Below are 72,089 nucleotides of genomic sequence, written 5' to 3' on the forward strand. Positions count from 1 at the left end.
TCATGCAAACATTTCCTATGTAGAGGTAAAGAATCAGATTCTTTTGATGGCACATAAGCCTGGCCCTGGCCATCACTCCATCCTCATCCTCTACCATCTTCCCACCACTGAACTCCAGCCTAGCCACTTGGGGGCTTCCTTCAATAGTTCTGAGGGGCTAAAGGCTAGAGAAGAGTCCTCACAATGGGACTCTTGGCTCTGAGACATCCAGGAGAGGCACCTAAAAAACACTTCTCCTTTGGGTAATCTGAACAGCATCATTTTCTAGTATAGACATTTCTTGACTGCAAGGGCTGTTTCCACCAAATCAGTTACAGGAGCGGAGGCTGATCTCAGGACACGTGGGCACATTTCATGCTACAGATGTGGGGCCTGGCACTGAACTGACAACTCAAATAGCATCTCTCACCCATGAGCCAGGCCAGCTGGTCTGTTCCACTGGCTGTGAGAGTGCTTTAAAAAAATACACTTGCCTTTTATTTTTCTGATGTGTCACAATTCACCCTTTTGTTGTTTTGGAATATTCTGGAACATGAGAGGCTAATCATCCTTCATGACATGCATCTGTCTGAGATGAGTGAAGGCTTAGGCCCAGAATCCCCCTATGTTATTCTGAAGGTAATGGTGCAGCCACCCTGCCCCTCTGTTACCAGTAGTTCACAAAGCAAGAAGGAGAGAAAAACACACTACTGAGGTTAGTGATATGAACAAATCCTAAAAGGTAAATATATTTTTATAAAAGTGGCATGCAAAGCATTCATCCCTGGCCTGAAGATTGATAGTCTTGTTGACTACAGCAAGAAAGTAAGAAAACACGTGCAGCTAGCTATTTTAGTCTTATTCATAGACCTGAATCAAAGCCAGCCTTCTTCAAGGCTGAAAAGGAAAAGAAAAAGGACTGGGTTTCTACTGCTCACATTGGTCTGTCCTTTGGAATCAAAGCATAGAAAGCATCTACTTTGAGGACTGATGCTGGAAACAAAGACAAAAGAAGATGTTCCTTTGGAATTCTTTCAGGCCAAATTGCACCTGCATCTCAGAGTCACTGCTTGCAACAACTCCTATGGGAGAAAAGTAAATTCCAATCCAAGTTTTATGTTTTGTCAACCTAGTAGCCATTCTGAATCTCATCTGAAGTGCAAAGCAGAGATAACTCTTTGGGAAGGGCAAAGGAGGTGCCAGGACATTTATTAGACCTTTTATAAACTTACTATCCAGGGGACTCTGAGCTACGTGTTATTGAGTCTGCAAGAAGTGAAGAATACCTGCCCGAAGCCATACCACTTACTGTGGTAGAAGGGTTTAGGGCTGTGTGTCCTGTGCTCACAGCTTCTCCGCATCATTAATCTGGATTCACCTGGATAAGGATGTCCATGGCACAGAGTGGAGATTTTAAAAAAGAAAAACTCCTCAGAAACAAGGAATGTTTCATGCTTTGGAAGTGCTGCCACCTTGATATAACTGATGCTTTGAACTAGACCTCTCCTTTGCATAGCAATTCCAGGCCATTGGGGAACACCTATAGCTCATTACAGCTCACCACATCCCCCATCCAGTCCCAAGAAAAATAATTTTTGAGAGTGTAGTGAGCCTCAAGAATCCCTGGTAATGCTTATTTACTCTCTAGGTAAATAGAACCCACTAGGTCTCCTCCAAAGGAAGACTTACAGAGCAAGCCTCTATGACATTCTATGCCCATGACATCCTGGAAAAGCCATGAGCACTGTGTCCGTTACAAAAGACACATCAGTGCTTAACAGAGGCTGAGGCTGATGTAAAAAAACATTAACTGCACAGGGGTGTAAGATAACATTTTAGGCATGATAGAAATGTTTTCTTTGGGAATGTGGCCTAGTGGTAAAGTGCTCGCCTCGTATACATGAAGCCCTGGGTTCGATTCCTCAGCACCACATATATAGAAAAGGCCAGAAGTGGCACTGTGGCTCAAGTGGCAGTGCTAGCCTTGAGCAAAGAGAAGCCAGGGACAGTGCTCAGGCCCTGAGTTCAAGCCCCAGGACTGGCCAAAAACAAACAAACAAAAAAAAAACATACTTTTGGGGCTGGGGATATGGCCTAGTGGCAAGAGCACTTGCCTTGTATACTTGAAGCCCTGGGTTCAATTCCCCAGCACCACATATGCAGAAAACGGCCAGAAGTGGCACTGTGACTCAAGTGGCAGAGTGCTAGCCTTGAGCAAAAAGAAGCCAGGGACAGTGCTCAGGCCCTGAGTCCAAGGCCCAGGACTGGCAAAAAAAAAGAAAAAGAAAAAAAAAGAAATGTTTTCTTTCCTAACTCTGGTAGCATTTACATGACTGTGTATTTGTCAAAACTTATTGGATTGTAAACTTCAAATTAGAAAATTTTACATATGTAAATGATACCTTGGTAAAGCTTATTTAAATATCTATGCATATATGCTTATATATTAGATATATAAGTATATATTTTTTCATACAAAACATATTTTATAAATATATTATACTAATATAATATATTATAGATATATACTAATATAATATATTATAGATATATCCCATATTTATATGTAAAATAAACATATCATGTATAAACTGTTAAATAAATACATTATATTTATATATCTTGTACAAAATTATCTAATTATATAAAGTATATTATGTATGCATAAATATATTATATATGACACACTTATATTAATATATAACATATATAAACACTTATATATGTATATCTTTATATATTTAGTATATATAATATATAATTTAAATAAGGTACTGTCAGATAAATCTCAAATTGAATTTTCTACTGTACAACTTCATTTCAGTAAACCTGTGAGCCTAAATCCCTCAGGTATTCACCTTTCCCAGCTCGGAGGTTTCCCGGAGGCACAGGCTGCCAGTGCAGACTGTTACATCATGTCCAGTGAGAAGGAGGCTGTGGAAAGAATTTTCAGGCATATGTTTCTGTATCAGCTCAAGTGAGAAGCTGATTACTCATGTTACCTTGGCTTCCTGCCTCCTTTGCCAAATCTTCAGAGGTCATACTGTGTACTTGATAGAAACACTCATCTGGAAAATTGCCTTAAACCAGATTAAATATAACATCATTGTTTTTAAACCATATCTCACATGACATGCATGTCTTTATCTTCCTATATTGTTGCATTTTGAAGGCCATACCTGTCTCTATAGTCATCCCTGGAAAGAGAAAAGAAAAATCCTGCTAAAAATTCTAAATATTGTGGCTTCCAGCTGCTTTCTAAAGCTTGGCATGGATTTAAAAACTAACTACTAGCCTACTCTGTTTTTCCAGCTCTAGGTAACTTGTCTCTCGACACATTCTCTGTGGTACAAGGGCTTCCCTTCCTGACCCAGCCAGTTATTCCTTTGTTTTCTGTCCAAGACCTTCTGTTTGAGGAGGCGCTAGAGGCTTCTGACCCATATTATTAGCTCAATTGGAAAAGAATGATAACCACACAAATGTAGTCCAACATTGGAAAATCAGATCAGCCATGCAAATTAATAGGAGCATAAGGTCATATCCCAAAAGATAACAGGAAAGTCTCATATAATAAAAAAAATTAAATGGAATTTTCAAGGTAAAGGAAAATCAAAGAGCACTTCAGTCTCTCTTAAAAATTATTGACTTTGTCGGGGTTGGGGATATAGCCTAGTGGCAAGAGTGCCTGCCTCGGATACACGAGGCCCTAGGTTCGATTCCCCAGCACCACATATACAGAAAACGGCCAGAAGCGGCGCTGTGGCTCAAGTGGCAGAGTGCTAGCCTTGAGCGGGAAGAAGCCAGGGATGGTGCTCGGGCCCTGAGTCCAAGGCCCAGGACTGGCCAAAAAAAAAAAAAAAATTATTGACTTTGTCAATTGTTAGGTATGAGCACCTAGATACTGGTGTTTGGAACCATTCTCCCTTTCTGACAACAAGATGTGAACTGCCTTGTTAAAAGTTTAGGGGAAGCTAGGTGCTGGTGGCTCATGCCTATAGTCCTAGCTACTCAGGAGGCTGAGATCTGAGGATCTGAGGATCAGCACCTATACCTACAAGGTTTTCAACTCTGCACTGATATGCTAGTTACTTTAAATGCCTGTTCTGAATCTCTCCCTTTAAAACCTTTGATCTTTGTTTTCATACAAGTTCAAGGCTTAAAAAGTGCATAAGACAATTGATATGACTGAATATGAATCTCACATATCCTCCAAGTTCTTTATTATATAACCTGAAGTGCCATGATTCTACCACTGTCATATAAGTCTTAGATCAATGTAAAGAAATGTTCATAGAAGAGAAGAAAGAAAAATAATTTCTATACTAGTACTAGGCCTAGAATTCAAGGCCTAGGCACTGTCCCTTGCCTTTTTCATTCAACAATTTCATTCAACTTGAGCCATAGCTCCACTTCTGGCTTTGTGCTGGTTAATTGAAAGTAAGAGTCTCATGAGCTTTCCTGCTCAGGCTTGCTTCAAACCATAATTCTCAGATCTCAATCTCCTGAAGAGCTAGGATTACACGTCTGAGCTACTGTAACCTAACAAAAGTAAATTTAATTTTTTGGCTTCCATAGAAAATGGGTTGATTTCTTTACCATAAGAAGCAAGCAAGAGAGAAACAGAATTAGTGGGAAAGTTTGTTTCTCATCTCTTGGGCTGTCTTTGGAATAAAATTATAAGGTAGAAGATTATACTGACTCTTACATGGGTGGACAGTAAGAGAAGGAAAAAAAGTTATTCATATGAAAAGCCTTCGAAGATTTTATTGCAGTGTACAATTTAATGTATAAAAAGTCCTTTCTCTAGAAAATGCAAAACACTTTACAGATGTAATATCACATGAAAATTTTATTTTTCTGGTAGATACAAAGCATCATTCCAGGAGTGAATGAGAAAAACAGAATGAGAGATTTAGTCTCTAAAGCAACTTCAAATTGTAATCTGCCACATAAAGCCCCAGATTCCTCCCAGGCATTGAAGAATTTGAGAAGTTAAGGACTGGTCATTGAGCAAACATATATAAAGAATTCCCAGAAACCATACTTAGGGTCCTCTTTAAGTTACTTAATTTCTAGACTACCACACTGTATGCATCATTAAACTCATATTGCCCCTAAATATTTCATAACCCCACCCTGGAAGATGGAAAATACATCACTACAGGCAGATGGTTTCCAAGAGAACTTAACAAATTAAGACAAATATCCTAGCTCTCTAGTTCAGGGCAACTATCCTTACCGAATACCACTAAAGAAACTCACTTCTCCAGCAGATATCTATGTAAGTGGAGAAGTTCAACAAAAATTATTTCTACCATCTAGAGATTTCCCTGTTATTCCTGTAGGAAACCCAGCTTATACTCCAGAAGGTAGCCATCATTATATACATAAAGTTTTTGGTCAAAAGGGTGATAGTTAATGCTCTGAATGGTTTCCTGCATCTTTGGCATTATAATGGCTAGATTGCCTTCTCTGCCTGTGTTTGTGTCATAGTAGTAAAAAATCTCTTCGGTTCTGGTGTTCAAAGTACGGGAGGCATAGAGGACCCCACATACCATGAAGGCATTAGAAACAGATGATTTGTATTGCTTCGTAACCCAAGTGTTTAGCACTTCGAGTGAGGTGTCATTGAGTTTGCTAATCACTATATTACCAGTGCTGGCTTCAGTTGCATAAATGACCCAAAGCCCTTGTTCATCCGCAGCAAGGTCAATATCTTGCCAACCCACATTAGCATATGAAAAACGGTTATTATAGGCAGCACTAGGGAGATTTCTAGTTACAGCAACAGTGTTGTCAGTCAGGTTAACTTTAGCAATGTTCCCAGTATTGTACCAATTCACATACATGTTCCTGTTATAAACTGTTACACCACCACCTTGGCCATAGACAATCCGATACTGTTTAGAATGTGTGTACAACAGTAAATCATCCAGTGTGTTGTAGAGTCTGTAATATTCCAGTATTCTTGCATCTGCATTCAGAGGTGCCACCCAATACAGAGTTTTCTCAGGATTCCCAGGAGAGTAGTCTCGACCCCAGGCACCATACTTATAGGCAAATCCTTTCCAGTTGAGCTGAACCACTGAGGGTTTGCTGATGTTCACCACACCACCATGGGCGCAGCTCCCTGTACAGACATGAAACAATGTTAAAAGTCATTCTTAGAGAAAATGAGTGATCAACCATTTAGCATCTTAAGAACCAAAGGCATCCATCGATATTTTTCCTGTCAAAGTTCAATGCAAACAGCAGCTCTGCTGTCAAAAAGTCACAACTTTTCATGGTACCTGTCCCAGGGCGGCAAACCCACTCCACTGTTAGACCTGCAAAGAGCGACCTTCTATGTCCACAGATGGATTTGCAGTCCTTCCCCAGGGATAATGACACTTCCCATGTCCATATTTTAAAGTTTAGAGATCCCAGAGAGAGAAAAGTGAAGCCTTTATAAATTTATTTTCACCTATCAGAAAGCTTTTGTACTTTCCAGAAACTTATTTGTTTTTCTCATGAAGAAATCAAAAAGTAAGATCATCCCAGATCTTCCCCTATTTCCATGAAGCCAGAAGGTGCTATTTATCAGAGAGGTCATTCCCAAGGGAGAACTGTGATAAAAGAAAGATGATCCTGATTAAGTCTCCATGTCCTTCCACATTGTGCCTTTCCTGAGATCCCCAAATACAAATTCACAGTATGTACCAGTCCTGCTCCAAGATAATCTTAGGACAACAATTTTAGGACACAGCATTTTATAGATCCATCTTAAAGATGGTTCTATAGTAGTGGGAATTCAGCCTTGAGAAGCCTTTAAAGTTATTTTAGGGCAGTATTGCCTGCTCTGTGCCCAGTGCATAACCCATCCTATAAATCATGTGGTGACCATCTTGCTGCAGAATTACACAGAGTCCTGCTGTTCACAACCCATATGCTACCGTGCAATAGAATGACAGGGAACTATTTCATCCCTGCTACTCTGAAAGAGTCATTGTCACAATGTGTACAACCAAGTGGGACCAGATGTGCTGGTCTATTGAATCGACATTCCCCGTAACACTTGGGTAAATGACTCAGGCTGGGCAACTGGCCCTTCTCATTTCACTCCCTCTGAAATGCCTGCCAACCCAAAACATTTATAAGCTATAAAAAATGAAATAAAGTTCTCCTAGTATTTTTATAAGAACTATCCAAAGAGTTGAACATATATTTTCTGGGATCTTAACAAATTCGCTTAAAAAAAAACTGGTAAGAAATTGATGGTTTATTGGGTAATAAAGAAAATCCAACTTTTTTTTTGTTTCAGCCTTCTCATTGAAATTTTATTTAATGACTATGTTATTCTTTTTTTTTTTTTTTTTTTTTTTTTTTTTTTTTTGGTCAGTCCTGGGTTTGGACTCAGGGCCTGAGCACTGTCCCTGGCTTCTTCCTGCTCAAGGCCAGCACTCTACCACTTGAGCCACAGCGCCACTTCTGGCCATTTTCTGTATATGTGGTGCTGGGGAATCGAACCCAGGGCCTCCTGTATATGAGGCAGGCACTCTTGCCACTAGGCCATATCCTCAGCCCTATGTTATTCTTTTAAAAAAATTTTATTGTCAATGTGATGTACAGAGGGCTTATAGTTACCTACATAAGGTAGTGAATACATTTCTTGTCAAACTTGTTACCTCCTCCCCAATTCCCCCACCCCTGAGTTGTACAGTTGGCTTACAGCATGTTGTCCTCCAAGTATTGCTGTTGCACTGGTTCACCTTTCACCCTTTGTTTCACCATTTTGATATTCTTTCTCCCCTCCTAGATTCAGACAAACATATACAATACCAAAGGTACCAAAAATCAAATAAAAATTCAACTTTTCAAGTACATTTAAGGTCATTTTCCTTCATCTTGCTGCTCAGATCAAAGAGGTAAAGGAAGGAAGGAATGGACCTTGAATAGTTGGATCTAGTTTTATATGCCTGGGGGGACTTAAGGAGACGTGGAGGCCAGTTGAGTGGAACCAAAAGCAGTGATTTTGAGAATCACCTGAGATTAGTACTGTGGAAATGATGGGACAAACTCTTTGCGAGACTGCCTCAACCTAAGATGGAAAGATGCATTCCTTTCCTTGCTGAATCCTTCCTCATCCCTTCTCACTCAAGTTCTGTTCAGAGGTAGAACTGGTCCTTAGAAATCCTGCTTTTATTTTTCAATCTGCTGGGACTTTTGATATGTGCTCCTTAAATGCTCTCAGAATTCCACAGTTGGTAGGAAAGCCAGCCAACCATATAAGAGGTAGAGAAATGAAACAACTCTGTACCCAGCCTCAAATAATTTTGCATACCATTAAACAGAACACAGTCTTGGGTCTATTTTAATAATGCATGCCCCATTTCATAAATAAAAAAAAGCACTGTGTGTTCAGCTAGGAGACTGCTCTCTACTAAAGAAATAATAAATAATATTATAAATTATTATTTTTTCTCCTAAAAAATGATCTCTCAGATGAATGCTTGTTTGCTTTCATTTATGAAACAATGCATGAATTATTAAAATAAAGTTAGCGGTGTGTTCAGTTTAATGATAACAAAAACTGTTCTAGTCCCATATGCTACAAACTAGGTTTTCTAGTTAAAATATCTTCTGGAGAAATTTATTCAACTACATTTCACTATGAGAAAGTGAAAGGAAGCTGTGTGTTTACTTTCAGGTTAAAAGGTTTCAGAGATGTTTGCTTCATTGAACTTTGCCTTCCTGGAAAGAAAATGCCCCAAACTATAATTAAATATTTCAGGAAAAGTTAGGATAAATATGTACATATATATATGTGTGTGTATATATATATATATATATATATGTTGTTCAAGCATTAAAGATAAAATCCAAACTGCCCTAGCCACATATGTGGAGACATAATCTTTAGATAAAAATCTTTAGATAATCTTTAGATAAATGAATTTCTCAAAATGTACCTATTATTATTATTGCTTTCATTACAATAGTTCTATTATCATCATAATACTATTATTATTGGTGATCATCTTAGTACTATTACTACTGATGATAATAATGACAGTAGCTTATCATTTCATAAGATGACCAGAAAGTTAAAATTGTACCTAGTGAAAATATAAAATGGAATGTCTCATTAATAGATTTCCTTTGCTTCCTACACATTCTTAAGTGCTCTCCTGTCCATGTTATTATTCTTCCCCCCTTATCCTTTTATCCTCTTTCTCATATGTGTATAAGTTAAGGCCCTATTCTGATTCTGATCTCAAAACTTTGAAGCACCAGTTAATTATTTTGCATTTCCTGGTGGAAGAGAACATAATATGGAACTATCAGGAACAAAAGTACCCTTTCAGCTTCTCCATAAGCAGGAAAGCAAAGGTAATAGACATCAGTCTGATAGAAATGTTGTTAGAACAGTCCTATTACTCCAGAAATCATGGGTGTGCTCCTCCATTAGAGCAGCTATGCAAGGCAGCCTGGTGCAGTGAAAATACAGACAAGTTCCAGTTCAAATAGTGTCTCTACTACTTAGTAGCTATGTATCTCTGAACAAGTTGCTTCACCTTCTGAGCCTCTGTTTCCTTATGCTAAAAGAAAAATCATGGCTATTCTGCAGGACTATTGGAAAGAATAGAGAGAAGGCTTGTAAGTACAACTCAAGATGATAACTCCCATCATTACAATCATATAAGGTTACAGGTGAAATTTTACTTGACTGTCTCCCTTTCTGAGTAGTGGCTTCTGAAGGTTTCTTTACCTACCCTAGTAATTCCAGTACCCAGAATAGGGTCATCTCCACAGAGATTCAGAATTATCTTTGTAGAATAAAGGAACCAAAAATTAATCAAATCACCTAAACTCAATTTACTTGTTCACAAACACTAGCCTGGCTACACAGCTAAGGTTGAAAAAATATCTTATGTACGCCACAGAGCATAATGAGAGGAAGCCTTCACACAAGCCCTGCTTTGGTTGCCAAATCTCTTTATCACAAAATTCATAAGTTACTGCCCTGGGTGGTCTGAAAATATCCAGGGAAGCTATAGACATGACATTTCAGAAGGTTCTCACTGGGCTTTTTTGGGTTTTGTTTGTTTGTTTTTGCTGTCATGGTTGATAGTGTTTTCTTTTAAAAACAAACATTAGAACTAGAGGTATGGTTCAAGTGGTAGAGCAAACTAGTCTTGAACAGAAAAGTCAAGTGAGAGCATAGAGCCCTGAGTTCAAGCCCTGATACCAGCACAAAAATGAATAAATAAATAATAAAGCCAGACATACAGACTTAAAGAGAAACTTAATTTTGTTTCCTTCAGTTCTCTCACCTGGGGCAACTGAACTTCATTTGAATCAAGAGAAGGCTATGATTAACTTATAAGAATTAGGTAATTAGAATTATCATAATTATAAAAGCAAGCCTAAATTGACTGGATTATTTCATTAGACTCTTCTCAAAACTCTTCTCTAAGTTTGGGGTTTTAACAGGTTACCCTGTATCTTCCATATCCCATGGAATCACTAACCATGTACTGAACACTCACCATGAACCATCAGGGCCTACCATCCCCAAGCAAAATGATGACTGATCCCTAAGCATACTTATCACATCTTGCAAATATGGAGTCATTTACATCAGGGGAGGAGGTGGAAAGCATAGAGAGTGAAGTCGGTTGTTATAAGGAAAAAAATGAGTAGAGGCCAGTTATTTTAAATTAGGAGAGTTCAATGAAATGAAGCAGAAAACGATGCTATTTGCCACCCCCCCAAAAGGCATAAAGTGCATTTTATTGAACTCAAAACACATGTGCTGGTTCTAAGTTCAAGCTGACCACAGGGTTAGTAAACGCAGCCACAAGGGAGGAGCCCAGAGAGTGCAGAATCACTTTATAGCTGAGACTTGCATATAGTCTTTTTTTGTTCTGTGCAACTCTGCAGTGAAAAAAGCAGACAGGCCAGATTTTAAAGTCCCATAATAGTGAGTAACTTTAATTAAAGTCTCCACAGGCTCACAACTTTGTGGTGTCTGGGGATTTTCCAATTCTGCATTATCAACCAATCCAAACAGAAAGAGAGCAAGTGAAAGAAATTGATTTAAAAACATGACAAAAAGTCAGTTTAATATAAACATCATAAATATAATATGAACAAAGCTGGAGGAGGGCCAGGCGACTTGGCAGAGGTCCAGTATAGCCAAGGTTGTGGGAAAGTAAGTGAAAATCTGGGTTCAGTTTGCTTAAACAACACAGCTGGGCTGAGAGCGTTCACACAAATGTTAAGTGTGATGGCCTAGGGGAAATTATGAGGAAAAAATAAATTTCTAACAAAAAAGAATCCAACAGACTCACTGGTTTTCCTCCTTAGATACTAAACAATGTATTTTCCCCCCCAATATCATCCTTGGATGACTGACGATTCACATCTGGGCATTTCAGCTCTGTCTCTAACTACTGAGAGCTTCAGAAAAAGCAGCATTCTTGCCACTCATGTCCTCTCCTCTAAAACACTGAGGAGCTAAGGTACATGGCCCTAAATGTGCTTTCTTCATCAACAGTAGTCCTTATTCTAAAGAATGCACCATCAACTGTGTCAGAAAAACCTATTCCATGAGATATTTGCTCAGGGAGAGGGAGATTTGCTTAGTTATTGTCAGAAGTTGTCACATTACCTTGATTGCTGCCACCATGAGCCCTCATGGACCAACAGCACCAACTTTCATTTCCAACATATGAGTTATACTGCCAGCCCCAGACTAAGTCAGCTCCAGTAGGTTACAAAAGACACATGTGATCTTTGCCCTAAACATCCTCTGTATGTCAGACTAGGGCAGATCTTCAACCGTAGAAGAAAGTGTACCCTGAAAAGACCAGCAGGCCTTACAACTATGCCCATATCTATTAAGCCTTAAAAAGAAAACCACTGTGTTGATAAGTATCCAGAAACTCATAGTCCCAAAGCAAAAGATCATACAGATGAGAAATAATAATAATACAACCAAGGCTGCCTGATATGATTAAAAGAGACCATCTGGATTCAGGCAGAGATGCTCACAACCTAAAGGACAAGTCTGAATGCTACGATTTGGGCGACTGGAAGAATGAACTTTGCTACATAAAGATCTAGCCCTGCCTCTGTTCACAGCAAGGCTTTCATGTCAAATAATATCATTGCTAGTGTTGTGAGTGCTGATTACAGAGCCCTGAGCTTCCCAGGCATTGTCTCATTAATCTCCATAGCAACCCCACAAGGTAGCTACTGCTATTCTCCCATTTTACAAATGAAGCGATTAAGGATTCCCTTCCTCATGCGGCCACAAAGCTGGGAAGCTCTGAGCTTTGCCCTGAGCTCACAGCCATGCTCTTGAGGCCTCCATTCTACTGTCTCCATTCAGATTGAACAAAGGACCCTCTCTGTGCTATATTCTAATCATTGGACAGAGTGAGATACCTCCCATTCCTCCAAGAAAGGTTCCATTTCTTTGCTCCTCTTTAATCCTCAGTGACACAGAACCTAGGCACCCAAGATACAGCAAATGTTCAACTTACACAAAAGGGAAAAATACAAGAAAAAGTAAAAAGTTCAGAAGGAGAGAGAAAGATAGCTGGAGAATCAAGGCCCTATGCCCAGCTTGACAGAGAAAATCAGCCAGTCCAGCCTGTACAGGAAAACAGAAGCCATACATAGATTCCAGAGGCTTTACCTCCCTGCATAGCTCCCCTACCACCACAGAGAGCATTTTTCTCTTAATAAATACAAAGGGAATATATGTAACTTACGGATTTTATTTCAATCAGCTCTTTGTGCCCTTCCTCCGTGAGCCACAAGACTCACCAGCAGAATTACTTGAGGTGGAGGATTTAGAACATGGAGAAGTAAACTCAGAACTCTAACGATTGCAGTCCTGATGCATAGCTCATGACAAGGCTTGACTCAAGTGATAGAATTATGGCATGCTTACCCGGAGCTGGGGGGGGCAGAGGGACAGCACTCAGTTCCCTTTTAGATTCCTCACATTCTTTCAGCTTGTTTCTCAGAGTCCAGATTTCTTTACGAATTTGAAGGACATGGTTTTTGTCGAGCGTCTCCAGCTTCTCTACCAGGAGAGTCATATTCCTTATCTAAGGAAATAAAAATTCAGAGTGACTTTATATTATTGTGCAATTTCTTTCATAAACATTCCAGGGGCTGAATTTGTCATTTAGTGAAATGTTGCTGCAGAATACACCAGAGATTCTTCTGAATGGTTTCATTTGGAAGAATACATTTTATGGTTTAGCGTGAATGCCTGTCACATCTCAGGCAGATGTGTGTGACAAGAAGAAAATGGCAAAGATTTTAACAGCTCTAATAATAGAGCTGAGACTCATTCTAGGCATCTACAAATGTCCATTAAAGTTCATTTCTAATAACCTTCCCCTATAAACTCGTGTTTACTTATATTGTATTATAATTAAGTTTCTAACAAACAATGAGGGCAAGAGGAATCTTAAATTCTAAAATATGTAACTAGAATTCTCAATTATAGGCTGTGTTATCACTCACTATGCTAGTAAATGTTCATTGATATAAATTATCCAACCATAACATTCATGTGATGGGCTTTACCCATAGATCTAAAACATGTAAGAAATTTCTTAAAGAAGGTTGCCAGTAGGTGAAAATAATTCTAAGAAGCGTCAAGGATTAGGTGGTTATTTAAGAGAGGAAACAGACCTAATATGTTCACAATTAGGTAATTTGTAGATTTCTAGGTCCATAAGGATAAATTCAGATCAAAGAAGTTCTAGCATGGTCATGGACAATTGTCCAGACTTAGGTCATCTCCATTATAAAGAATGTGAAAGGCCATCTTTTTCTGAGCAGGATTGTGACCATTAATACACTTGACTCCTCAGTCACTGAGATTTCAATATGCTTAACTTATATGATAATAGGCAAGCTTCTATCAAGAACAGAATGTACAGTGCATCATGTTGTCATGAGAGAGTAACAGAATTAGAACTGAGGAGTTTGAAGGCCCAGCATTTGTTCATGGTCACTAAAGAGAATATATTGTTGACATTCTGAGAAGTAAGTTCATTCCTTACCTCCACTTCCAGTTGGTCGACAATAACTGAGCTTCCACCAAAGTTCTGCTTCAGTTTTACGATCAATTTTTCCATCTCCTTAACTTCTATCTTGATCAGCTCCAAGTCCAGTCCTGTGTAAGAAATGCTATCCTTTTCCATGATCCCTACTCGGACAGTGAGGTTTACGAGTCTCTTTTCATACACTTTGATTGATTGGATATATTCCTTCACCTGAAGGGGAAGCAAAAAACTTAACTCAATCCTCAAGATATGTATGTATGTATGTATGTGTAAATATGTGCATGTATATGTATACATATGTATATATGTGTATGTATATATGTGTATATGTATATAAAAAGGTTCCTCCACTGACCAAACCTTAAAAATGATTTGATTCTTATCAATCACTGGTTTTTGTAAAGAAATGGATCAAAAATTATATTCAACCACATTTTTAGTCTATCTAAATATAAGACAAAAAGAGCATGTTACTATAGTTCGGGGTAGATTTTGTACTTACCTATACCAAAATCCATTTGTCTCTGAATCTTCATTTATGCTAATCTTCACTTTAAAGTTTGGAGACATTACCTCCCCAGAATAAACTGGTTTGAATCAGTCTCTTGCCAGCTCTATTCTCTTTGCATTTGCGATATATTTGAATTTCTCAACAACAGCAATACTAATAATTTAGGTAGATTTCTTTCTTTTGGGGTGCCCTGATATGTGTGATAAGATACTCAACTGTTCATATACCAGTACCTACACTTCCACCCTGCTTATGATAACCAAAAATGTCTTCAGGCATTACTAAATGTTCTCTGGGAACTAAAGCATCATAACCACTGCTTTTTCTTTGGTTAGAACCATTGTTCTAAATAAAGAATTTTCCAGAAAAGGGAGAAAGGCACTCAGTAGTTCTTTGCTAATGATATGCAATGATTTTTAAGCCCCTCTGCCTTCTACAAAATGGCATAAAGACCCAATCTAGTATACAATACGTGAGTGTGTGTGCAATTATAAAGTGTGCATTGCATTAAGGGAGCTCACATTTATTCTAAGAACTGATCATTGCAATCAGACTTTTAAATTACACATTTGTTGCATATATTTGAATGTCTGATCATTAAGTTAGAATACTTCCAAAAATTCCTTTAATGGTTTGATGTATAATTGGAATCTCCAAATGGGTATTTCAATAAACAGTTGGTGGTACTTTCTGTATCTGATCTCTCTAAAAGAAATGTCACAGCTTTTTCAAGTCCTGCTCATTAAAAGTTGCTGATCTAACTTGGTTTTAAAATTTTTAAATATATGTGATACATCTCTCCAAACCGTACGAATGTCGAGTCACTGATCCACAATGCCTAAACGAATTCAAAGCCAGATGTTGACCCCTAATCCTTCTAATACCAAAGGCAGCCTTAGCTTCTGTCATTTTAGCCCGTCCACTTAACCCCACTGTGCAAATTAGAATAGACTCATAAGCCAAAGACCTAAAGGGCCAGGGCTACAGGCAAAGAGGATTTTAATGAAAGTTGAAAATGCAGCCCTTGGCACTGCTAGTGTATCTCCTTGGGCAACCAATGCTCACTGCCATCAAATTTGCCATCACTCTGAGGTTGATAAAGCTGTGACATTGGGGGGGGGGGGGTCGGTAAAACCCAAACAAGTTCCGCTCTCCACAAATATACGGTAACCACATTTCAATTTCTACATAAATTGGGCATAAAATCCTACCTCTTGTAAAATAATAATAACAAAGTACCAATCCATTGGAAGTTTGAGAAATGAATATGCTCGTTGGCATTTGGCCTTGCCAACTCTTGGAATAAATAAAACACTCTCAGCTTTTCTGGAACATTCTAGGGCACATCACAGCTGCTATGCTGCAAAAATGAGTGATTCAACAGTCATCTCTGCTAAATAAAATGGGTCTCTCCCCGGTTCTCACAGAGAACTAAGACATGACCCAAAGCATGTGAACTCTGAGAATGTTCACTGCACCTGCCTGAATCCAGCAACAGAATGAAGAGTTTCTCAAAAATCCGTCCCAGGGGAAAAAAAAAAAAAAAAGGCCAAAGAGTTCTTTCAGCTGGCAGTGAGAGGAGAGCTCAATGTTTAGGAATTATCCAGAGAGACTTGCCAGGAATTATCCAGGCAAGAGAGACTTTGAAAAGTGGACCAGAAAGATTTTACAGTGAGAAATATGCTAATTTAAGCTGATAATTAGTTTCAACCTTCCACATGAATGGATGCAACAGCATTAACAGATCTGAGAACAGACCAGCTCTTCCTTCCTGGGAGATACAGATCCAGCTAGGCAGGCTACCTTACCTAGTCATGATACTCTATATTATAGACCCTTGTTGAACTTTAGCACATTTGTCACATTTCTAGAAAATATCCAGAACTACACCAATGGTTCTAAACAAGGGACATTCAGCAATATCTGATTGCATTTTTGGCTGTCACAGTTGAGGGCGGGGATGGGTAGGTGGTATTGCTATGTAAAGGATGAGTATGTAGAACATTCTACTAAGAATATGGGTCTAGCCATGAGAGAGCACATAGCTGTATCAACTGCTTTTTACCTAGAAGTTCAGCATTGCTACAGGTCAGAGTGTTAGAAAACTCTCATGTACTTTTCTTCAAACCACCAACCTAACATTCAGAACTTCCATTTCTTGTTGTTTGCTGTGCACTTAACTACATTTGTTTGGGGGTAGTTACTATTATTTCTTACCTTGTAAAAAATAAGGATGTTACATTAGTAAGCAAAAGAATTAGTCCAGGGGCTGGGGATATGGCCTAGTGGCAAGAGTGCTTGCCTCGTATACATGAAGCCCTGCGTTCAATTCCCCAGCACCACATATAAAGAAAACAGCCAGAAGTGGCGTTGTGGCTCAAGTGGCAGAGTGCTAGCCTTGAGCAAAAAGAAGCAGGGACAGTGCTCAGGCCCTGAGTTTAAGGCCCCAGGACTGGCAAAAAAAGAATTAGTCCAATTCATATTTCAGCCAATGCCTCAAAACATGTGATCATAATTATTACCAGATTGCTTGACATAACTAAGCATAATTTACAGCGTCCTATTACTTTTCTACAAATCTTTAAAAAGTAAATGCAATTAGGTTAATGAAGATTATATAACAATGAAAACATGCTACTAGATAGCATGATACTAGACCTACCTGAGCTCCAATCTGACTTCAGTGTTTAGTGAGCATATACCTAATTTCCCTAAGCCTCTAGTTTTCTCCCCCATCTGGGGGCAATGGCACCTAGCTTGCAAGATTGTTGTAAAGACTAAAGATAAGATCCATTGCGTGCCTAGCTGATGGATGCACTATCAATTATAGAAATTAACTAGGAAATTGTGACTTCAGTGTTTTCCAAACTGACCTTTTAATTTATTTTATTTCACTGCACAAATCATTGCTTAATCAATGTTGTTTGTTTAGGATTTGTCTAAATATCTCCCAGACTGCCTCAATCTTCTCATGCATGAGGATCTATTTGCAAATATGTCATTTTTAATAACTCGCCCCAAAGACCATAAGCCTCCAGAGAAAGAAAAACTCCTTTTTGGTCATCCTCTCCCTAAGTGAAGTCACAAAAAGACATGTCATAAACGATATAAAAGTAGAAAATTTTTCAACATCATATGCAGAGGCAGCTCTCTGTCTTCTCTGTGTACAGACAGATAATGAATCAATGTAAGGCAGTCAAAAACCTTTTTGACCAGTCTGCCCAATACAGTCATTCCCCCAAGTCCCTTGATAAATGATGATTTCCAAGGCAACCTAGGGACAGCTACAATAATTCACCTGGAAATTCAAAAGCCCTGAACTAAAGAGATAACTTTGGATTTGAAGGTATTACCGACCTACTGCATCTCTTCTTGGGTCTGCACGAGAGGAAGTTAACAGCCCGACCAGGAGGAAAAGAAGCTGGGCCTCAAATTCCTGATCTAGCTTAACTAGCCACAAGAGGAACAATGAGGAGCAAGTTCCTTTACCTTTAGGAACTTCAGTTTTTCTATCCCCCAAAATGGAAAGGACACCTGGCCTCATTCTGTTAAAAGCTTGTCTGAGAAGAAAATAGAACTAGAAATGATTTGTTACAACACAAATGAAAGCTGTTTCTGTTATCATTGTTTATTATCACCTCTCCTACCAAATTGATTAGGCAAATTCCAGCTGGCAGGTAAATTCCTTTATTGGCTTCCATCACAATTCGGGGGAGGGGGAACTAGCCATTGCCACTTTCAGTTGCCCACCTACTCGGCATTTTTTTCCTTTCCAACTATTATCAAAGCAGATGTCATGCCCCAACTCACCTCTAACATACACACGCACACCCTACAGCACTGGAATTAAATGTCGTGTATTCAAAAATTTGGCAAGTCACTTCTTCCCCTGGAGCAGCATGAGATTTCAAACTGCCCTTCACACTCCTGGCAGCAAAGATGACATGCAAATCATTGATTTCCACTATTTCAAAGCAAATGACTCCAACTGAAAAGATCTTTACCTAGGACTTTCCTCTACTTGTTATGTTTTTATGCATAACTTCTTATCTGCACTTGATTATGCTAGAATAAGGCTATGAATATTAATGGTTGGAATTTATAATTTAGTGCTGTGCCTTTTCTGCTGATTAATTCAAGGACATTTTATTACTTAAGAAGCTAGGTTTCTGGAGTAGTCAAACACATTTTCCTGGACACTCATTTAAACTTAGAATATTTATCTACCAATTCGAGTTGAAAGTAGGGTCTCAGCCTCACCATAATTTTTGCCTTAAAAGATAACGATGTTGGATGTGGAGGTGCCTAAGCTTAAATTGCCCAGGAAAACGTATTTTTGAATCTTGCAGTAAAGCCAGATCTCCTTGCAAATTAATGGGATTGTATTAAATAATGCATAATGTGATTATACCTTAGCCTGGACTTCACCTGTGTATAAAATAGGAGTCTTTCTAATTGATTTGTAACTTGGCTAAAAAGCAGGAAGGGGTCAAAATGGGACTACGGAATCACATTACTGCAGCCAGTTCAGAGAAAGGTAAACATTTTAGAATAATTTCCTATGGCTGGAAAGAAGTAGTAAGTAGAAGGCTGTAGTTAAGATTTTCCCAAGGCTGAGAGAGCTATTACTCTTGATTTAAATTCCCAAGGAAGCCTTTAATTTTGGTCTAATGCTAGACACGACTAATAAAATGTTCCTGCTGTGAAAATAGAAAGCAAACATCAAGAAAAACAAGAACGAAAGAAAACAAATTATACAGGTAGATAGGTAGGTAGATAGATTGATGGTAAAAGGAAAAAGAAAAAGAAAGGAGGATAACAAAAAGATTCAAGGAAGGAGAAGAAGAGGAAAGACAAAGACAGGATCACATACAAGAAAGAGAGGAGCAAAAAGAATCCAAAATAACAACAAAATGAAAGACTAAAGAAGAAAAGGGAAAGAAATTTTTAAATGTATAGGCAAGACTGAGGCACAAGGAAGAAAAAAACAAAAAGAATCAATAGGAAAAGTAAGATAGAGCAGAACTAAGGACTGTGGAGCAAAGGAACTAAAGAAAACACAACCCGATCTAGAAGTAAACAAAGGGAAGAAGAAACAAGAAAACAAAATAAAAAATGTATTATTGAGACTTGTAGAGAGGACTTAAGACCCCTTTCCAACAGTACAGGACCACAGCCCTGAGGTGGGTGCTCCCACGGCCCAAATAACCTACATCCTGATTCCTTCCTGCACTCTCACTTACTTTACTCTGAGGGATCCTGTGAAATAAATGCTACAGCTCCCACAAGGTACAAACATGCCATCTTAGATAGGTGAAGAACTCATAATGTCCCTGAATTTCCTCTAAAGTGCTTTATGCTGATTTAATTATTTGTCCTCATCAAGATATTGCCTGAAAAGTAAATGCTTACTTTAGAAAGTTCTGCCTCAAACCTCCGAGACAGGATGCGCGCCGTGTACTCCAAGCGTTCCACTCTATCCGCAGGAAAGGTCGTGTCTGGCAGGGAGATGGCACACTGGCAGATCCCACGGTCATTCACATAGCCAGTGAAATTAGAAAACGGCTGGACATAATAACAAGGTGAACATTAGTAACAAGCTGGAAAATGACATTTTTTTTTTCTTTTTCTTTTTTGGCAACAGGAATGACAGAAATTGGCTTGTCAAAAGAGCACCAGGAGGCAAGCAAGTGAAGTCCAATACACAAACGAACAGGATCACAGGAAGGAACCGATACTGGTTCTCCACTTGTTGCATGAATCCATGGAGTTAACACCCTTAAGCAAAAGGAAGGCTTTCCATTCAAGAGGAGTCTAGAAGGACATCATTACTGTTTCTATGCAAAGAATGAATAATAAAGATTCAACAAGAGCCATACATTTGACTTTCAATTCTACCACCCATTCTGTGGGACTCTTCCTCAAATCTGTTCCTCCTCAGAGAAATAGCTTAGTTGTAGGGTTTGTCCTCAAGTCCTATATGCCAAGCCACAAGCACATGGCAGGTGATCAGCTACTACCACTTCCTCTTTCCTTGTATTATTCGACCTTCTTTCCTTCATCTTTACCCCAACCCCAATCCAATTCCATCATACAGGAATGAAGAAAGGAGCAAAGATGTGGGCTATTGTGAAAATATTCAGTGCAAACTCATATCTTCTCTTCAGCCTGGAAATGATCTAAATAATATTCTTTCAAGTGGAAATAAACCTGCCATTGATTAAAAATTGAGTGGCATAAACCAGGCACAGTGACTGTTGTTTGTAATGTAGTTACTCAGGGAGCTGAGATAAGAGGATCATAGTTCCAGACTAGGCCAGGAAAACAGTTTTCAAGATCCCATCCTGTCTCAACCATTAAAAAGCTTGGATAGGAGCAAATGCCTGTCATGGGTAGGGTAAATACAAAGACTGCAATTCAAGCCAAATAACCAAGAAACCAAAATAACCAAATAACCAAAGCAAAGGACTGAGAGTGTTGCTTAAGTGGTAGAGGATCTGCCTAGCAAGCTCAAGGCACTGTGTTTTGGGGCAGTACCACAAAAAAAAGATAATGAAAAAGAAATCTGAACAGTATATGAACCCTGAGTTTTGTGCAAATTTCTTAAACAAAGTTCTCTAGCTTACCATTTGCAGAAAAGTCATTTTGAAATATTTGATGTTTCTTTAAGATATTCAGGCTCACACTTTGGTGCCTTTGGTGCCACTGCATATTTTAAAATGACAGGTTCCAAAGATCCTGTTTTTCTTTTGTCCCCTTTGAACTACCCCAAGGGGATCCTGGCACAATTAACATTTTTTTATTGCTACTTTTGCCTTACAGAGTCACTCTTGGCAGCGAAACCAACTGTGCCTTTTAATGATCTCATCTGAAGATAAGCCCAAAGCTCACCTGTGGAGCCTCAGCCTGAAGGGGCTCTTTATGAATCTCTGAAAGAGAAGTGGTTTTCAGAGTCTGAAGAAACTCAGGCCAGGTCTCTCTAAGTTCAAACCAAGTGTTTGAGGTTGTATGCTTTATGCATTCAATGTCTCCTGACCTCCATGACTCCTAAAGAAACTCAGCCTAGATGCTTCTAGAAACAAGACTTATCCCATCAATGACCTCTGGAAGACTAAGACTCTTCCAATTAATTTGGTTTTGTCTTTTATTTGGACTGTCTTTAAGGTGTGTGTGTGTGTGTGTGTGTGTGTGTGTGTGTGTGTGTGTGTGTGTGTGTGTAAAAACTCTCAGTGGCTTTCTTGACATTAATCTTGATTTTCTTTTCCAATCACCCCCCATACATGTAGGACTAGGGGATAAGGAGGAAGGACAAGCAGGTTTATGTTGCACATGAGATAAGGAGTAGAGTAGATAGAGGAAGGGATCTTTGTCAGGGATGAATAAGACAATATATACCAGGAGCCTGTCATAGGTGATTCTTCTTCACTCTGTCTAAAGAGAGAAAGGTTCTGGCTTAAGCATGTCAAGTCTTTAACAAGAACCCATCTACCATGAACTTTTGAGGAACTAGCCTATAATAACTGTCTGGTAAAGAAGAAAAGAGAGGAGGAAGAATATCTTGCATTACAATTGACAAGGGGATATTAATTAGCTGCACAAGACAGAATTGGACTGTTCTTAGTGTTTTCTGAAAATCTCTGTCAACTTAAGAAACAGTGGATCTCATCAAAAGTCTCTAGACAGTCAACTAGGAACCACGAGCTAACAACTTTTAGTCTTGAAGTTCACCTGAAAGACAGGCAAATAATTATGAGTCCTGCTGACAGCCATTCCACTGGCTTCTATTGAACATCTCTGTCCCTATGCTGTGGATTCTCGGCTTCCAGCCTGCTTATCATCAGCCCAGCATGCTCAGATGACATCAAAATGGTCCATAAGTTTGATCAGTGTCTCCCATTAGAGATATTTCTGCTTCTTGAATTCAAAGACAATGAAGCTAATGGTGATGAGTCTCTCTCTGTGGTGAATGCTTAAACTCTACGTGAGTCTAATGTAGAGAACAGGAGACAAAGACAAGTGCTTGTCCCCTTGGCCCTTGGAAGGATCTGTGACTCCCTTCTCTTCTTTGTGGAGGGCAAATAGGATCCTGCATGCCTCAGAAAACACACTATAGTACTGGACTCCCGCTCAGCATGTACTCAATTAACATGTACTAATGTCTACACTAGGACAAGCTCTGGTGCTGGAAGATGACTAAGACCGTCCACCCACCCCATCCCCATTAGGCCCACAGTTGTTACAAAAGCCATAATGTTTTTTGTTTGTTTGTTTTTCCTTTTTCCAACCAGCCCCAAAGCCCCATGACAAAAGCACAGGAGTAATTGTGGTCCCCATGGTGGCAGTTACTGTGTGAAGCAGGGCACTGGGCCTTTCCATCCTCTGTGAGATGAGGGCTGAAGAAGCCCTTTCTGGGGAGCTCACATAGATCTGGTGCCTCAACCCTACACCAGAAGGTGCGACTCACATTTGTGATTTAAGGTTGCAATTGGCTCTAATTAACAGGCAGGTCTAAGTGCCCACAAAGACTCAAGGCATAAAATAATGGTACTCAACATTTTCAAAGTACAGAAAATGATACATTTGGAACTTGTTAAATGACAGTTATAAAAAGGGTTTTCCACCACTTTGCTAAGAGCTCATCAAACTGACAGCCAACCCCAGAAAATTAGGTTTATAGTGTGATTGACACCTAGTCCACCATAAAAGGAAGCTGGCAAGGTGATACTGACTCACCACAGGGAGATAAGTAAACTAGAAAGGAAATCAAAACCTCTAAGTACAATTTAACTACCATTTCTTATCTACTTTTAAATATTTGTCTATTTACCAGACAATAGACATTTTGAATTCCTCTGTTCCTGAGCCCAAATTTTATTTTCTATTATTTTAATGTTGATTATGGGATTTTTTATTGGTGGCAAAGCTTTATAATGAATTATTATCATTATTTTGGAAGATAGGCAAGGTGGAGGTGGGATCCAGAAATGGAGGAAACCATTATAAGCAAATGTAGTCAGTGTATTCAATATACGTTATATAAAAAATGAACTAGGTAAATTGAGGGTAAGGATGAGAGAAGAAAAATGGGGGAGAATGGAGAAAGGGGTGACACTGGCCAAGAAGAATTGTACTCATATCTGACTTATGGAATTGTAACTCTTACAAACAACTACTTAATAATAATAATAGTAACAGCAACAACAATATTTTTAAAAGATTGAACATACTAAAAAACCTTCCAGGGTCCCTTCCATGCAGCAGCAAATCTGGTGAACAAACTTTCCTGGAGATGCTGCTTACGGGGTCCATTTTCCTAACCGTGCCTTTATGGAATGTGTATTAGAATCACCTGGGGAAACTTTTTAAAATACCTGATGTTTAGTCATCTGTCCCAACCAGAACCCAGGCATCTAGATTTGTAGTCTTCCCCCTGACCAATGGTCTTAATATGCAATCTGATTTGAGAATCTCTTTAACACATAGATTCTTTCCCCCAAATTCCCCAACTAACAATTTAATTATTTCACTTAGATTTTAATTCATTTCCAGGGCACCTATAGTGAACAGAAAGTATCATTAATCTTTTAGAGTTCCCACCTCTAGCCATCCATGAAATTGTATTCAGGTCCCCAAAACAGTGAGAGAAAGGAAATGATCCTAGCTAGCTCACTTAGGCTCTGCAGCCTCCTCACCTTGTTCACAGCACCACCTGCTGCCCACGAAGTGGTCATGGGTGTGTCCCACGAAGTTCTAACTAGTTTTGTAGGCCTAGGCTGAGCTGGAACTGTAGACAGTGTATGGTAAGTACCCATGATCCGAGGTCTCCTAGTTCCTTCAGCAGGGCTAAGGAAGCACAGAAGGGCCAGCTGGAAGGCAAGATTCCACTTCATCTTGTCCTTTAGGCTGAGCTGCTAACTTCTGCTCTCAGCCCAAGGACTTTTTATAGTGTCTAACGGGAATTTCCCCATGGCCAGTTTGTGGGGAAAGAGGAAGCAACCACAGGACACAGAAGGGTCAGAAATCAGAAACCTGAGTCATGTCCACACCTTGCCACTGAGCCCCACTCTGTGACCTGCCCTTAGATCCAGATTAGTCCCTGCCAAATATTAACTCAAATGTGTCCATTCAAGCCCACAATCTGGTTTCCACCTGGGTACTTCCTTGAAAGAGATGGGATCAAAGAAGTCTTTGTGGATGAGACTATTTGGAGGTTTGGGGAACAAGAAGCAATCTGAAATCCTTGGCCTAGGAATTACTTCTAGGGGTAATGTTGCATTTTACTGAAGGCTGCTTTCCACAGCAGGGGCTCTCTTTAGACAACAAACCACTCCCCCTGTCCCCTAGAGCATCTGAGGCTTCCCTCTTCAGAACCCACTGTCCATGTTGTCTCTTACTGTCCCTTGCAATGCTGGATACAGAACCAAGTTCTCTCTCAAAACAGCTTCATTCTGGAGACAAGACCCATAAGGCTTAGCTCTCTGGCAATCCAGACAAGATTCTGCACTCCACAGCAAGCACCACTGTGGGGCTGATGGAGGGGAGAGAAAGAACTCAAGTAAACAAGCAATCCCTAAGGGCTGAGTGCCTACTCCCCCAGGCCAACAGGTCAAAACTCCTCCCAAGGGAGAATCTTGCTCTTAGTAGCAGTCTGTGTGACCTCCACTGCTCTCAGGCTTCCTATGTGCTGGGAGAGTCAAGGCTTACTATTCATGCAAATGAGAAATAGGATGGCTTCTTCATCTAGCTCTCCCTCTCATCCCACTCCCACCCTCCACCCCCACCCCCATCCTGGGCTTCAGGCTCCCTTTGCATCTGTCTAACATGCACATACCTTGTGACCTCTGCCATTCTCCCTGCAGTGTGCCAATGGTGTTTACTGAATACTAAAATCCAGCTCTATTGCTTATAATTTAGTGGCCTTGGATGTCACTTGGACTCTCTGGGCCTGTAATAATTCCTAAGTTATTAGAATTCAGTGGAACATGGTGTTCAACATGGTTTGTCAACTTCAAAGTGCTATATGAAAGTCAGTTTGTGGTTTCATTTCCCAAAGTCTCCATCAGCCTGTAAGGGCATTAGGTTCAAGACAAGGAAAGCAGATCCAGCCCCTCTTCATTGCTACCCTATCCTAAGAATACTTGGGAAGATGTGGTTTGTGGGGCCCTTTCATAGCTTAACCTCCCAGATTCCATGAGCTCTCAGAATAAATACAATGCTAATGGGAGAAAGTCCTAAATTTTCAGTTCACTATTCAGAAACTCAGGGGAGGAGACAAACAGGAAAACTACAAATGGATGAATAGACAATTAAAGAGAAAATAAAAAGAGAGTGAAGGAAAAGGCAAGTCTTTATCTTTGGTCCAGCACTCCACACTGCTCTCTACTCAGAGGATTGAATGGACATCCCAGAGAGACTAATCTCTCCAATTTTAGGGTCCACATTGTTTCCCCCACTCAGGAATGTGCTGCTGCCTCTATTCCCTTTCCAGAGTGAAACACATTTGTTGAGCCACTCAAGGTATCTTCTCAGGCCAGCCTTTTCCCATTGCATGTCACTGTGGGTATCAGAGAAAACTAGCAGAGACTAGGAAGGATAGGAACATTTCCCAAAAAACTTTCGGCGAACAACAGGTCCACTCAGACTATCTTTTCCAAAAGTAGTTTGTGGTGAATATGATGGTCAGTGATGAGTGATGCATAGCCCACTGTTAGGAGTATCTATCTGTAAGTTCCCATCTTTCAGATTCTTCCCTCTGTAGGAAAAAAATCTTTAATAAATAAATATGCAGGTGCCCAGTTTGAAAATACTGGTCTTCAATCTGCAGCAAAATGATTAATGTTAACAAAATGCAAAGCTAAACTAATGTTTTAAAAGGGTGGAGCAACTAAAGAAAACCAGTACAAATTTCAGTGCAAATGCAGAAAGGCAACAAAGGTTACCATTACTATTTTTTAGGGAAAAAATGGACATTTTATGTTCTCCACATAGCAACTTCAGACTAGTGAACAGCAACAAGCTTCAGAAGTATTTCATTCAATCAAGAAACACTCATTGTCACCACCATGGATGGCTGGATTCAAGAATCATCAAACCCCAGCAGGTGGAATCTGCCCAGAGATCTAGAAATAAGGACGCTTCTCAAGTCCTCTCCTCTTTCCATCTTCTGCCTAGGTCATTGAAATCCCCTCATTATGCTCCATCATATACCAATTTTTTTAGTATCTTGGATCTCATAAATGCAAACTATCCAGCCCCCTGATTATTAAACTTGCCATAAATAACAAGCTCATTTTAATAAAAGTATGTCCCCTACAATATTTGGGATATATTCACCCTATAATATCTGTTTTCCATTTAATAGTCAGATTGAACTAGATAGTTTATATTTTATCAGGGGACCCACCTTCCCCCATTACTCAAACAGAATATGAACTATACAACTCACTGTTCCCTATGGGAAGCAGTTCAGCCATGGCCTCTTTGACCAAATGTTCTAGCCTCTTCAATACTCAGCCCAAGACAAGAAAAATAGAGGGGATGTGTGACAATGGAAAGTGATACTCAGGATCCATTATTCTGACATCAAATGCTATAAATATGGATAAAGAGAGGAAGAGAGCATATCTCTACCTTCTCAACTCCCCTCTTCCTCCTGCTTCCCACCAAAGCAAAGGGCAAAAATCTGTTCTCATTTACTGGTAGCCTATGTCTGAGACTGTAATGAGACTTTCTTGTCCCTTTTTTAAAATACAGCATGTTGGTGCCCTTGTGAGGAAAAAAAAATCTCATTAACAATGGTCACTTGTTGTCATGACTACATTTGAGGTCTTCTATGGCCAACCAGCAGGTCTTTGGGAAGACCCTTTACTAGGGGGGCTGTACTCCTATAGAAACAGAGTGCTTCTCCCTGATACAACAGTAGCTTAGCCAGAAAAGCCATCACCCCACTGTGCTCATAAGCTGCTTTGTTCCCATACGCCTCCATAGTTTTCAGAATAAAACTTTAATCTATTTGGTAACCTCAAATGCACAGAAGCATTGGTGATGCTTCAGTAATGAGATTATTAATAATAGTTAGATCTGTTCCTCTGAAAATACCTTTGTTCTAAGAAACAACAAGCCTCTTGTTATTCCAACAGACTCCAAGATAGAAGAAAATCATCAGGCTGCAAAGCAAACATTATTTTATTTATAAAAATGTATTCCAATCCTAGGCTCCCTCCAGGGGAAGGGGTCACTGAAATTCACTTGACTAATATGGCATTCCTCACTGACAGCTCAAACGTTATTATTCATGCACTTCAGGAAGAACTCCCCAAAGCAGAACTTCCTGAACAGGTGCAACACCCAGGGAAGATATGTATATAGATATCACCTTAATCCATCTGTCATAAAAAATTAAAACAAATGCAAACACACCGTGGTACTTTCAGAAGAACTTGCCTACAAGGTATCTGGTGTGCACATGGATAAGACATGCCATGTTTTGTCTACAGATTATATATGGAGCCTATGGTGGGGCCGCCCTTTGCATGTCATTTGACTTGGTCTCCAACAGCACTTAAATCTCTACTAGAAATACCAGAAATGATAGTAAAACTAGTAATTAATTGATGCCATTCAGTCATTCTTAAAAAGTCTCTCTGTTAGCAATATGTAATTGCTAGTCCCTGCAAAGTATCAGGCCCTATGAGGAGAAAAAGAAAAGCATAAAACTTACTAAGGAAAATGTCTAGTCAAGGATGACAGGCCACTTCAGGGAATAGACTGAGAATATAAATGACAAATTAAATGCAATGCCAGCTGCATGAATACTGAGAAGTGACCTGATAGATCATGGAATCCTAACTGAGGTGGACTAAGGTAAGAACAATTTGCCAGGTAGTGAACTCCTCCATTTTAAATCTACCCCACCTAGCCCAGTGCCTAATAAGTGTTTGCATATGGATGAATTTATTCAATAGGAGAATGGATAAATGCATGATGTAATGGGTTGATTTAAAAGAATTAAGAAGGAAATTCTTAGATAACCTTTGGAGAAAATATGCATTGTTTAAACTAGTGTTGGTAAAAGGGGGAAGGGCATGAATTCCAAGCAAGAAAAAAATTACATGAGATAAAGAACTTGGGCAATCTGGATTCCCTCCAGGGTCACGATCATGACTATACTCTTGTAGCCTCCTGTTGCCAACAATCAAAACTTACCCTCAGATTGGAGCTCCTAACCCTGTTCCTCAGCCCAGCTTTCAAAGCCCCAAATCAACATTCTCATTCCCCTAAGCATTTCTTCTATCAGAAACTACCTGTACTTAGCCATTCCATCATGGTTTCGGACATTAAAACCCCCAAATTACAGAATTTTCAATCATACACTTATGTTCTCAATCTGCAGCAGAATCATTAACATTGACAAGATGTAGAACTAAGATACTCAAAAGGGAAACTAATAGAAACTAGTACATACCTCTGTGCAAATGCAGAAGCCAACAACAGTAGTGCTGAAAGTTTGCAAATGCTAATTTGTTTAGAAAAAAAGAGAATTTCATCTCCTCTACTGTAGAATTTCAGACTAATGAGCTGTAACTATGTTCAGAAGTATTTTCTTCAGTCAAGAAACATCCACACTCACCACCTGAGATCGATGGACTCAGGAGTGATCAAACCCCAGCAGATGGAATCTATGCAAAAATCTAGAACCCAAGAACTTCCCCTAAATTTCTCTTGCTACCTCCTGACTACTTCATGGAGACCCTCCTTCACTTGGCTCCATCCTGGATATTGTAAATCATTTCCTGGATATTGTAAATCATTCAATTATCCCTTAAAGCCTTCTCCAAGCAGTGGTGAAACATTTTCTATTTTTACCTATCTGTCCCATTGCCAAAGCCTGGGCTCGCCTCACATCCAAACCACTTGAGTTATCATAGCCACCTTCTCAGCAAGACCTATTTTCTCCACAGATGGTTGTATGTGCCTAACCTCACACCCCTCTCACTGTGAGAGACATACTCCTGCTGTATCCATGAGATATAATCCGGAAATGCAGATTATAATGACTGCACCATTTGCAGATGTAGTTATGCTGTGTTATTCAGTTTCAATTATTATAAGAAAACATCAGAGGTAATCAACTTAAGAAGAGGAAAGGTTTATTTTGTCTTGCAGGTTGGAATTCTTGCAGTTTCTAGTCAGGTCCAATGTATGGTGCATGCCTTTTGCTTTTCTGTTTCCATTATGGATTTTCAAACCTTGTGTAGCTATAGGCTGATTCTTTGTGTTGATATCTTTATCCCAATATAATGGCATTAAGAACCATGACTTCTAATATTGTGTTTTAGGGGGAACTAATGTACTTATAAGAAGGAGTCCAGAGAGCTCTTGCATCCATTTTCCACCATATGAGGTCACAATACAAACTTAGAAAAGCCCAGAAAAGGGCCGTCCAGATTCTCATCTGATTGATACTTGTACCTTGGACGTACATCTACAAGTAAAAGGAGTAAATTTCTATTATTATTAAGTGACCAAGTCTATGATAATATATTCTTCAAATACAAAACCCACTCACAATGTCAAAATTCTACACTTGATTACTTAATAGCAAGTTAATGTGGTAAGAAGGACAAAATGTCTAAAATCATTTAGCCCTAACAACTTCTGAGGCAAGATGCAAAATTATAGTATAATATGTCAGACTTCACCTTTATAACATGGTAATCAGTAGCCACATAAGACCACCAAATACCTGAAATATGGCTAGTCCAATCAGACAGGTTGAAAGTGAAACTATGTACTGGATTTCAACTACTTAGTATGAAAGAAAGAAAGTTAAAATATCTCATTAATAAGTTTTATATTGACCATATATTGAAATGTTGGCAATTTATATATATTGAGTTAAATTAAGTATTTAAAATTAATTTCGTCAATATTTAAGATTGTATGTAGCCACTAAAATTTGTTATTACACTTGTCTTCATTCTATTTCCCTTACAGTCCTACCCCAGGACTAACGGTATGGTTAGCTTTGATGGAGAAACTCTTGGAACATACCAGAACATAGGAAGTTGTACCAAATGTCGCTTTCCACTCACAGGAGGTTAGCTAACCAGGTGAGTTGCTGTCATTTGGATTTCAACTTTAACATTTCTTCACAAGGGTTCAATGTTACAGGAACTCTTTCTACAGAGCCTCAAGTTGAAATGAGAGGTATTTTTTCTGTATAGGAGGTAACAAGTTGGATAAGAAACGTACAGGCCTTACATATGAAACTGTAGCCCCTCTGTATTTCACTTTGACAATAAAGAAGAAAAAACCTCATTACATGACATTTTTTTTTTTTTTTTTTTTTTTTTTTTTGCCAGTCCTGGGCCTTGGACTCAGGGCCTGAGCACTATCCCTGGCTTCTTTTTGCTCAAGGCTAGCACTCTGCCACTTGAGCCACAGCGCCGCTTCTGGCCGTTTTCTGTATATGTGGTGCTGGGGAATCGAACCTAGGGCCTCGTGTATCCGAGGCAGGCACTCTTGCCACTAGGCTATATCCCCAGCCCGACATTTTTTTTTAAAAAGAATGTATCAGTGTTATTTGGTACTACATGAAGGAATCATGCCAAGAGCATTACAAAGAGACTTCTTTGAGCCTGCATTTTTTTTTTTAAAGATGGAAAGATGTGGTGTAAATTTCTCTATTTGAAGCTTCTTGGGAGAAGGTCTACTTAGCTCCTGGTCACAATGAGCTGCGGCTGAACAGTATCCGCTCCCCTAAATGGCCCATGTTCCCATAGTCTCCTCCACCTTCTGTCCTTTATATAGTGACCTGTCTTACCTATATAAGCCTTTCAGTAGACAATTTTCATCCTTAGTTTTCACATTTAAAGAATCTGTTTTTTACAAGCACATAAAATTTTCTCTAAAAAAGAAAACAATGGATAAAGAGCTAAATAAAATGGTTCAAATGATAGAGAGTACCTGCCTAGCAAGTACAAGGATTTAAGTTCAAACTCCAGTATTACCAAAAAATACAAAAAAAATTGTAGTTACTTGGATATTAATTGAATTTCCCTCTCTTTCATCAGAAAAAATGGCATAATGTTAAAATACTAAATAGGATGAAATGCTGTTATCACCAAACTTTGATCTCGTGAGTTCTGGGAAACAATCAAATATGGGAGACAAATTTTTAAAACTGCTGTTGGAAGGCAACAAAAGTTAATGTATCATTAAGTGAAGTCATGGCCAAATACGTGCAGAAAATGTATTGAACTAAATTTCCACAAAAGCATCAAAGAAGTTAACTTGATCTCTATTCATATGGACACAAAGGAAGTAACTGGTTGGCCATCCTAGCTCTCATTTAACACCTCACCTTGGCCAGCTGAATTACTGGTAACACTTGGCTCCTGGGGTATACAAAGCAAAATGAAAATGAAATGACTAAGCATTTTAAAATAGCAAGGCATTAAACTCAAGTCTGAGATCCTTCTAGGTACTGGACCCTCTGTCACCCAGAGGCTGTATACAGCCCATGGAACCTGCATTAGCTTCTTTGAGGGGCATCTAACCAATTCAAGAGCAGGATAGGAAGAAAGTTCCTGCAAGCAGAAAAAAATCCCCAAGTGAGACTGAAAATATTATTTTCTAATCTGTCATCAATGTGGAAGAGGTACTCTTGGACCTGTCACCACCTTCTAGAATCCTAGGGACAAAGAGATGTGATAAGAGAGCCTGAGGCTCTTCTAATTTAATCACACTTTGAAGAATTTTGCACTTCAGTTGCTATGTAATATTATACAGTTTCAGAATTCCTTAGTGAATGCAAATATGGCTACTGTACTTAGAGTTTGAATGGGTATGGCTTTGGAATCATCATGAAAATTAATATTTAATGAAAAGTTTACAATATTATTTTAAGATAAGTACATTTGTAAAACATTGTCCTGATTTTTTGAAGGTTTGTTGCTTAGTTACAACCCTCTGGTGATCAGACCAGCCATTACCAAATACAAATAGTCTATATCCCAATTTGACCCAGCACCTCCCTTCTCTGCTTGGGATGAACACTTCCATTTTGCTATGTATGCTTGTGCTTGGTTGAGTTTTTATTTTCTCTGTACATGTGTATAAATGTTTGGTTTGTGATTTGATCTTCTTGGATTTCCAATTCTTTCATTCAGAAAATAGATAAAGAAGAATAGTATGTTTGTTAAAACTGTTTATTTATTTACAAATATTTGATGTGTGTGTTCTGTATTTCAAAGCACTGTTCTAGGTGCTGGGTGATATATAGCAATGGAACTGAAATTCCCTGCCCAATGGATCTGACAGCTTGAGACAGACAATAGACAAGGTGAGTAAATAAAATATCCACAAGGGATCATCAAAATACTAAAAGGAAGCAGGAAAATATAGGGAGCAAGGGCTCCATGTTGAAGTAGACTGGTGCAAAAAAGCCTTGGGGGAAAGGAAACATTGGTGTATCTGTATAAAAGAAGGAGAAAGACATACCTCCAGTGATATATGAAGGCATATCTAAGGTGGGCATGTCATCTGGAATTGACTGGCACAGCGAAGAAACCAGTATGGCAGTCATAAGTAAAGTGGAGGAGAGTGGTCTGAGGTCAGGGAGTGACACTTTGCATAGGACCTTTAAGGTCATTAGGAGGATTTGGCCTTTTATTATGGGTAATTGAGAGACATTTAAGTAGAGAAACAACATGGTCTGATTTGTATTCGTATGGTGTCACCCTGCGGCTCTAATGGGCTCAGATAATAATGAGCAAAGCAGAATGGGGAAACAAGTGGAGAATTCTGGGTTAATCTGAGCAGGAGAGAATGGAGATATAGATCAGAGTGATAGCCCTGAAGATGGTGAGGCATGGACACACTATGGATGGCTCTTGGTGTTAGAAATGAAAACATAGGCTTGTGAATAGTGAGACAAAGAGAGGATTCAAGGGGGATTCTGCAGTCTTAGCTTTTAGTGAGTAAAAGGGAGATGTTGTCATTAGCCAAAATGTGCAGGTCATTGGGAGCATCCTCAGAGGGCAGGTCCAGATGCTTAGCTGTGAAATGTAAAGTTGCAGATGGTTTTTGGACATCCAAACATATGTGATATCTAGGTAGTTGGATATATGAGTCTGGAATGAAGATGTAAGATCTAACCTCACAATAAATATTTAAGAATTCTTATCAGTGGTATACAGAACCATAAGACTCAGTGGAATTAGCAAGGAAGTGAGTTGTGATAAGAAAAACAATCTGAGATCTGAGAGATTCTAAAATGAAAAGTGGGGCTAACCCCAAAAAGAGATGAAGAGAAGCTATCCATGAAGTCAGAGGAAAGCCAGGCAACTGTGACGTCCTTGGAGCCAAATGAAGAAAGAATCTCAAGGAAGAACGAGCAATGGACCGTGTCAAGTGACTCCGAGGGGTCAAATGAGATGAGAAGACAGAAATGATGCCTGGAATGGCTGCCAGCCTGTCATAGTGACCTCTGCAAATGCGGTGGGCCTGGGAGCATGGTGGGGTTTAATAGAGAGTGAGGAGAAAGAAGTCACAGACTTCAAGATCAAACAACTGAGAAGAATTTCCTTTAAAAGGACATCAAATCTAAAGACCAAAGTGTGGTTGTATGTAAAAGCACAATGCTTATGAAAGCATTATGTAAATTCTGAGCACGAGTATAAGTACTAAGATCTGTTATGTGCTAAAAATATGGTTTCAAAAATGTCAGTAAAGGTACATGACTGCATAAACTGATGAAGAGAAATGTAACATTTTATTGTTTTTTAGAACTATAGGAAAGTTTTCTTGCTTGTAAACAACACTTTTAAAGACATGTTATGGTATAAACAATTAAATACATAAATTCTTTTACTTTTAAAAAAAAAGTCAGCTCTGCTCCAGAATCTTTGTGCCCAGTTAGAGTTTTAACACCCTCAATGATTATGTCCTCATTATACCCAGCATGTTCTCAGCCACCACCAAATCCTCAAGAAATCACAGTTCAAAGACTGAATGCATAGGGTCTTCTAAGCTTCTCCATCCAATCTGATTTCATAACTGTCCAATAAACTTTAGAACAAGGAAAAAGTGAACCTTCTATGCACAAAGAAAAGGTATGATTACTCTTTTGAAAAAAAAAGAAAGGTCCTTTGTTCTTCTAGGTTGTAGGGCTTTCTTTGGAAAATTCTCAATCTAATCAGTATATCTTGTTTGATTATATGATCAAACAAAATGGGGAATTTCCAGTAAGAAAAATGTTCTCACCCACTGCTTCTAGAAAAGAACAAACATGATGGTATCACGGATATTGTAATTGTTTAAAATAAGCACTTATCCTGTCCAGGATACCATAAATTTTGGCATTAAAAATATGACTGCAGGTGTACAAGGTCCCTGAAAGGCAGAGTTCACAGGCTTATAGTTGGTGCCTCATTCCAAGTGAGGGAGTATTCCATCCTATGGGGCTCAGATCTATAGACCACTGACAGACATGTTGTCCATCTCAGAGCACTGAGCTTAAGAAGGTTGAGGGGGTCACCCCTGGAACTCAAATTGGTAAATCAGACACCTATTCTGTCATATCAAGCTACTCACTAATTCATACATTCATCAGAGTGGAGAGCAGGCAATCCACTCTAGGCTAACACAGTTCAATAGAAATAATATGTGAGCCACAAAGGTAGGGTTTATATGTGACTTTAAATTTTTGAGTAGCCACATTTAGAAGAGTAAAAAGCAGTGAAATTGGTATCGATAATACATTTTATTTAGCACAATGCATCCTAAGACTTATCATTTCAATAAAGAGTCAATATTAAAAATTGTGAATGAGAACATAAAATTACTTTGCTTTTTTTTTTAATCAAGACTTTGAAATCCCATTATTGGTTTATAGTTCCAGAAGCTGCAGTGCAGAGGAGCCACATTTTGAGTACTTACTAGCCAGCTGTGGCTAGTGGTAAGAAAAGGACCAAGAAACAAAAGACAGGAGCACTAAGGATTCCACCTCAGGGAGCTTCCTACTTGAGGTCTGGGAGAAGGGAGCAGGTGCTGCAGAAGCCAGAAGCAAATGAACTCCCAGGAGCAGCAGTTCACGGTTTATGGTGCTACTAAGGTACAAGCACCTCATCATTAGAGGAGTGGACTATGGGTGATTTCTCCATACCACCATGCTTACCAGCTACTAGACAATCAAAGTCAACAGCTCTCTGAGAACAAAGGGGGCCCAAAGCTATGACAAGCAGGTTCGTGTCAGATCGTCAGAGTCTGTGGCTGGGCCAAGGAGCTTGAGTTTCAAGCAAAGCTGCCCACACAATTGCCCCACAGAACAAATTGGGGATAATGCGCTCTCTCATAGGCCAGCTCCTTTACAAGTCCTGAGCCTGCTAGACTGAGCAGGGCCCCTTTCCGGTTTCCCCATGAAGTCTCTGAACTGATGAAATGTGGTTCAGCAACATCTCTTGGGCAACAGGGCATATCCACAGCCTCTGACACCATGTCCCACATGCATCTGTCATTGCTGTAACATAAGGACAGACAGAAAGAAGGGACAAGACCTAATCAAGAGCACTTTCTGAAATGATCTTTTCTCCACACAAAACTACACAATGGTGAAAGATAAATATATAATTTTACTTGATTGGCAAACCTAATGTCTTGTGGTAAAAGACAGAAGTTAATTCTATTCTGTGGTCTGGCACTGATTCTATGAGAGTCAAGTAATGAATCTGGTGAAAATCCATCAAGTAAACCCCTATATTCTGCAAGAATCTTCCATTTAAGAGCTTGCTTTAAAAAATATTGTTGTAGGAGGATTGGTAAGCCTGAGTGGGATCTTAGAAGATCTGAGACAGAGAGAGTGGAAGGGGTATCTAAAGAAAGGCCTTGACCACATAGCTTTTATCTAAAGGGGATCAGAAATCAGGTGGATGAAGTAAAAAAGACAAGCCCTCTGACATGGTGAGAGGCACATGTCAGAGGTCTCTGCCTGTCCTGTGAAAACTTGGTCTCTGTGAAAGTTAATTTCATGTGTCATCTTGGCTAAATCTGACGTCCACTTATATTTGGCTGAATATGGATCTAGGTATTGCTGTGCAAGTGCTTTTTTACGTATGGTTAAGATTTACAGTCAGTTCACTTAATGTACATCAGATCATTCTCCATTATCTGGGTGAACTTCTTCCAATTCATTGAGGGCCTCCAGGGCAAAATCTGAAATTTCTGAAAAAAAAGAAAGGAATTCCATCTCCAGAAAGCAATACAAAAATGTTGCCTCATCCCCAACCTTCAAATTCAAAACTGCAATATCAAGTCTTACATGCCCTACAGATTTGGATCTGTCAGTCCCCATGATCAAGTAAGTCAATTCCTTAAATATGAGTGAATGTACATGTAGTTTGTATTTGTCTTCTATTGGATAGCTCTATCCAAATGCTTGCATCCCTATCCTATAGACTTTCACTGGAGAATCCTGAGGAATATAATTTCCAGTAGGCTATTCCATCAGGACCCTAAAGTGTCTTCCTCTGGCCTTTCCTGAGAACAGAAACTGGAGGCAACAGTTCAGTTTGGCCCTTGCAGCCTAAAGGCAGAGTCATTTCTCTAAGGAACAAAGAAATGTATGACCTGTCCAGGAATCAAAATGCTGGCTTTGACCTCTACACTTTGAGCTCTACTAATGTTACAAGGCACAGACAAGCTAACACCAGTCTGAAAAAAGAGGAAGTACTAGGAGAAGGAAATATTGATAGAAACGTGCCCATTTCCAGGTTTTCCTGCCAGGGGTACTTGCGTGAGTCTTACAGTTCCCAGAAACTCTGGTCTAACAGCCACATACCTGATGGTGTCTCTGACCCCATCTAACTCTCACCCAGTTACAGGGAGCACTGGGGGTGGGGAAAAAAGCAAACATGAATGTTTGCTGGCGCTTTAATCTTCTCCAAACACTTGATATATTGTTGAGATGTTTTATCTTCCATTGCACATGGAGGAGATTAAAAAGCCATGATAAATGGTGTGCTCTCTGGGAGGGAATTGCCATACATAGGGCAATACATAATTTCCTGCTTCTGGTACCACTCAGGATAATTGTCCTGGTAACATGAAAAACAGGAGGGATATTAATTTAAGATTAAAGCACAATTATAAGCTCTGTCATACTGTTAATTTCTTTTAAATGTTCTCCTTAATAATTCCACCTTTGCAAGATGGAATAAGCACACAATTAAAAACTGCATTAAATAAATGAATAACTAATTAATGAATCAAAAGAAATCTGAAAATACAATGGACTGTGCAAATTCTGAACAATAATTGAATAGGCCAGATCTTAATCCTTCAGATTTCTAAAGGAACAGCATTTAGATGTGGATGGTTAGCATCTCCCTCTGGATTTGGACCTGCAAGGGGTAATGCTCTATGTTCACATGCTGCCCAGGGTAGCTTTAGATACTGGCATTGCAGGCAGCCAAGCTGCTACAGAGCCAGGAATTAATGAACAGCAGAGCACCATTCCACCTCTCCAATCTTAACACCATAATGTCTGAAGTCCCACACTTTCCTTTGTCCTCCAGCCAGAAATTCTATCAGAGTGATTAGGAATTCTGCTAGAAAATGCAAATGTTCCTATTGGAGGACTCTTCCTGCAGAGGATAAATGGTCATTGCTATGTACATGTAAATCTCTTTAATGTTATTGCTCTCCTCCTAGCATCGCATGGAAGCTTCTTTTGGGGGGAGTGAGTTGAAGAAGAGAGTGGTCATTCTGTGGCAAAGGGTAATAGTAGTCAGAGAACAATAGACTTACCTAGATGTGGTCCAGAACAAGAGCATTTCCTGAGGAGCCATAAGGTATCCACCAGCTGATGAATGATCAAGAAAATAGAGTACAGCACTATCTCTGTATCTTATTGAGTACATTGGAAAACGTGTATACTGGTATTAGAACAAGGAAACTGAAAAGGAATACCAAAATCCAGAGACACAGGTAAAAAAGACAAACGATTACAAAAGCAATACTTGCAAAACTGTTTGGTGTAAATGAACTGAACAACTCATGGCGGGGGGAGGGAAAGGAGGAGTGGGGAGGTGGGAAAGAGGGAGGAGGTAACAAACAGTACAAGAAATGTATCCAATGCCTAATGTATGAAACTGTAACCTCTCTGTACATCAGTTTGACAATAAAAAAAAATTTTTAAGACCATAAAAAAAGAAAATAGAGTACATATACATAATAAAGCACAATACAGTCATGAAAAGCTTGAATTTCAAGGCTGGACACCAGTGGCTCACATCTGTAATCCTAGATGTGACTGAGATCTTAGGATTGAAGTTCAAAGCCAGCCCAGGCTGAAAAACCAGAAGTGAAATTGTGACTCTAGTGGTAGAGCATTAGCCTTGAGCCAAAAAGCTAAGGGAGAGTAGTCTAGTCAGACTGAGTTCAAACCCCAGTACCTACACATACACACACACACACACACACACACACACACACACACACACACACACACCACAGAGAGAGAGAGAATGAAATGTTTTGGCATTTGTGATAACACAAACGGAGCAGGAGCTCATTGTGTTAAGTAAAGGTAAGTCAGGTCCAGAAAGACATGTGTGACATGATCTCCCTCATAGATAACATATATTCTTAAAGATGATATACTCTTAGCCTAATTTAAACATTTCAAAACAAGGTAAGAACTGACATGTTCCAAAAGAAATGTACTTATTACCTGACTAATGTAACTTAAATAACCCCTCTATACATCATCTTTACAATAACAATACATAAAACAAAATAAAATAGTAAAGAAAAAACATTTCAAAGTAACGTATACATGCATCAAAACATCATATGCTATCCCACGAATATATATATATGTATATATATATTGCATGTTTATGTGTAAGTTAACAAACAAATTTTAAAGTTTAAATTCTCCTATTGGTCCCTCATACCAAAGACTGAGGATGCACTGTGGATGAGGAAGCAATGGAGGGTACTGTTGTCTAAGACACCTTCTAGGTGACAAATGAGTCAGGGTGATTATACAAGGGAAGAAACTGAGATGGTAAAAAGTTGTTGGTACCACAAGACAATACCACAATGCAGCAACTGAGAGAGAAAAAAGTAAAACACTTGTCATCTGACTCACTCCATCTTCTTGCCCCTAGCCAACCCTTCCTGACAGCCTTCTTGGAAGTTAAGGTTACTGTTGTCCCCTGTGTTAAGATGGGTGCACCAAGTCTTGCAGTGATTAACAGCAGGGGCAGAGAGATGGAGCCATAAAGGTATGAAGACTTCAGGCATATTCAGCTCCTACAATCCACCTGACCCTGAGTGTCCACATGGCAAATGAGGCTGAAGTGCTGTGGAGTTCATTGTTTTCACTTCAAAAGGGCTTCATCTAACGGCCATTGATAAGAGGTGCCATTAACAGCTCTGTTGTCAGGAATGAATTACCAATACACAGCCTATAAAGTTACTACAATGACCAGCTAAATCTGGAAGGGGATTATGAGATAAGTCAATGTGGCAGGTGCCCAGAGAAAGAACAAACACACAGAGCCTGGGCAAAGGCTTGGGACTTGCTCCACAGGAAGGTTCTCACAAGACCAACCTCAGGCATCACAGGCCCCAGGGCTACCTGACACTCTTACCTTTCACCTGCCAAGCAAGATCCCATGGGAAGCTCTCCCAGGCCACGAGCCTGCTGATGACCAAGAAGAGCCTTCCCAGGGGCTACTATCAGTCCATGGGGGCTTCACACTTCCAGCTAGCCCTCCCAATTCTAGCTCTTTCCCTTGTTCCAGACCCTTCTTTCCGAACAGTTCCCAGTCCCTCACTGCCCTCCATGTATCCTTCTTCCCCAGTCTCTTCTCGCTTCTAGAACTAATCTGATAAACTCACAATACATGTTGCCCCTCACTTTCAATGCACACTTGTGCACTTTAAAGAGTAGTGGAAATCTCTCTCCCCATCCATTGTTTAAGTATCTAGAAGAGCCAGGTATACAGTAGTGGACATAAAGGTTCCACTTTGGCCTTTCCAGTCAGTCTTCCACAAGATTGCAAGTGTTCTCAAGGCAAGGACAAAGTTGTATTCATTTATACAATTCCACTCCTTGGTAAGGTGCCTCAGACACAGTAGAAGTCAAATAGCTATGTGAAAGCTAACCAATAAATAATTACAGTTTACAGTTGTTGATTACTACCTTAAAGTGCCTAGGCATTAATAGCCAAAAGGGAATCAATAGGTTTTCCATTGCAAATAATACATTTACATCTTAATGGAAACCATTAATCCCACAAAACCCACTCTCACTCTACATCCTTCCAAGTACTTTTGGTTAGGATTTCAGTTCCTGAGGGTCCTAAGAGTGTGGCATATCGATATTAGTAGCATTATTAGTAGAAACACACTCTATTAGTAACTTTCTAGTCTAGGCAACATAAAATATAGGCCTGTTGAGCTGGGCACCAGTGACTCTTCCTATAAACCCAGGTACTTAGAAGGCAGAGATAGGAAAGATCACAATTTGAAGCTAACGGTGGGCAAAAAGCTCACAAGACTCCATGTCCAACAAATAGGTGGGCAATAGCAGTATGCACCTGTCATCTCAGATATGTAGGAGGCTAAGATCAGGAAGATCCTGATTTCAAGGCAGCCTGCACACACACACACACACACACACACACACACACACACACACACACACACAGTTTTCAAGACTCCCTAAACAGAAAAAAACCTGGATTGTGGCATCATGCCTATCATCTCAAATAGAAGGATTGTGGTTCAAGCTAGCTAAAGTGAAATGTGAGGTTCTATCTTGAAAATAACCAAAGCAAAAAGGGCTAGAAGTGTGGCTCAAATGGTAGAGTATCTGCCCACGCAAGCTTGAAACTTTGAATTCAATCTCCTGTACTACCCAAAAACTAAAGACCTTGTATTTCATCAGGACTCACGACACAATAACAGATAAAGAAGCCTGTTTCAAGCTTTCCAGAAATGTAAAACATATAGATCAAAGCCACATTTAACTCACAAATATTTTCTAAGACACCACCATGTTTCATAAAACCTCAATTTCACGAAACACGTGTTTGCCACAGACCTCACCATTCTATTACCTTACATCAGGCCCTAATCAACAGATTAATCTTAATTGCCAACTCATGCTCCATTTAGGTTTTGGTTCCAGAATAATATATAACAATGAAATATAACTTGATATGTACAATAACAGTAATTTGATGTGTGCTAAATAGAAGAATGTTCTTTCCCCCACTCAGACTTTCTCATTTTTATCCATTGTATTTGTGATCTGCCTGCTTTTTGTTGTAACCTTGTTAGGTGAAGTTTTCAGCTTAAGTGAGTGTGAATCTTTGTGTGTGAGTGACATCAAGGTGTTCATGGCTACTGGAGCCCTGGCTTCTGAGGTCATTTAATTAGTCTGCATGCATCTCCAGAGAATCTAGAAGTCAGGACTCAAAGGTTCCACAGCACTTGAAGTATAGTTCCCGATACTCTGTGGATGTGTCTATGTGAACTGCCTATTGGTTCCATCTGTTCCTTACAGAGAAGATGTAACCATGCCTTGAAGGGACTATCCAACTGGTGTTCTCTCTTCTCCCCATGGTAGGCAAAAACCTGCAGTGCTGAGACGGCCCATCAACCACATAGGAGAATCATTATCTGTTCTTGCCAGCAACTTCCTGCCTTTTCTATGCAAGTAGGGGTGGGAGAGAAGGACAGCAGGAAAGTCTACTTGTCCCTTTCACTGTGTCTCACCTGGAAGGGAACACACTCCCTTTTTGAAGTACATGTCACTAAAAGGAATATAAAATATTGTCCAGAAACATGGGAAGGAAGGTATGTGTCTCAACAAAATTTATCAAAACCAGCAGGAAGTTGAGACTCTTAGAGTTTCCAAAAGATGATGTAAGAGGGACAAATCCAGAAGGCAAAAAATGACCAGATGCTGCAGGTTTAACAAGTCTAAGGAGAAATGCATGAGGGCTCCTCCTTGCTGAATCTCCTCCTCATACTTTGCCCCATTCCTTGCACTTTGCCCCATTCTTCTATTCATGATCGAGAAGCCTTCCCTTGCTCCATCCAAACTGACTCCAAAGAAAGAAGAAAAACCTGGTTTCACTGTCAAAAGAAGAAAGGAAAAGAAACCAGAGGCTGAGGTGTGGGGTTGCTTCAAAATGATGTGCTTAACCATGGAAAGTTCCAGACATAACCCTCATTCACTAGCTGCTAAATAAATAAATAAATAAAAATAAGAAAGGAAGGAAGGAGAGAGGGCTGGAGGGAGTGAAGGAAGGAAGGAAGGAAGGAAGGAAGGAAGGAAGGAAGGAAGGAAGGAAGGAAGGAAGAAAGGAAGAAAGGAAGGAAGGAAGGAAGGGCGAGACAGGTGAGGCTCAACATTCTTCCATGCTTTTGTCTGTGAGTTTTGTGTTTTATAGGAATAAAACATCAAGTTGAAGGAGTGAATCACAAACATTATTCTGGTGAGTAGAAACATAATATCTTTTTTTCTATGTGTGAACATTTGGACAGGCATGACAAAGGAAAATTAAATACAGAAGAACGGGACTTGTCAGGAAAATGTTGTAATTATCTTATATATTGGGCTTCTGATAAGCTACTGTTGGAAGAAAATATTAAAATATACTTGGGTCTTAAAGGTTGAGAAAGGGTAGTATAAACTATAGTTTAATTTTTTAAATAAGGTCTTTAGGTATCTAAATACTTAAAAATCTATAATCCCAACACTTAGATATCATCCATCCTTGTCAATGTTCAAACCCTCTGCAAGTCTAGACAAAATGTCCTGGTGCTCAGATGCATCCTGGAAGGACTAACTTTAAGGTTTCATGTTCTCTTCTTTTATCCACCTCTAGGGATAGTGTTCCACAAGTTCATAGTCACCTTTCCATCATTTTTCTACTGACTAATGCCTGAAGGACCAGAGTTATCTGGACTCATCTCTTCCCTTCAGTCCATTCACAACTTCTACTGTTTCTACCTCCAGTGACATCTGACTTCCCCACACCCCTGACCACCAACCCCATTTCTGATCTGGTCCCTGGAAAAGCTTCCTAAGTGCTTTCTCCACTTCTAGTTCCTCAACAGTCAGGCTAGTGCTTGTAAAGTAAATCACATACTTCCTATGCTTAGAATCATTACTCTCACCCAAACTCTTCTTAACAACTCATATGCTTTGGGATGAGTTTGGGTTTAAAAAAAAAAAAAAAGGAAGCTAACAGTTTCCAACATCATTCTTTCCCTTTATTTTTCTGTTTAGCTGCTAGTTCATTTCCTTCTCTGAACTTGCCACCATCAAAAATCATCTTTCCATCCATTTCTTAAACAGATACTCATAAAACACCTAGTATCAGGTGCTCAATACCCATTCAAGCTCCTGGGAATACAGTATTAGACATAATGGATCCTTTAAACAAATGACTTGCCCCTACAGAGTACATTCTGTGGAGATACATGAAGATCACTTATTTGTTTATCTTTCCTTTTATCTTTTGTTTGTCTTTCCTGCTAGAATGTGAGCAACTTCAGAACAGGTCCTTGGACAACCTTGGTCACAACTATTTCCCCTGTCCTCGGAACAGTGACTAACTATTGATGCCAAATAAATACTTATTAAGTAAATAAATGAAAGAGAGCTACTTGGGTCAAGATTAGGTTGTTCCTTTGTTCAGGATGGATAGCTGATATACTCTGAAACAAACTGTCCAAAATGAACCCAGAACAGCTCTCTCACCTCTTCCCCACCACACACTAGGGGAGAGCTAGGACACAGCTGCTTTGTCCACAAGCCCACTTCTGAACTTGGAAAACTGGTCAAGAAGGAAACTTGACAGTTTCCAAACCAAGGATCCCAACCTCTACCTTCTAGGAATCCAGATGGAAACTCTCCTGTCAGATGTCTCTGCTGGCTTAGTTCTCCGGCATGATGCCTGGTCTTGTCCTTGAACAAGTCCTGAGACGACAAGCCTCAGCGAGATAGCCCATGAGTTCTGAGCCAGACAGAATCCACTTGTCTCATCTAATTCATTAAACTGGTGTTTCCATAAGTAACACCCACTGCTGCCACAACCTCCTACCCTCATGCCATGGCCATTTCACCCAAACCCCAATTAATGATCAGAGATCCCCATCCCCGTTTCACAGAGGGCTTTAAAGAAGCTAACCTTGGAAATAATGCTTAGCACCTTCCTCCGCCAAAGTGTAAAATACTTCATAGGCAAAATCTAATTAATCTTCTCTAGTTCCTGGAAGGAAAAATTTATATTTATTATTATTATTATTGTTATTATTATTATTATCCTCTTTTAGCAACAGAGGAAACTGAAGAGTCAGCATTTTCCTCTACAAAGACCTGGCCCAAACTAAGGTCTGCTGTCTGTAGGAAAACCCTCATGATTGAACCGTTTGCACAACTCGATGGAGGCTGCAGAAGAGGAAAGGACAGAAAAGAGAAATCTATAAAGACCTTGAAATCAAAACAGGCACCCTGAAAACACTAAAGGAAGGAGTAGGAGAAACACTTGGGCTCCTTGGCACAGGACAGAACTTCCTTAACAAAGACCCTGAAAGGCTACAAATCAAAGAAAGGTTGGACAAATGGGACTGCATCAAACTGCAGAGCTTCTGCACGGCAAAGGACATAGCTCTCAAGATAAACAGAAAGCCCACAAACTGGGAGAAGATCTTTACCGGACATTCAACAGACAAAGGCCTCATCTCTAAAATATATGCAGAACTAAAAAAATTACCTTCTTCCAAAACAAATCCGCAAAGAACCAATAGCCCCCTCATCAAGTGAGCTAAAGACTTACAAAGAAACTTCTCTGATGAGGAAATGAGAATGGCCAATAGACATATGAAAAAATGCTCTACATCACTGGCCATAAAGGAAATGCAAATCAAAACAACATTGAGATTCCATCTCACCCCAGCAAGAATGTCATATATCAAGAAAACTAATAATAACAATTGTTGGAGGGGATGTGGCCAAAAGGGAACCTTACTTCATTGTTGGTGGGAATGTAAACTGGTTCAGCCACTCTGGCAAGCAGTATGGAGATTCCTCAGAAGGCTCAATATAGAACTCCCCTATGAGGGCTGGGGATATAGCCTAGTGGCAAGAGTGCCTGCCTCGGATACACGAGGCCCTAGGTTCGATTCCCCAGCACCACGTATACAGAAAACGGCCAGAAGCGGCGCTGTGGCTCAAGTGGCGGAGTGCTAGCCTTGAGCGGGAAGAAGCCAGGGACAGTGCTCAGGCCCTGAGTCCAAGGCCCAGGACTGGCCAAAAAAAAAAAAAAAAGAACTCCCCTATGACCCAGCAGCCCCACTGTTGGGTATCTATCCAAAAGCCCACAAACAAAATCACAGTAATGCCACCAGCACAACAATGTTCATCGCAGCACAATTTGTCATAGGGAGAATCTGGAACCAACCCAGATGCCCCTCCATAGATGAATGGATCAGGAAAATGTGGTACATATACACAATGGAATTTTATGCCTCTATCAGAAAGAATGACATTGTTCCATTTGTACGGAAATGGAAGGACTTGGAAAAAGTTATACTAAGTGAAGTGAGCCAGACCCAAAGAAACATGGACTCTATGGCCTCCCTTATTGGGAATAATTAGTACAGGTTTAGGCAAGCCATAGCAGAGCATCACAAGGCCCAATAGCTATACCCTTATGAACACATAAGATGATGCTAAGTGAAATGAACTCCATGTTATGGAAACAATTGATATATCACAGTTGTAACTACTTTCAACGTCCTATGTGTATGTGTAGTTTCTATTATTGATGATGTTCTTGTATCACCTTCCTATGGTTGTACCTACACTATCTCTGTAATCTTATCTGAGTATATTGGAAACCATGTTTACTGGTATTGGAAATAGGAAATTCAAAGGGAATACCAAATTTGAGAGACACAGGGTAAAAAAAGAGAAACAACTACAAAAGCAATACTTGCAAAACTGTTTGGTGTAAGTGAACTGAACACCTGGGGGGGGGGGAGTGAAAGGGGGGAGGGCGGGGGGCATGAGGGACAAGGTAACAAACAGTACAAGAAATGTATCCAATGCCCAACGTATGAAACTGTAACCTCTCTGTACATCAGTTTGATAATAAACATTTGAGAAAAAAAAAAGAAAAGAGAAATCTACAGACCCCTCCCACTGTGACGGGACAAGCTGTCAAAGAAATCCCATATCATGTAGCTCTTGTGACTCTGCTTTCTCCCTCTGTCCTTGGGAAGCGCCAGCATGCTTTCTTTGAGGTGTAACAAGCTTTCACACTGAAAGATTCTTTTTTATCTCCCTGGGAAGTTGGGATACCTGGAGACTGTTTTGAAATACATATATTGACAACCAATTACACAGCTCTGCCTCTGTGGCGCTGCTTCTTTGTCAGATCACTCTCCAGTCCTGGCTATGATCTGCTCATAACTGCTTCATTTTCCCTGAGAAGTTTCTCTCCCTCTTGAGGGTTTCTCAGCAGCTTGCCACCCCCAGGGAAAAGTGTCACTGAGCATGGAAGAAGAGAGCAAAAGTGACAGGAAGGGTAGGTGTCCCAGGAGGTAGGTTACACTGGAAAACAAGTGTCTGCAGATAGATACCTAATCTAGTGTCCATCTCTCCTCTACCCGCATTGTGTTGTTTTCCCAATGTCCTTCAAGAGCTGCACTAGGAGTCTGCCCCTCTAATGTCCCATGTTGTAGATATGACAGGTCAGATAATTCATACCAGTGTGGGGCAAAGCTGTACATGTCTGACATTGATGGCCCAACAAGAATAATTTAATCTAGGCTTTCTGAATATCCTGATGTGGAGATTCTTGAACTGGACTTCAGGGATTCATTAACTTTCTGAAACTACTGGTAAAATTGCCAAGACTTAAATATGTACATTGTTAAATAAGTCATGGCTCTCATCAGATTTGCATAAGTTTCTTTCCTAAATATATCCAGGACTGGAGTGTGGCTCAAGTGGTAGAGTGTCTGCCTAACAAGACTGTGTGTTCAAACTTCAGTACATTACAACACAGACACACACACACACACACATACATACATGGATAGATAGATGTCTATAGATATATAGATAGATGTCTGTAGATATATAGATATATGATTAGATATATAAGTATATGTGCAAAAAAAGGAATGACTCAAAAAAAAAGGATTTTTGAGCAATTTCACCAGGAAATCAAAGGAAAGATGAGGACAGAAAGTCCTTGCCATGGACAGGAAGCTGGCCATGTGGGGCTTTGTAGACCCATCTAGAATACTAACTTTTCTGCTGTTTATAGTCTTAAAACACAGGCACACATGGGAGAAGTCCAGATGCCAGGACTTCTTCTGAACATTCTCCATTTAGAAACACATTTAGTGCTCTCACCAACCTATAAAGATTGACTATAATCCCATTCATTTTACAGATAACAAAACTGAGGCAATGAAGACACGAGATTGTTTCTGAAGCCAGGCAGCCTGGTTGTAGTGTCTGCTCTGCATGACAGCCAACGTGCATATGACTGGCTGGCCAACTGCTCCACAATTATGAGCTCCTCTTAGTGGCTCCTCCTCAGGCAGGCCACCTTGAACCATGAGCCTCAGGCTACAGAACCAAACCCAACATACTCATGAAATACAAGGGTTTTGGCCAATCATTTCCCAGAAATGAGACACAATGGATGATCCACTATACTCTGTAGGCTACACGATGCTGTACTAACTGTAGTCTACATTTTGCCTGATAAAGCATAACTTTAAAATATCATCCCAAGACCCACAGGGTATTTCTTATTTAAACCAATCTGCTTGTTGCTTTATTTGCTAGTGTCCATATTTTATCCTTACCAACCACTCCTCAAAAAGTTCATTTAAATGCATGAAATCTGACATCCTTGCTTGGAAGTACAGGGAACATAAAACTCCCACAACTAGAACATCTGGCCTCACAGCAGCACAGATGGGGGTACCATACATTCAATGGGTCTTGTTTTTGTTTCCCAGTGCTCTGATCCAGTGGGTGCTCAAATATTTTGTCAGTGTCAGTGGTGACATTATAAGAGGCTGCATTTTCCCTCATTTCATTGCACTTAGTTTCAAATTCAAAATGTCCAATTTGATCCTGAAAGAGGATTCAACATTAATTATTCAAATAACAGTCCTCTTGGTCTGATTGACAGTCTTTTTTCAGAAGAACTCAAAACTTCCTACACACAGAAAATACCATTTCATTCTAATTGGACATATCTTCATTTCCAGAGTTAAAGACAACACAAAATGGGTAAGAGAAACTGGGCTATAAAAAGATTAGACTATGAGAACAAAATTGAATTGGTCCTGCTTCTCACCTCAATAGTAAGTCTATTTAGAATGGCTTTCAGTAAACTTCTTGTCTATTGCCTCAGTTACTCATTTGTCAAATATTTTCTGAGTGTTTCTTATATGTCTGGCACTATATTGTACTCTTGGGCTGCATCTGTAAGCAAAACAGAGCTTATATACACGTGTGTGTGTAAGTATGCATGTATATACTCATGAGGGAGACTAAGTAAAAACTATAATAATTATGTAGCAGGTTAAAAAGTAAGTGTGGGCTGGGGATATAGCCTAGTGGCAAGAGTGCCTGCCTCGGATACCCGAGGCCCTAGGTTCGATTCCCCAGCACCACATATACAGAAAACAGCCAGTAGCGGCGCTGTGGCTCAAGTGGCAGAGTGCTAGCCTTGAGCAAAAAAGAAGCCAGGGACAGTGCTCAGGCCCTGAGTCCAAGGCCCAGGACTGGCCAAAAAAAAAAAAAAAAAAAAAAAAAAAAAAAGTAAGTGTGGGCTGAGCATCAGTGGCTCACACCCATAATCCTAGCTATTGAGGCTGAGATCTGAAGATCAAGGTTTGAAGCCAGCAGAGGCAGGAAAATCAACGAGACACTTAATTCCAATCAGCCAGCAAAAAGCCAGAAGTAGAGTTGTAGCTCAAGTGATAGAGTGCTAGCCTTCAGCAAAAATTCTCTGGGATAGTACTTAGGCCCTGAGTTCAAGCCCAAGGGACACCACACACACACACACACACACACACACACACACACACACACACACACACACACGTAAAGGGGCTTTAGAGAAAGTCAAGCAGAATCAGGAGGGAAAGATAACTAGAAATTTAGTTTACAGTTAGAGTAGTTAGAGTTAGAATAATCAGAAAGAATTTCCTTGAGAAGATGTGAGGCAGGAAAACATACAAAGTTGGTAAAGGAATGAACTAAATGGATACATGAAAGAAAAGGGACCTGGGCGGCTGCAATGAGGTAGGAAAAGCATCTGGTCTGCTCCTAGAGGAATGGAGAACAGAGAGAATAGAGTGAATGGGCCAGGGATTTGGTAATAGATCAGATGGTGTGGAGAATGGAAGGAATTTGACCATTCAGGGCTTTGTAGACAAGGCTCTTACTAACAATTGAGACAGCAAGAAACTGGCAGGGTGAAACTAAGATGAAATACAATCTGACTTTTCTATAAAAGTATCCATCTCTCTTTGGGATGCAAAGTAGTGAAGACCAGATTGTATGGAGAATGGGGGAAAGTTTGGGGTAGAGACAGAAATAGAATCAGCAAAACCAATCGAGTTGCCAGAGAAGTCACTCATGCCAACTGAAGGTTAGATAACTGGATAGGTAGACATAGGGATTATGGGACATGGCCAGATGCTGGAAGTCATTGTGAGAGTTGAAACTATAGAATTTCCTTGGGGAGCAGATCCAGCATACCAAAGAATGAGCCAGGATGGCTCTGAAGGCTTTAGTGTAAATACTTGATGATAAAAGACAACCAGCTCCTAAGTTTTCTGAATCAAGAATCAAGGAAAGCAGTTTCAGGCCAGATGATGGTGTGTTATAATGGCTAACAGAGACTATTGGATGATGGAAGGAAATTAGCCTTGATTATATTTTTCTGCCTGAAGCTCCATCCCTAGAGTAGGCAGTGTAGATCTTTATTCTCCCTGCCCCTTCCCTTCCCCTTCCTCCCTCAGACTCAGGGCACCTTAGACCTAAAGAGGATCATGTGTATCTACATTGCAAATTGCTTTTCTTTTCCTTTACAGTGACATTTGTCTTTATCTTTCTTCTTCAAGCTTCCAGAAGTGCTCAGAGCCCTGATCTTGTGGGACTGATGAACAAATGTACCGTTCATGGTTTCAGAGACGTGTATTCTGTTCCCCTTCTAACATCTGACTCTATAGACATAAGGGGTTAAATACAAATTTTGTAGATTAAGGAAATGTCACGGATTTTTTGGACCATATCCATAAAAATGGTGTAGTAGATGACATATTAGTTACCATCTAACCCAAGCCCAGAAGTTCATATTTGTTCTTTTTACAAAAGGCACCTCATTAAATCACTGTCTAGTCCGTAACTGGCTTTATTGGGACATAAATTCATTTCACTAAACCAATAAATGTTAATTCCTCACCCTGGAGATTCTAGTCAGTCTGGTTTTATCCTGTTCAAGCTCCTGAGGCTGCCATCAATTACTCATGTTTGGGTTTATATGTCATTATGGAATCACTTTAGCTAGAACTAACGGGAAGTGAAAGGACAATAAAGCTAAGCCTCGTTCCAAAGATAATATACCAAAGAGGGCATTCACCTGAACCCCACTATTCTTTTCTATAAATTAAAATATCCTGGCATTCTGCAGCAGCAATCCATTATATTTAGATTCTTTGAAAAAGCTAGGACAGGCGAGTGGAAGAAACTAATGACAGCAGCTGGAGGGTCTGGGGAGGAGAACAAGCTGGGACTCAGAACGTTTGGGTTGGAGACCGGCTTTGCAGTAACCAAGTGTGACTTTCAGCCAATTGCTTAATGTCATAGAAACTCAGACTCATCTGCACATGGAGAAGCACATTAGGGAAAGGGGTAACTGTAGAAAAGAGGGGACACCTGGCTGGAAAGAAGTATTTTCTTCTTCCCACCCTCCATCTCCCTCTTTCCCACCTCTATTATTAACCTGGCAACCAGGGCCAATTGCTTTCCCCAGCACCCTTTCATTGTGGTCTTAAACAAGTGATTTAACCTTTTTGAGTTTCAATTTTCCCATTAGAAAAATAGGGCTGATGATATCTATCTTCCATTTCACCCTGGGCAAGGTACACTGATAGGGATCATCTCAGTAAAGTTCTTAGCATCTGACCAGATGTTAAGGGGTCAGTTTTAGAAGACTGTAATACCACTGAAGCAGGATTCCATTTTTAAAAACAAAGGCATTATCTCTTCAACCAAATGTTCTTTCCTATGATGGAAGATTTCTCTTTAAAACCATCAGCTCTTTTTCCCCTCCTCAGATAGAAAATGGCTTCCTCTCTCAGAATCATATATAACTTCAGAAGCAAGGGGAGGGAGGAAAAAGCAGAGTTGGCAAAAAGTAGAGGTGAATTGAATGGCTGTACATCCCATTCAGGATAAACTGCCCTTGGTATAAAACAGTCAGTAACATTTTACAAGGAAAAAGTGCGGATAAATGACTGCAGTCCCAGGATAGTGCTCCTGATGGCTTTTTATAAACCATACACGCTGCCTGGATGCCTCTGTGTCTACTCCTCCCACTCGAAAGAGAGGGCGAGCGCAGGGCTTCAGGCCAACCACACCAACAGCGCCAACGGGCTCCAGCCAAACCCCTCTTTATCTGCAGGCCAGAGAGCCTCACTTTAGTACCAGCTACCAGAACAGGTCCTGGGACATCCTAGGACCAGGCTTAGCGTAGAGAGTCTGCGTGCCAGACCACTAGCCAGACATTGAACAAAGGAGGGTTTGCAGAGAAAACTGGAATTGGGCATGAACTTGGAGTCACTTTGAAAAGCCAATCCTACCATTTGTGATCTTGAACTATTTCTTCCTATAAAATGGAAATTTAGAAAACTGACCCATATAGATTGTTGAGAGGGGAAAAAAAGCACTATGGCATCGAAAATGAACCTAAGACATAATTGATAATCAATACATTTTTATCTTTTCCCCTAGTTCCTGGAGTTAGCTCAACTAATCCTGACCAGAATCTTGCCAAGTGATAAGGAATTTGTAAATAATAAAACTGAGGTATGAAGCGAATTGTCCAATAGCAGTATATTTGTCTCCAACTCCACGTTTATCTACTCCACAGAGTTCAGTCTCTTTATCTAATAAAAAAAACCTGAGCCTTAGAAGTGAATGGATTGGCAAACACCTTTTCATTGTCTCTTGGCAGAGCTATGTCAAGGCTACTTGTTTCCACTTCAATGTTCTTTACAGCAGTCTAGATCCTTAGAGATTGTCTTTATTTCACAAATGAAGCTGAAGTAAAAAAACAAAAGGCAATAACTTATTCAAGGTCATATGCCACATAGGAACAAAAAACATTGAGCTTTTTCAAGTACTTTTAATGTCCTATGTGATCACAGCCTATAATTCTTTAATTGGCTCTTTAAGAGTGTGCCATAGACCAGACATGGTTCTTGCTTTCAAGGAATTTCCAACCAAGTAGTGGGAAAAAGTTCACAGGCCTGGACAATTTAGTGCCAGGTGCTACCACAGTGATAAATCCAGGTGAGAGTGGATGTATAGGTGAGACACTAAATCCATGGGAATTGAAAGGCAAGGCTTCTTCAAAGAAGGTTGATCTGAGCTAAAGGCTCAGCAGGAGCTAGTCAAACAAAAGGGACCAGATTGTGGGGGCAGTAGAACCAGGTCTTAATAGTCACAAGTTTAAAAACATGTGGCCTGAGATGAATGAAGAAGAGAAGAGGGGGAGACTGCAGTCAAGAATTCAATGTATATCCTACAAAATTAAGAGGATAGAGAAGGGTGGGTAGGGGAGAAATGGATGAGAAGGTTAAAGGGGTGATACTGATCAAGATACATTGTATTCATAAACTGCTTTGTGAAATAGCAACTATTTTATACCTCTACTTAACAATAATAAAAATAAATAAATAAAATTTAAAGTACAGCCTGTTAAGTAAAGGTCACCATGAGACAGCTTCTGTTGGAGCAAAATAAATAACTAGCTAACTATGGCCCTTTAAGCCATACAGAGTTTGAACTTGATGTTGTCAGAGGCAGCTGTATTTTGTTACCTATTGAACTATTGGACATGCTTGTGACTTGAAAGGCCAAACTAATATGACCCAGTGATGGCAGCAAAGTATACTTCTGGATTAGCAAATTCTTAAGCATAGCCAATAGAAAGAAAGAATCAAGCCACTTCATAATGCATCTTGATTTTTAGCAAATCGTGTCAACAGTCCTTCTTGGTTTCCTTGCAAACAATATGGAGAAACACAGACTGAAGACAGTCATACTCTGTGAATGAATATGTACTTGACCGGACATTTATCAAAAGAACTTGTGTCTTGCTCAAGGGGAGTCATGAGTGCCATGCCATAGAACCTTCTCCCTGGTCCTTTCCTAACGAGCATGTTCAAAGGCTTTAAGGAAGAAAGAGAAGGCATGTTGATTAAAAGTGAAGATCATTGCAAGATGGGAAGAATATCAAGCACTTCAAAAAGAACCACCTTTAAAACAGCAATAAAGTCACATGACTAAAAAGTACATGACATAGGGACAAATGTAAAATCTGGCATTTAAGCTCATACAGTTCACTGTAAAATGTATAAGCATTTAATTGATAGTGGTATAGGTTGGGGGGAAGGTTTTAGAGGGCACTGTATAATATGGTTGCTAAACAAAAACTGGATGGTGCCATTCTTATTTGAAATAGGAAATAAACTGAAAAAATAAATAAGATCAGACCCTATTTTCAGGTGTTTAAGATCTAGAAGGGTCCAAGTAGTGCCAGTAAGAGTCATGAAACAGTGTTTCTTTGAGACACAAAGTTGCGCCAGAACACGCCACAAAGATGCCTTGTATCCACTCTCAAATATAGCACTCCTTGAGAGCTGCTTTCCCATTTCTAATAATGTTTGTGTAATTCCTGGGAAGATGTGTCACAGGGCTGCTCCGACACCTCCTGAACTCCATTAAATTGTCTGGAGTAGGGGGAGGGGTGACAGCAATAACCTAGAGAAATTATAAATTCAACTTTTTCTAACTCCTAACATTCTCCCACAATGCCCTCTCCTGAGAGTCTATTATTTTGCCAAACTGGTGTTCACCAACATTTTGATGAGTATTTGAAGAGACAGTTGTATTCCTATGGCCTCTTGATCTTGTATATAAACAGACCAAACGGATCTGCCAGCCAGTCCTCCTGGGCTGAATTTTCTAAATGCTCAATGTGAACTCTAAGAGATTTTCCCTGCACATGTTGCCTCTTCATATTAAGACTGCCCAGAACAAAATATTTAAGTGATCTTGAGGCTTAACCTACAGTCTCTAGACACAGCATTGTAAACACATCTCAAACTAGAATATTCATAGAAAGTGGTGAAGGTTCTAGAGATTGTTAGGAGAACTGGCTGAAGGACTTTAGATGATTTGTCTTACAGAAAGATTTCTGCAGACATGCTATTTTTCTTCAAATAAATAAATGGTTATCCCACAGGGAAAAAACCATAACTAGCACATTTTGTGGAGCTCCAATACAAATAATTAGGTTTATAGCATTTAAGATGCAATGGAATATATTTTGGTTCTTGGTAAGTCGGAGTTTCCTAACAATTAAAGCTATCCATAAATAAACAAGCTGTCAAGAAAAGTAATGATTTCCCAGGCCCTGGAGTTGTTCCCAGTGTATTCCTGGAGGCCTTTGGCTAGAAGTTTTGCAGAAATGTTCTTGCTTTGGTCAGAAGTTGGGTCAGATTTTGTATTCTTCCAAATCGAAGATTCTGTAAGCTTGATGGATCTTTGTTTAGATGGCTCCCACTTAAGTTCAAAGACCCCTAAATATCTGAAGATAGGCATAAAACCCAGGGAACCTGAACTGTTATCTAGTCTATCATTCTGATTTTATTACATAAAATGGATGAGATTCTCAAAATTACATTACTTCCCTAAATAAATTACTCTAATTTATATACTTTATCACAAAGATTTCTATTTTCTTTCTCCTAAATATCTAGAGCTAACTCTTAAGTCCATTCTTCTGGTTTATGCTCAGCAAATATGAAGAATAATCAATCATGTCCCTCATTATACCAATTCACACAAGTGAAAATGGATTACATAAGGCTTCTCTACACTGAGAAATTCCAGTTCATTTCCCGCTCTTCTTAAATGTTCTTTCTAATGAGTGCTTCCCCCAAGTTCCTCTAAAAGTTCTCTAAAACTAAGAGCAAACTTATAATGATTTTCTGTGCTCCATATAAGACTTTCTAAAATGTGTTCCATGATACCATTTGTTAATAGTTATTATTTTTAATATGCTACAATCAAAGAAATGTGGAACATTCCAGACTAAGTGAGGTTCATCAGACTCTTTAGAAGCCTCAATTCATTTTATGACTCTCTTAGACCATGCTAAAGCATGTAGAACCTCCTAAATGTATTATCACTGAAATCTCTTTCAGAACATCTTAAAAGCCTAACATTCCACAAAGCACAATTTGGGAAGTGCTATAATGATGTGTAAAATCCATAACTTCTTTATACTGAGCTAGTTGGTGCCCTTCTCTCCTTCCTTACAAGAAACCTTCTCTAAAACCAGGTCTCCACTTTCCTGTCCCTCTCATGCTGGACTCCTCTCTTTAACAATCTAGATCCTTCACTAACTTCCTTCCTATCTTGAGCTTAAATGATGCAAGCTAAATGATTATGAGAGACAGAGGGGACTTGAATCTCAGCAAGTGCAACCCTTTAGGGCCAGCCAAAAGTTAACTGGTTCAAGTCACATAGCCAAGCAAGTCAATTGCTAGGACTGAAGTTTTAATTTCAGGTCTCTTTATGCTATACCAAATGAGATGATCTGTGAGTCGGGAACTCACTGGGGTACTTCTGTAGCTCACTTCAAGCCTTCTAAAATCAGACTCACTTCAACTTTTTTTTATTGCAATATATCTTGATCCTCCACCAAGTTTAGAAACTTCCATATTACATGGAACCATCTCTCCCAGGGCAGGCCATATGTAGACCAATATAGTACCTTATCCCAATTTCCCAGGTAGCTTGAATGAGTCAATTTATTTGAGCCTGTTTCTATATTGGTAGAATGAGTTGGTTGTACCAATTTACTTCTAAGATTCCTTCTCGCAATTTGATCCTGTCATTTGTAAGTGCTACTTTAGTTATGCTCAACATTTACCCATTTATTCCAGCAGGCACTCTTCTCTCCAGCCTCTGAGCATCTGTATAACTATTATTAAGTGCTAAATTATGATATATTATATAGTATACCTTTCTAGAGCCATGATTTGGAATATCTCCAATGTGGCAGGTGTTCTACAGATGTTATTATTAATGCTTGCAGCAACCCTGAGGGTGTTAATATACCGCTTTGATGTAAAGAAACTAGGCATCCATAATGTGTGATAAAATTTCCAAGGTCATCCATTCTTTAGCTGCCAACCTGGATTTCCAAACCAGGTCAGCCTCATTGTAAGATCTGTGCTCTGGCCACCAGGCCATGCAGCTTATGAATATAAGTCATGTTTCCTCATTAAAGGTGATAGCTCTCCTCATCATGTATGCCCTACAACACTAGCATCCAGCTGAACATCAAGTAGGCACCCAGTAAATATTTGTTGACTTGATTAGTGGATTAACTCTCTCTTTCTACCTGGAGCACAGACTATATCTTTCCTATGTTGGGAAATCGTGCTAAACCTAGAGACCATCTGTAAGTTTTCAGATAGCTCAGAGCAGAAAATTACAGCTGTGTAGACTGCACCTGTAGACTGCAGCTTAATTAATAGGCTTATCTTGGATTGAGTGAGTCGCAGATACAGTACCTTCTGCAAAAGGCACTGGGGAGCATGTTGATGCAGCGGGGGCATGTTTCATTTCTCCTGTTCCATACTGTTAAAGCCATGTTAATGAAAATGCATTATTCGTGGTAATAATAATAAAGATGAAAATCCTCCCTCTCCTGATCCCTTACAAATGTTGTTTTTCATTTCGAATCCCAAATCCTCCAGGGAGAAGTGGGAGGGAGTGTCACAAATCCAGATAATGATCTTGGGTATTACACTGTTCATTTGGAGCTCTGATTTAGCTAAGCTGACAGATGTTGGGGAAAAACATGTCTAGCCTGAAAACTCTCTGTTGGCTGCCCAGCTGTGGCTGCAAAGAGAAGTGAGGTTTCTCCAACAGAGCTTCACATTCATTTAAATTCAGGATTTGGCATGCAGAATCGCCTTGTTCTCGAGGTAGAAGTTGACATGCCCTGATGATAGGAAATGACTCCAGCCTGCCGGTTTAGGTACTGACTGGCATTTAACCACACAGCTCCCTCCATAGTCCTTCAAATTACTCTCCCTAGTTATGCTCTGCTGTCTTGACAAAACCTGCCTTGTCAGGTCAGTTACCATTTACACCAGGAAAGAGAAAAAAAAGGAAAAACCTTTGTGTTAACTACCATCATGCGACACTTTCTTTGTTCTCCACCAGAGCAGTTTAGAAGAGGAGAATATTTAATTCACCTTTAAATGATACCAATTTCCCTAATGACAGTCTGAACTCATGGGTTGTTGTTGTTTTTTTTCTTCTTCTAAAATAAATAGGGAAGAGGCACCATGGGAAAAGACTTACTCTAGTGAGACAAAACAACTTGAAGAGTGACCTTTGATGTCCTTGGGTCTTTGCTTTTCCATTTGGAATTTTTTTAATAGGCATTTTGATCTAAAAAGAGAAAATCTACTAATTAAATATAAGGCAGAAGGCCAGCTTCTTGTCAACAACAATGGCAGGAGGTCAGCCTTCCAGCTCAGTCTTCAGAGAGAAGAAGGGAGGTGGAGACAAAGCCCAAGGCTGTCTCTGGGATCTAGACCCCCAATAACCAAATGAGCTTCAATTTCAGAAACACTTAGCACAAAATGCACAGCAGCTAAATAGCCAACATACTTTCTGAGAAGCAGAGGCCTTCCTGTAATCTAGAATATGGGGCTTAGAGCTCTGAGTACTCATTTTTATCATGCTGGATGGTGCAGTAAGACAAAAGTAAGGGAGATACTAATTCACAGAAAAGAAAAAGACACCATAGTTAATTTGTCACTGCATATGAGTCTTAACCACAGGGCTCTTTGGAAATACGATTCTCTTTACCTCTTCCTCCCCAAATAAGCAAGTATGCCACAAATAGGGCTAGAAATGGGTGTAATGGGTGTTTGAATGAAAGGGGAATAACCTGGATGCAATGATGCTGGTAAGACAGCAGGTCTGTACAGAGATCAGACTCCTAGTTCTCATCCCTGGATCATTATGAGGGTTTTGGTTCTCTTTGATTGCTTAGTTACCTTTCAGACTCTGGACCCCTTAGATGTATTCTAAAATTTTTTAAGCCAGCCATCTTGTTTATATGACATTAATATACTCATTTGTATTATCTGGGCAGCAGCTCTGCTATAATCTCATCAACATTCACTTGTGGCTTGGTAGGAACTAAGAGAACAAAGGTATTGCTCCAGGGTCAATGGTCCATGAGAATGCCTAGGGTCTGCATGATTCCTTTATTCTAAAATGACTCTAGGTAGTCAGATGAAGCTGTCTGCAAGTATCAGAGTTGTGAAGAATGCTGATAAGGTATAAAACACTTGTATGAATCACCAAGTTCCTAAGCAGAGAGCTCCTTTATGTTGCTCAAGGTCACTCAGCTCATCATTTGTTCCTTCCTCCAAGCACTTATGGATCATTACCTGAGAATAAAAGACAATGACTTCCTGGGTAATAATGGCTCACATCTGCAATCCTAGCTACTCAGAAGGCTGAGATCTGAGGATCTCAGTTCAAAGCCAGCTCAGGCAGGAAAGTCCATGAGACTTTTATCTCCAATAAATCACCAGAAAACCAGAGTGGGGCTGTGGCTCAAAATGGTAGAGTGCTAGCCTTGAACACAAAAGCTCAGGGACAGCACCCAGGTCCTGAGTTCAAGCCCCACACTGTGAGGAGGAGGGGAGGGGGAGGGGATGGGAGGGGAGGGGGAGGAGGGGGAGGGGGAGGGGGAGGAGGAAGGAGGGGGAGGGGGAAGGAGGGGGAGGGGGAGGAGGAGGGGGAGGGGGAGGAGGAGGAGGAGGAGGGAGAGGGGGAGGAGGAGGAGGGGGAGGAGGGGGAGGGGGAGGAGGGGGAGGGGGAGGGGGGAGGGGGAGGAGGAGGGGGAGGGGGAGGGGGAGGAGGAGGGGGAGGAGGAGGAGGGGGAGGGGGAGGGGGAGGGGGAGGGGGAGGAGGAGGAGGAGGAGATGACCTCAATTCTGCCCTTGTCCTCAACATGACTCCTAGGCTACCAGGAAAACTACATTTGTAAAGAGATTGTTAAAGAGAAATGAAGAGGCTATAATGAGACACATGAGGAGCAACAGGAATAGAGAGACAAAAGTTCCTGTTTACCTGGAAAGAGACAAACTCCAAAGTACTAACCACCTAAATCATAAAAAAAAGTTCAATAAATACTTTTTAATAGAACAAACTAATACACTAGCTGCCTGTCAAGTACACCAGTGGTTCTCAGCCCTGGTTCCAAATTGGAACTACACAGAAATGTTTCCAAGTCCTGCTGCCCAGGCCCTTCCACTAATAAGTTGAATCAAGGTCTCTGGTAGGAAACCTAAGCGTCTGTTCTTTCAGAATCTTCTTAGGCAGTCCTGTGACACAGGGTCAGCTGAGAACTCCTGCATTAGCTGAAGCCAAGGCCATCTGTAGGGAGTCCCACAGCTCATGTCATAATGCAATCTGAATTCCCTCTTCCTGTGTGTGACCTTCTCCATCATTACCCCTTCAAGGCAAAGATTTCAATTCTTCCCCATGCACATCCAATCTGCATGGTGCCAGGCACACCATAGTTACCAGATAAAGACCCAGTATACACATCTGCCTTAATAAATAAGATAGAGTGCTGCTTGTACTTAACCATTGATCTCTTGCATTCATGACTCAAGGCCAAGTGTGTTGACCCAATAAAGAAATATAACAGGTAGAATTGGTAAAACTGGACCAGAAAGATGTGCATGATTAAATCCAAAGACAATGATTGACTTGGTGACCAGCCACCATCTGCTAATGAGATTTTCTTCTAAGCACACACAAAAAAAGTAAAAGCAAAAAGAATGTTGCTCAAGATGGCACACTTCCATTGATCAGAGGGCAAAGGACCTCAATTCCACTGAAATGGAATTTTTTTAAGCAAGTTGACAGCATCTAGCTCTCAGCTGGCAATCAATGGGTATAGAGGGAAATGAATTCAGGCTTTTGTTGGATTAACTGCTGGCCTTGTAAACCGGAAGCCACTGGGAAGCTGTGCCAAGTTTAGGGTGCACTAAATCAGTTGGAAGTTTCCAGAGCTAAAGTCTCTCTGACCGTAGCTGTCTGGGACAGGAGTACAAATAGAGGCTGCCTGTCTATGACCTACCTGGTGAGATGCTACTCAGTCAAGTGCCCACGCCAACTCAGCTCTTTCTGTGCCCAAGACAGAGTGGAACTTTTCTGACTGAACTAAATCCTCCAAGCCTCATTAAATCACGCTTTAGTACCACATTGTTCGGCCATTGCCGTTCCCAGTGTTGTATGTCAAACCTGTCCCCTCACCGTCTCGGATAATAAAATGTTTTATGGTTTTGCTGGATGATTGCTTCGCGTCCCTTTTATTTTCAAAATGGCACATAATAAATACCCCCGTGGAGGAAAGACTGATTTGATGGAAAACACTGCACTAGGAGAGCCAAAAGCAATCAGGCTCACCCAGAAAAGACAGCACAGCTGCTGTGGGGGGCACTAGAGCTGTGTCATTTGCAAAGGCTTCCTCAGTCAATCATGAAAGCACAACTAGGAATATATGGCTATGTACACACACACACACACACACACACACACACATACACACACACACACCATAACATGTGACCTGTGCCATAGCTAGTCCAGCCAGTTTTGTCTTCTAATTAATCTTAGCCAGGCTACAATGACCAGCCTTAAATTCGCCAAAGATGTCTTGTGGAATGTCTAGATGGAAATATATAAGGCATGCTAAAGAAGAACCAACATCTCATGGTCTTCACAGAGAACGTTTGTAAATTGCATTGTGATTCTGGGCACATCTGTATCTTCCTTCTAAGGGCAAATCGGGGCAGCCCCATCATTTCATCTTTTAATCGAATAATTGTCATTCCCTCTCAACAAGGAGAATTGAGCTTTAAAGGAGGAACTTGTTATCCATAATCAAGAACATATGGAATTCTGATTGAACTTTAGTCTGATATTTTGATAGCCCAATTCAATTATTTTAATAATGCATAGGCTTGGGTTTCAATCCGACCTAGTTCAGTCGACTTTTTATAAATGAAACTTTGATGCCTTTTTGTAAAAATTAGCATTTGACTTTGGTTTTAGGTGACTAAATTGGTATGATAAATTCCATTTTGGCTTTGGAGCTTTAGTTAAGTGCTTTGCTACAGTCAGACTCATTATCAGGGGATATCACCATGCCTACTTCAACAGCAGAATCAGCACTAGCAGTTCTGCATAAAATCCAGCTAAGAATTAGCCCAGATCCCTAACTTAAGGGCTCTAAGGGTATATCATCATATCCAGGTATTAAATCCAGGCATATTTAAATAATTTATTTTATGATTATTATCAGTACTAAGAGGACACTCTTGAGTTTGGACATACAAGTTTCCTAGAAATTTTTTCTCCACTTTTTTCTCCAAGCAGAAAATGTAAATGCCAAACACCCTCAAAGAGTGAAATGCATTTATTTGTAGTCACTAATGGCCACCTTTAAGCAATGACTCCATCTTTTAAGGAAAGAAATGAGTCTTTCAAGTAAGCGATAACTCATTAATGAAGTGATTATTCTTCCCAACCAGGACATTAGAAAGTAAGTGGCTAAGGTCCTATCTGTCCAACAAACAAGCAAGTACTTCTCCCTCACAAGTATCATTTCCAATAGAAAAACTGTCTTTAATCTGAAAGAGGTTAGTCACAAGTACAGCCAACCTGGGACCAGCACACTGGAAGAGGGACAGGCACAATGACTTGAGCTGCTTTCTAAGGAGAGTGCCAGGTCACCCATGGTCAACACCGTGGACCCCTTTTGCTACTGGATACACCGAATGGAATACACCAACCAGCCATTACCCCAAGAGGAAATAAACACACTTCCTAAGGAGCTTTCAAAACTTGGGAGGTTAAAAATTACATCTAGAATAAGAACGAAAAGGGGGAGACATGGGGAGAGGAGGAGTGGAGAGGGGGGAAAAATGAGGAGGAGGATAAAGGATAGAGGGCAGGGATGGAGGAAGAGAGAGAGGAGGAGAAGGGAAGAGGAAAAGGAAAGGGAAAGAGAAAAGAAAAAGGGGGTTGGCAGTCCCAGGAGGTTTCAGGCTTCCCCGTGGTCATGGTCATGTCCCTGGCCTTGAGACCAATCCCCATCCCCATCTGACTGATAGGCCATGGGAGAAGTTAAAATGTGATACCCGATAAGCTTTTACATTTGCTCATTTATGAATTTCATGTACATATGCCTACATTAATAAACCATAAGCATTTTAACTTATAGATGAATAAATGTAAACTTGTGCACATAATAGACATTTTATAAGAATGAGATAAAGCATAAGTAGAGGACTCCTGTTTCTCATGACAAGACTATCTCTCTCGATCATCCCTTTTTTGGAGACAACACAAGCCAACTAGACAGATTTTTTTTAATCTGTGAAAATGTGGGGATGAACTGGCAAGAAAGTGATGAATTTTCAGAGGCTAAAAATTAACTGGAAGACTGATCCCAGGAAGGTTCAATAGAGCATAGAAACAATTTAAAGGCATTTGCTTAATCTGGCCAATTTCTGCTTCAGCTCCCACAGCCTGGTGGGCCAAAGGGTTCAGGAGATGAAAACCAAGCTTTTTCCAAATAAAGAGGTGATTTGAGATCACTGTGGTAGAGCCACACTCTCTATGCAAGGATTAAATAGAAGCAAACTCATCCTTTCCCTTAGGGTACAACCAAAGAATTTGCTTGTTCCATACTTTGAGAAGAAAAATCCCTTCAAAATTTACTCTCAAAGAGCTTGTCAGCCCACATTCACTGTGTCTGAAACCAAGGCTGCTTTAGTTTGTAGCCATTGCAGGCAGCTAGCTGGTATCCTGGATGCCTGGCAAAGCCAAGTGAAGGTTCCTCTGGTGGAGCCTACTTTTGACTGAAACCTTAAATAACTCCCAGTCAACAAAGAGTAACAGGCTCTTGTGTAAAAAAAATAACAACAAACAAGATCCCCAAATGAATGAAGAGAACAAGAAATCCTAAACAAGAGCCTCCGGAAATTATTATGGATAGAATCAACCTTGGAAAAACTTAAAATGGGAAAAATGATCAGACCAAAAACACAAAACAAAAATACATTTTAAAGAACATAAAGTTCATGTAAGAAAATAAAAGAAAGATCAAAAAGATGTGTGAAGGCTAGGAATGTAGCCTAGTGGTAAAGTGCTTGCTTTGCAGGCATGAAGTCCTGGGTTCGATTCCTCAGCACCACATATACAGAAAAAGCTGGAAGTGACGCTGTGGCTCAAGTGGTAGAGTGCTAGCCTTGAGCAAAAAGAAGCCAGGGACAGTGCTCAGTCCTGAGTTCAAGCCCCAGGATTGGCAAAAAAAAGATAAGTGAGGCACAGGAAACTGAGTGACCAAATTCATTTGGGAGAAAAAAAAACTGCATGTATAAAGGAATACATATTAAATATATATATATGAAAAATCACTGGGTGGCTGTCACAGTAGATTAAATATTTCTAATAGCATCATTAGTAATGAGATCTTCAAGAATGGTTACAATTTCAACCCAGAAAGACAAAAAGTTAGAAACTGCATAATAGACATCTAGGGACCTTGAAGGCACAGTGAGGTGGTCTTTTCTATGTTAAATTGGGGCTGGAGGAGAGAAAGTGTGAGGCCAGACAAAACGGTGCAAGGTTTGCATGAACTCCTAAGAGATAGCCTTTAATTCAAAACCTCTAAAGACTCTCAGACAGCAGAGTAAACTAAAAAGAGAAAAAGAAATCTATACTTGGACAAAGGAAAAACAGTGTAGCTGCAGAACAACACACAAAAAAAATAAGAGAAAAGACATAATGCCTACAAAAGAACTACAACTAGAAAAACAACTGACTTCTCACCAACAACCAGAAGACAATGGGACAATACAGTAATGCACTAAATAACCAACTGCCTGGAAGTGTTTTCCCAGTAAAAATACAAAAGAGAGAAACCCCCCACCCCTAAAACAGTATGATATGCCACTACAGACTTCCAAATATATCAACAAAGCCTAAAGGATGTCATTTAACCGAAAAAGAAATCTGTATCTTATGAAGAAAAAGAAGAATAAAAAACATGGTGGGAAAAGAAAGTTGTGCATGCCATGTGAAATTCTGCCTTTTTCTTTTGTTTTTCTTACCCATGGTTTTACCCCTGATGTAACTGTAAGTGATTTTGGTACCCAGGGTATTGTATATATGTTTATTGGAACCAGGGAAGGGAAGGGGAATATCAAAGTGGAGAGGCAAAGGTGTAAAAGATGAACTAATGCAACAGCAATACTTACAAGATGATATGCTGTAAACCATTTGTATAACTCCAGGGCTAGGGGGTAGAAGGGAATTGGGGAGGGAAGAAGGTGTGAGAAAAATGAGAGAGGAGGTAACAAGTTTGATAAGAAATGTACTCACTGCCTTACGTATGAAACTGTAACCCCCCTGTACATTAAATAAATAATTTTTTTAAAAAGAAAGTTGGGGGCTGGGAAAATGACCTAGTGGCAAGAGTGCTTGCCTTGTATACATGAAGCCCAGGGCTCGATTCCCTAGCACCACATATATAGAAAATGGCCAGAAGTGGTGCTGTGGCTCAAGTGGCAGAGTGCTAGCCTTGAGCAAAAAGAAGCCAGGGACAGTGCTCAAGCCCTGAGTCCAAGGCCCAGGACTGGCACACACAAAAAAAAAGAAAGAAAGTTGGGGCTGCTTGCCTCGAATACATGAATCCCTTGGTTCGATTCCTCAGCACCACATATATAGAAAAAGCCAGAAGTGGCGCTGTGGCTGAAGTGGTAGAGTGCTGGCCTTGAGCAAAAAGAAGCCAGGGACAGTGCTCAGGCCCTGAGTTCAAGTCCCAGGACTGGCAAAAAGAGAAAAAATAAAGTTTTGAATGCATGACTCACTCTAAACATGTACCATACAAACTGCTTTGCTACATAGTGCAGCAAAAACAGCCTGAGTGTCTGGTATGTTAGAATAATTCAATCTTCTGATGAAGAAGGAAAAATATATATGCAATAAAGTGCACATAATCTTAATATTCCATGGAACAGATTTTGACACTCGTCTAACAGCCATCACCAAAACGAGATACAGAATACTTCCTTCAGCTCAGAAAGTTCCTCAAGCCCCTTCCCTTCCATATCCCTGTTCTAGAGAAAACCACTGCTCTGGTTTCTGCTACCCTAGATTATTTTGACTGTTCCTGGACTTCATACAAATGAAATTCTATAAAATAGTCTTTTGTGTTTATATTCCAGTTGCTTAGCATGTTTTGGAAACTCGTCTATGTTATATATCAATAAATTCTCCTTTTCATTACTGAGTAATATCACATTATATTAATTAAAACAAATGGTTTATTTTCCTATGGTCAGACATTTGCATCATTTCTGGTTTGGAATTATTATAAGTAAGGCCATTGTGGACATTATTGTATAAGATTGTTGGAGACACTTTTTGTTCCTCTTGGGTAAATGCACGGAAATGTAATCTCTTGGGTCCAATGTAACTGTCCATTTTCCAAAGTGATCACACATTTACATTCTTATCCAGTAATGTTCCTGATGTTCTTATTTTGGATACTGCCTGCTTTTCTTACTTCAGCCATTTTTAGTGGGTAGTTTTAATTTGCATTTCACATACAACTATGATATAGAAAATATTTTCTTGTTCTTATTAGCTATTCACATTCTTGTTCTATGAAATGTCTGAAGTGTTTCATCCATGTTTATTGTGTTGTGTCTCTTTGTATTGTTGACTTGTTGGAGTTCTTTATGAAGTCTGAATATGACTATTTCATCAGAGAGCATCACTTTTATTTCAATAAAGTCAGCTCTCCCCACAAGCTAATCTATTAACTCAATGCAATCCCAACCAAAACTCCATTTAGATTTTCTGAGACATTCAACAAAGTTAATCTAAAATTTATGTGAACAAATAAATGTTTACTCATAGTTAACTTGACCTTGAAGAGGAGGTGGGCCATTTGACCTGCCAAACAGTCCTTAAATAGTAGCAATAATAATACAGTATTGACTCAAAGAAAAAAAAAGACTTCAGAGACAGATTCAGAAGTATATATGAGTATATTGTGCAATAAATGGGGCATCAAAAACCAATGAGGAAGAACAGATGGTTTAGCAAATACTGTTAGGAAAACTGTGTTGCTACATAAAGGAAAATAAACTGGATTCTTTCCCAACACTATATACAAAGATGAACTCTAGAGGAATTAACAATATAAACACAAAAGTAAGAGCATAGTTTCTAGAAGGAAACAATTTTTCTTTATAATCCAGTATTGGAAAGGATTTCTCAAACAAAACTTTGGAAATAAAAGCCATTAGGCAAAAGAAATGAATCTGAAAAGAAATAAATCTTAAAAATTAAGAATTTTTATTCAGTTACTCATCATGAAAAAAATTAATAAACAGAAAAGATCTTGGCAAGGTGTAAAGATGATAACACACTAAAAAATGCCCAAGATAATCAAGAAACACCATAAAGCCAATGAACAAAAGACAGAAATGATAATGGAATTTTTTTTTAAATCAAGGACCTCAGAATACCACTACAAGGCAACTAGCAAATGAGAAAAGACATGAAAACACTGGTATTCAGACAACACAAACTAAAAGAAAAGTGCTTTGTTATGTTATACCTACTGGACTGCTAAAATAAGAGAATACCGAAGAATCCAAGTATTAGGCAGGGATGTGGGAACTTGGATCCAACATCCAGTGCTGGTGGAGCTGTGTACCAGTGACAGGAATTGGCCCCACTTACTCAAACTAAATATATTCAAACCTTACAGCCCAGAAGCTCAGCTCCGGAGGATGTATGTGCACCCAGGCCAGCAAGGAAACACATTCTAGGACACATTTTGTATCACTTTGGAAAATAGGAATTTGGGACAATCCAGGGTTCAGCATTGGGAGAGTCAATACAGTGGATCTTATGAATACAACCAAAAGTTATATTTTTGCAAAGAACAAATGTTGGCAAAATCAAGCACAAGGCCCTGAGTTTGATCCCCAGCACCATCAGAAAGAAGGAAAAAGACAGAGGGAGAGAGAGAGGGAGGGAGGGAGGAAGAAAGGGAGGAAAGAGAAAGGAGAAGGAAAGGGAAGGAAGGAAGGAAGGAAGGAAGGAAGGAAGGAAGGAAGGAAGGAAGGAAGGAAGGAAGGAAGGAAGGAAGGAAGGAATGTATATCCTCGGGAATTTAAAAAGGAGATGAAATTACATGTGTACAGTCTTCTAAAAGAACAAGAACAATCTGGGCAGTGGAGGCTCATGCCTGTAATCCTAGCTACGCTGGAGGCTGAGATATGCGGATCGTGGTTTGAAGCCAGCCCAGACAGAAAAGTCCATGAGATTCTTATCTCCAATAAACTACTGAGAAAAAGCCAGACATGGCTCTGTAGCTCAAGTGGTAGACGGTTAGCCTTGAGCACAAAGAGGCTCAGAGATAGCATCCAGGCCCTGAGTTCAACCCCAGGGAACAACTCTTAATAAATTTGAAAACTTTTAAGAAAATTGTCAATCTTTTTAAAAATCATACAAATAAACTGGATATCTGTGGCTCACAACTGTGATCCTAGCTACTTGAGAGGCTGAGAATAGGAGGCTGAACATGATTCTAGGCCAGCTTGAGCATATACATGACATCTTTCCTCAACCCATAGCAGAGCAAACCTATCATCCTAGCTTCACAAGAAACTGAGATAGAAGGATTATGGTGCCAGACCAGCTCCAACAGAAAAAGCTCGGTTGGATGTCTTGTACCTGTCATCTCAGCTATTACAGAAAGCCAGAAATGGGTGAACCATCATCTAAGCTCATACTTAGACAAGAAGCAAGAGCCAATCTCAAGATAAGTTAATTAATTAATTTTAAAACCAGCTCAAAAGTAGGCTGGAGGCATAGCTCAGTACTAGAGTGATTGCCTAGCACGTGTGAGACCCTGAGTTCAAGCTAATACTACAAAAAATGTTTCTAAAATATAAAATGCTAAATAATATTAAAACTTAAAAATATACTTTGGTTTTACCCCCGCTATCACTGTACCTCATCTTAGTATCCTGGATACTGTATGTATGTGTATTAGAACTAGGGAAGGAAAAGAGAATACCAAAATCAAGAGACAAAGATAAAAAGACAAATGATTCCAAAAGCAATACTTTCAAAACCATTTGTACAACTAAGGGGCGGGGGAGAAAGGGGGAGTGGGAGGGGGTGAAATGAGGGAGGAGGTAACAAGTGGAACAAGAAATGTACTCACTGCCTTACATATGAAACTGTAATCCCTCTGTACTTCACTTTGACAATAAAGAAAAAAATATTTTGAAGGACTGGAGGCAAGGCTCAGGTACTGAAAGGGCTGCCTAGCAATCATGAGGTCCTGAGTTCAAACCTAAATACAAAAATAAATAAATAAATTGTTTTTAAGTGATAGTTAAAAATCTTCCTATGCAGAAAATAAAAATGCAAAAGACTCATTTCAAAAAATTTAACCATCCATCCAAGAAACAAATAATTTTAATGTTATAAACATCTATCCCAGAGAATAGCAAAGGAGAGAATGCTTCTTAATGCAACCCAATATAAGTGACTGGCAGCAAAGCCTCAATTCTAAAGCCTGGCAAAGACTGTTAAAAGAAAATTACATACCCAATCTCATTTGTGAACATAGATGAAAAAATGCTAAACAAAATATTGTCAAGCCAAACCCAGTGAGCTATATTTTTTAAAAAGTCATGAGCAAGTAGATTTATACTAGGATTAAAAGTTGATTTAATATTGCAAATTCGGTTGAATGTACTTCACATCGCTGTAAGATAAAGTATCGTCATTTCAATAAACGCAGAAAGTGCTTTTGATAGAATCTCAAATATGCTGAGAAGAAAAACTCCCTAGCTTTATAAACAACATTTATAGAAAAGCCATAGGTTGTCATGCTCTTGGGCTGAGGAAAGCCTTCTATATGCAAAGCACACATGACAAAACAAAATAGATTTCAAGAAGCAGACTTTACCAACTTGTAAAAGAAAGTGCTATGGGGAACACAATTGAACGGTGGATGCAACACACAAGTGGAAGCACTTGCTTAGCATGTGTGAAACCTTATGTACCATGGCACTGAAAAAGTGAGAGAAAACAACATGAGAATAATGAAATAGACAACCCCTCTGGAAGCTGAAATTTGCAAATCCCCTATCTAATAAGAGACTTGTATCTACAGACTATGTAGTGAAATCTTCTGAGTCAATCTGGACAGGCTAAAATGCATATGGGAAAGGAAAAGTTAGGTAAGATATTCCATAAGAACCAAGTAGGAGGCAGGCTGCAACATGCATGCATAATGTTCTGGGTTAGATCTCCAACATCACAAAGGAAAAAACAATAACAATAATGATTGATTATAGGATTAATCATTAATATCCCATGCACAATTATATCTAAGACATACAGGATATGAAGTTTTGTGATTTGGGCACACTTCTGCAAAAATTAATAGAAAATTATTAAAGGCAAATTATCTAATCAAAATAGCCAAAGAATCTCATAAATATTTTCTACAAAGGAAATATGCAGATAAACACATGTAAAGATATTCATTATCATTAGTTGTCATTGAAATGCAAAACCCCACGAGATACTCCACACCATTGGATAACAATGACCAAAAAGATAGACAATAACAAGTATTGATTTGCTACAGATATATTTTACAGCTAGAGTTTCTTTGGGAGGTAATAACAATGCTCTAAAATTAAATTGCGATGATAGTTCATTTTGTGTTAGAAAGTGCCTATGACTAAATATAGAACTCCCCTATGACCCAGCAGCCCCACTTTTGGGTATCTATCCAAAAGACCACAAACAAAATCACAGTAATGCCACCAGCACAACAATGTTCATTGCAGCACAATTTGTCATAGCTAGAATCTGGAACCAACCCAGATGCCCCTCAGTAGACGAATGGATCAGGAAAATGTGGTACATATACACAATGGAATTTTATGCCTCTATCAGAAAGAATGACATTGCCCCATTTGTAAGGAAATGGAAGGACTTGGAAAACATTATACTAAGTGAAGTGAGCCAGACCCAAAGAAACATGGACTCTATGGTCTCCCTTATTGGGAATAATTAGTACAGATTTAGGCAAGTCACAGCAGAGGGCCCAATAGCTATACCCTTATGATCACATAAGATGATGCTAAGTGAAATGAACTCCATGTTATGGAAACGATTGTTATATCACAGTTGTAACTACTTTCAATGTCCCATCTGTATCTGTAGCTTCTATTATTGATGATGTTCTTGTATCACTTCCCTGTGGTTGTACCTACACTATCTCTGTAATCTTATCTGAGTATATTGGAAACCGTGTATACTGGTATTGGAACTAGGAAATTGAAAGGGAATACCAAAATTGAGAGACACAGGGTAAAAAAAAGACAAACAACTACAAAAGCAATACTTGCAAAACTGTTTGGTGTAAGTGAACTGAACACCTCAGCGGGGGAAAGGGAAAGTGGGAGGAGGGAGGGGGGAAGGGACAAGGTAACAAACAGTACAAGAAATGTATCCAATGCCTAGTATGAAACTGTAACCTCTCTGTACATCAGTTTGATAATAAAAATTTGAAGAAAAAAAAGTGCCTATGATACTCCAAATTGTACTGCAGTCCCTATGTAGTAGAGTTAAACAATAAAAGTAAAGAAAGGAAATTGAGGAAAGGAGGGAGAAGAAGTAAAGGAGGGAGGGAGGGTAGGCCACAAGAAGAGATTTAGGGATAGAGGAATGGAAAGAGTAAGGACTTGACAAAAAATGTTTTAATTGACAATCCTAACATTAAATGATTTCCCGAGTTGTTAGAATTAAAGTAAACAAAGTTGCTAAACACAAAAAAGTCAGTATTCAAAAATCCATTAGGTTTCTACAGACTATCAGTGACACTTAGGATATGTAAATTTCTAAGAAAGGTATTCATTATAATATGCCAAAGATACAGGGTACTAGAACTAGGTCTAATGAAAGATATTCGATGTTTATTTTTAAACTA

The 72,089-nt window shown here is 39.7% G+C and overlaps 1 protein-coding gene across 1 annotated transcript; it reads right to left on the bottom strand.

Annotated features, from left to right (window-relative positions):
- Window positions 1-5,159: 5,159 nt before the first annotated feature.
- On the bottom strand, window positions 5,160-24,455 carry Olfm4 (olfactomedin 4). The gene is made up of 5 exons (XM_048340584.1): window positions 24,258-24,455; window positions 19,978-20,130; window positions 14,052-14,264; window positions 12,923-13,082; window positions 5,160-6,109 (listed from the first exon to the last, which is right to left on the bottom strand). The coding sequence occupies exons 1-5, from the start codon at window positions 24,453-24,455 to the stop codon at window positions 5,313-5,315; spliced, it is 1,521 nt and encodes a 506-aa protein (XP_048196541.1). The 3' UTR covers window positions 5,160-5,312.
- Window positions 24,456-72,089: the final 47,634 nt, after the last annotated feature.

The sequence above is a fragment of the Perognathus longimembris genome, chromosome 3 (genome assembly GCF_023159225.1).
Source record: "Perognathus longimembris pacificus isolate PPM17 chromosome 3, ASM2315922v1, whole genome shotgun sequence".
In the NCBI taxonomy this organism is placed as follows: domain Eukaryota; kingdom Metazoa; phylum Chordata; class Mammalia; order Rodentia; family Heteromyidae; genus Perognathus; species Perognathus longimembris.

What these genes read in the sequence shown, in the direction of transcription:
- Olfm4 (XM_048340584.1), bottom strand. Translation starts at nt 24,455, where the DNA reads ATGAAGTGGAATCTTGCCTTCCAGCTGGCCCTTCTGTGCTTCCTTAGC. An exon ending in TTGAGGCAGAACTTTCTAAA is followed by an intron (nt 14,265 to 19,977) that starts GTAAGCATTTAC and finishes CTTCCCCTTCAG; the next exon opens with GTGAAGGAATATATCCAATC. An exon ending in TCGACCAACTGGAAGTGGAG is followed by an intron (nt 13,083 to 14,051) that starts GTAAGGAATGAA and finishes TTATTTCCTTAG; the next exon opens with ATAAGGAATATGACTCTCCT.